General features: G+C 38.9%; 2 protein-coding genes across 2 annotated transcripts; both read right to left on the reverse strand.

Moving 5' to 3' along the window:
* Positions 1 to 19,870: 19,870 nt before the first annotated feature.
* On the reverse strand, positions 19,871 to 20,887 carry LOC122044165 (trigger factor-like protein TIG, Chloroplastic). Its single transcript, XM_042604697.1, has 3 exons — positions 20,805 to 20,887; positions 20,639 to 20,722; positions 19,871 to 20,068 (listed from the first exon to the last, which is right to left on the reverse strand). Exons 1-3 carry the CDS (start codon positions 20,880 to 20,882, stop codon positions 19,871 to 19,873), a joined length of 360 nt encoding a protein of 119 aa, XP_042460631.1. The 5' UTR covers positions 20,883 to 20,887.
* A 222-nt stretch (positions 20,888 to 21,109) lies between these two features.
* Positions 21,110 to 22,759, reverse strand: LOC122044166 (F-box/LRR-repeat protein At3g48880-like). Its single transcript, XM_042604699.1, has 3 exons — positions 22,741 to 22,759; positions 21,488 to 21,761; positions 21,110 to 21,404 (listed from the first exon to the last, which is right to left on the reverse strand). The coding sequence occupies exons 1-3, from the start codon at positions 22,757 to 22,759 to the stop codon at positions 21,110 to 21,112; spliced, it is 588 nt and encodes a 195-aa protein (XP_042460633.1).
* Positions 22,760 to 72,089: the final 49,330 nt, after the last annotated feature.

A 72,089-nucleotide genomic window follows, 5' to 3' on the forward strand; every position in this document is an offset into this window, starting at 1 on the left:
CTGACCGGATAGTTGGCAAGAAGTCCAAGCGGGTCGACGGGCTGACCGGACGCTTGGCGAGAAGTCCAGACGGGTTGACGGGCTGACCGGACGTCTGGCAGGTGAGGTAAGTCACTGGAGGGGAGTGACTGTGAGGACACGTTCCCGGGAAGGGGACATTAGGCGTCGATCCGGCTTAGATCCATTTCGGATGTCTAAGTCGAGATCGTGACTAGATTCCGGTCTGGGAAAGACATAATCTAAGTCATACTCTTTTATCCATCTGTTGAACCTTAACTGTGCTAACAATCTGTTTTACAGGATACATATTTGCCTCGGACTAACTTTGTTTTGCAGGAAAAGGGAGTTTTCTGAAACAAGGTGGTCCGGGCGCCCGGAGGTCCGGGCGCCCGGAAGGGATCCGGGCGCCCGGAAGGGATCCGGGCGCCCGGAAGGCGAATTCTATCCAGCCGAGTCATCGCCACGTGGAGCATCATGGTTTGTGTAGCTACGTCACATTCCAGGCGCCCGGAAGGGATCCAGGCGCCTGCAACAGCATATAAAAGAAGCCCTAGACAGGAGCTTCAGAGCAATGCAATTAAGCTGAGAACTCCTCTACTGCTAGTCTTGCTGCTCGACGTTTAGTGCGACGCCAACAAAGTTTCGACAAAGTACTACTTCGGTTTTTATTTAATTTCCTTGTCGGTATTGCTTTATTTTCACTTGCATTTCCTGTACTCATTCTGTAATCATATTTCGACTTGTTAGTGATTGCCCAACGAAAGTGATCAAGGACCACGGGCCTTCGAGTAGGAGTCGTCACAGGCTCCGAACGAAGTAAAAACATCTGTGTCTATTTTATTTTTCCGCTGCGTTTATACTCGTCTTTTTCGAATCGATATTCACCCCCCTCTATCGAATCTAACGGTCCTACAGATACCACATGTAAAACTGAATTTTGTTTCTAGCTTTTCACCTCATTGTTTAAAATACTAATTGTTGCCCTTTTCTTCATCTTTTCTGAGTAAATGATGTTATCTTCAAGTGCTTCGTTGATGAAATGATACCTTCCAATTGAATTCCGAATTATAGTTCATTGTGATCAGATTTCAATAGCTACAAAAGTTCACTGTTATGGCATTTTTATGTCCAGATGGAGTTTCTGAATTCATCCTTTCTTATTTTGCAGATGCCATGGAAGGTAAGCATACCATTTGTTTCATCATATTCTTAAATTTCAATTAAGCTTCAACTCATTTGAATATTGCATTCTAAATTTTGATACAAATCTGATACAAAATGCACCTCCATATTTCAGCTCTACACTTCAATTTCTGTAGAATTCCAAAGCTCTATAAAAAAAAATCACCATAGTATCAATTTCTGAAATTCCAAGCTATTCACAACACTGAACTATGTGTCTCCTCGCCAACTGTTTAACAAAATTCAGTGATACCAGTTCATACACTTCAATCTCAGTGCTACTGTAAAATTCCTTCTTCAGCAAACCAACCTCAAATTCTGCTCCAAACTCCAAGCTTCAGAATTTGCTACTCTCTCAATTCCTTGGACTAAAATGTTGATCACAACTAATAGAGAATTTAGTGAATGATATTTGGCATAAAATAGTTCAATCTAATGCATTTTCAGCAGCACTTCTCAGATTTCAATCAAACTGAAATTAGAAATGAAAATTTTGCCCAAAACTGTTCAACATCCTTTAACCTCAAGCAATGCAAGCATCAACTTAAATTCACAACTTCAGAATTTCCAAACAATTTGAATCTTTGTCCACTTAGTCAATCCAACTCATCAAGAATTCAACCAAAACTCCCAATAAAAGAATGTCAAGCAAAGATAATCAAGGGTTAAAATGCTAGATGAGAAGGTTTTAAGAAAACTATGAGGAAAGAAATTATAATTTATGAGGGAACAAGAATAAGAACTTGTTGGAATGTATACTAAAAGCCTAGCTTTTGTAAACATTTATTTAGAAATAAAAGAATCACATTGGTCAAATGTCTACATTTATTTGCTAAGTGTAGTTGTTCAATTAATTTATATTGTAGATAACATGGTGAATGGTGTCACTCACAGAAGATCATGTTATCAGTTCTTTATAAATTATAAACAGTTGCTCACGGCTAAGATGGAAAGGAACAAACCATTGGAATAGTCGTAGTGTAATTAGGTGTTAGTTTATCTTGACTGATAAATTACACTAGTACACTTTGAGTGTACTGAGCAGGACCATTTAAGGTAAGTTCTTTTTGTACTGACTTGATAAAAGAACAACACCTTAGTTATTATGGAAGTGTGTGCTGTTAATCCTAATATGATAACAAGCACATATATTTAGTATTCATTTCTTTAACTTATCAAAGGATGAGATTTAGCTCGATAAATCAATAGGCCTGATAAGTTGGGAAATGATATTACTTATAGTGTGTGTTGTTGATTATAGAAGGAAACTGTGTCCTAGTAATCTAGGTTGATAATGCCCCCAAGAGGAGCTCATAAGGATTGTCATGTTAAACCCTGCAGGTGGACTTAGTCCGACATGACAATAAGGTTGAGTGGCACTACTCTTAGACTGAGATATTAATTAAAATGAGTTGTCAGTAACTCAATTAATTAGTGGACATCCGACATCTTAAACACAGAGAGACTAACACACTCATAATAAGAAGGAGCCCAAAATATAATTTGGGATTGGTGCGGTAGTTCAATAATAATTCTTTAGTGGTATGAATTATTATTGATGAAATTAAGTTGGGTGTTCGGGGCGAACACGGGAAGCTTAATTTTATTAGGAGACCAAAACTAATTCCTCCTCTCGGTCCCTATCGTAGCCTCTTGTATATAGAGAATTATACCCACCTATACCCACCTTTCTACCCACTTTAAGGTGGTCGGCCAAGCTAGCTTGGAGCCCAAGCTAAGGCCGACCAAAGCTAATGGTGGAGGCAATTTTAGGTGGCCGGCCAAAGCTTGGGTCCCAAGCTTAGGTGGTCGGCCACTAGAAAATAAAAAGGGGATTTTTATTATGTGGATATCATGGTTTTAAAAGAGAGTTTAAAATTTAAATCTTTCCTTTTATAGCTTTCTACAAAAGATTAAGAAAAGATTTAATATCTTTCCTTATTTGTAGATTAAAAGGAAGATTTTAATTTTGATAAAACTTTCTCTTTTTGTAACCATGTTCATGATTTAAAAGAGAGTTTTAAAATTAAATATTTCCTTTTATAAGTTTTTACAAAAAATTAAGAGAAGATTTGATATCTTTCCTTATTTATAGATTGAAAGAAGATTTTAATTTTAGAGAAAACTTTCCTTTTTAGAAATCATCCATATGTTTAAAAGAAAGATTTTAATTTATAAAATTTCCTTTTATAACCCACCATGAAGGGAAAAATTATTAGAGAAATATTTTAATAAATTTCCGAAAACAAATTAGGAAATTTTAATTCTTGTGTGAATTAAACTTTCCTTGATTGGAGCTAACAGGTGGTGGCCATGCTGTTTAAGAAAAGGAAATTGATTTTTAAATTAATTAAATTTTCCTTTTCATGGTAAAAGAATTAAGGAAGTTTTTATTTAAAATTTCTTATTTGCCAAGGCCAAGGATTATAAAAGAGAGGGTAGAGGTGCCTTCATGGGAACAACTCTATTCTATTTCTTCCTTTATTTTTTCTTCCTTAGTTGTGGCCGGCCCTAGAGGTTCTCCCTCTCCTCTTCTCTTCTTCTTTAGTGGCCGGTTTCATCCTTCTCTTGGAGCTTTTAATGGTGGCCGGTTCTAGCTAGGAGAAGAAGGAGAGAAAGGAGGCTTTGTTTCTTGCATCTCTTGGAGCTTGGTGGTGGTGGCCGAAATTCTACATCCTTGGAGGAGTCTTGGTTTGGCCAAAACTTGCAAGGAGGAAGAAGAAGGGCTTGGGTGGTTCTCATCTCAGTAGATCGTTGCCCACACAACGTCCGGGATAAGAAGAGGAATACGGTAGAAGATCAAGAGGTCATTGCATACAAAGGAAGGTATAACTAGTAATTATTTTCTGCATCATGTTAGTTATTTTCTTTGTATGAATTTCAAACACAAGAGACATATGATTCTAGAGTTTCGAATTTGTTTCGAAGTTGTGTTTTTTTTGTTTTATTTTTCAGATTTGTAATTCGATTGTTCTTTTCGGTTAAACCTAATGTTATTTTAGAAAATTAAATATTGAATTTCTGTTAAAGGCTTTGTCGAGGCAGTGGTGGATTATCCCATACCCAAGAAGGCCTAGTGTCTCGCCATGTTTGACCTGGGAGCCGATTTTAGAAATAAATATTTAATCAATTTTATAACATAGGTGGATTTGGATCAATAGTGTTAAGTTCCGCTTGCGATCCAAATCTAAACCATTAAGAACAAATAAGTTAAATTTGGAATCAATAATGATAAGTTCCGTTTGCGATTCCTAATTTAATTTTTAAAGAACACAATATGTTGTTTAGGAAAGGTTCGACACTTGTACAAAATTTTTATACAGTGGAACCGGTACGATCTTCCTAGGACCAACCAACAGAACTATCCTTCATTTCCATGCTTACATATGATATTGTGATTTTGAAAAGAAGCAAAGCAAGTTCTAGAGTTTCAATTGCTATGAGTGCATGCCACACAACAAGAAAATAAAGTGTAGGCTTAAAGTGGTCCTCTCTAGGTAATTTTCATGCAATCAAGATCAATCGATCAAAATAGAATCCACCACCATACTAACCAATATTATGCAAGTAAAGCATCCAATCATATCAAATGACCTAAAATTGATGGTCAAATTTAAGAAACTTTTACCATCTTAAAAATATTACTAGAACAATTTCATAGAGAATTTATTCAAAATGACATGCTATGTATACTCAACAAAATGTAAAAATGTGGAAACAAAATGCAAATGTAAGAAAATGAAACTAAAGAAACGTATAAAGTAAGAAGAAAAGCAAAGAATGAACTCCCCTCAATTCTGGGTGGTTGAAGAAGATTTAGAAGAAGAATCCACGCTGGTAGTGGAGTACTCTTTGTAACAAACAAATTCTTTTTATTCATCATTTTTCCGTTAAAAACTCTTTCTGGAGGTCGGAGACGATTCAGATTTAGTACCCACTCCGGAAGCTTAACTTCTCCTACACAATCAATTAAGGACAACACCTCCCACACGCATGTGGGATAAGATGAAAATAGAAGAATATTAGTGTGGGTAGAAGATATATCAAGCAATGAATCACATCTAATAAAATCAATGAGTGGTACCTTTATGAAATTTTCTAATAAATCACAAGTGTCACGCCCCGGAGGAGTCCCTGTCCGAAGAAATTTCGACAGCATCTCCCCTATACGGCGGACAATCTGAAGCATTACTACATCACCATATACCTCAGCCACATGCGGCTGGAATAGATAACAATATAGAAATAACACAAACACGCAATTAATATACACAGCCAACCTGGCTGGACATAAATGAATAAAAACAACCACACAGTTAACAACAACCCACACGATTGGAATCATGCACAGCGGAAGACACAAAATAATACGAACGTAAAACTAACAACGACACTAACAAAAATGTCTGCAACCACCAGACTAGACTCCAAAAATTCACATCGACTCATTGAAAAGCAAAATACACAAAATCAACATACCATCCAAACAATACTAAAACAAAACAAGAAAACTATCCTCGAGTGTGACGTGGGACCCAGGACTGGCATCTGGCATCTCTCCAAGCATTTATGACTCATCTACCTGTTACCTAGCGAAAGAAAACCAAATTGCGAGGTGGTGAGTATTGGAACTCAGCGGGTAAGGAAAGAGATAGTGCATGAACGTAACATACAATAGAAAGTGAACCAAAAGTATACAGTCTCATAAAAGGGAACAACAGATACTAAAATAGAACCAAAACAAATGCTCATACCTGAAACCATATCCTAGGCTAGGTATAGTAGGTTAGAACTGATACTAATCTGCTATAGTACTGCTCATAACTACAGAGGTAATAAGCAAGGTATATACAAATTTCCAATGACTAACATCTAAAATGAGAATATATCTCAACACAAGCATATCAGCATATGCAAACAACAGCAGTAAATAAGCAATAACAGCATATATAGACAACAGCAGCCAAAACAAATATAATAACAACGTATGCACGGATGGTCACTCCCGCCCACCTCTCTGCACCATGACCCCTGTATGGTCGAGAGGCCGGATCGATGACAGACTATCCACCACCACTCACACGAATGGCCGAGGGGACAGTTGCGTAGTAGCTAACTAGCTACATCTGCGACGGGGTCCTTGCTGCCTCCACCTACCACTCACACAAGTGGCCGAGTGCGGCCCGACGGGACAAGCGACATCAACTCCACTACCACTCTCGGTGGCGGGGATGTGGCATGCGATGACGTGATCTGAACAATGCAATCATCGTACCAATATATATATAAGCGAAAGTATGCTACGTGAAGCGGCATGTTCGATATAAATGCGTAAATAAGCAGCGATACAAACATGGTATCTAGTATCGCTACTAAACATGGACAACAACAAGAGTATAGATATGGAATGAATTTCTCAAGGATTTCGTGGAAGTATCAAGCGCAGGAAAATAAGAGTGGAGTCAAGGTAAAAACAGTTCTTATCCAAAATAATTCATGCACTAAGGTCAAAGTACTAAAAGAAAACAAAGCAAGAAGTACCCGCCTCGAAAAGAAGGTCGAATCAAACCAAATCCGACGTCGAGACGCTTGTCTCGAATCAAAGTCCTGTAACACATGATATACAAATTTAGCTAATAACATAAATTAATTAGCTAAAACAAATCCCCAACTAAATCTAATTCATTGATCAACTAAGGTTAAATCCATTAACCCTAATCGTTCCACTAATCAAATAGATAAAAATCCAAACCTAAATTAATTTTAATTCTCCCAAATATGAACCTATCATCAAGTAATTCCATGATCTACAGCAAGCACAGTTTCATCCACGGAACAAAACCACACCTGCTGGAAACCACCCCACTGATCGGATCAAGGAGATGAAGAAATCAACACACCAATTCCACCACCTAATACTTTTGCACCTTACCTCTTCTGGCCAGAACAGAATCACAGTTTGGGCGGCAAGGAAATTTGGTTGGAACCATAACTTGGTTGCTTGGAAAAAAATCACCCAATCAGCAACGTTTAAATTGGATGACCAACCTTTGCTCTTCAATGTGTTGATGCTTGGAGAAGCCACCCAATCAAAAACCATGCATGTTGGAGGAGCAACCATTGTTCATTTGTTCTTGAACGTGTCGAAGCTTGGTCAAAAACGTGATCAGCAACGTTGAAGTATATGAATTAGTTTCTTGAGATGGCTTCACGTTCCAATCAGCAACGAGCAATCCAACATGAAGAAATTCATGTTTCTGTTCACGAGCGGCGTGGAGTCCTTGGGCGACGGGCAACGGAGGTTGAAGAAAAATAGGTCGCCGGCGCTAGGGCAGAGGGAAGAAGAAAAGCTGCAACTCCCGGCCGGTGGTGGATCAACTTCAACAAGCGAAGCGGAAGGAAAATGGCTCGAGGCATCGGTTGGGGAGGAGGAGGCTTCGGCGCTGCTCGGCGTCGCGAGAGGTGAGGGGAGAAGAAGTTCGGCGTGCGTGGGAGCTAGGGCACGGCAATTTAGCTTTTTATAATATAAACTTAGGTTTAGATAAATTAAAACCTAAGTTTATTCCTCAATCAACTGCCATATTTTGAGTATTCCAAACGGACCTTTTCCAAAACCTATAATTTTATCCTCTCAAAATATGTCATACGAGTTCTGATTAAATCCTAGAAAATTTTTAAAAATTCCTGAAAAATCTAATAAGATTATTTGTCAAATAACCCTATTTTTAATTATTATTTTATTACCGTATTTTACAACAAGAAATACTGACCTTGTCAAGCTGAAAGGTACCTAGAGTGGTGATTGTTACCTCCTTTTCATCAAATAATGGCATAAGCTCTGGTTCAGGTGAATGTATAACTTCATGTAGTGATTCTTGGGTCCTTGCCTCCATAGCACAAGTCCCTACACTTACATCCTCTATTCTTGGTGATTCTTGGGGTAATGCTTCCAATAAGCAATCCCCTACACTTATATCTTCATCAAATAAGCCTTCAGTTCCTGCATTATTCACAACATCTAAAGCAACAATATTAGTAGAATCATAAATTTGAACAACTACATCATCATCACAAATAATACTAGAAAAATTTTACGAAGAAATAGGAGTAGGGTCAGGCCTGACAGAATCTCTACTTTCCATCTCCCTACTGGAGTTTGTGTTTGTAACTGATTGATGGATGATGCAATTTGATCTAACTGATTTGATGCTCTCTCATTTGTTGCATAACCTCATTGAATTTCTATGTTGACTCTACAAATTGTACTTGTGCATCCTCATACCTGAAATGTGAATAATCCACCCAATTAGAAATATAGGTATTAGAAAATGACTCATACCTATTCTGCAGCTCCATAGGTGAGTAGTACTGATATTCAAGCTGATAGAACTCAGTCTGAAGCTGATAGTAATGACTCTCCCTCCTACCTCCAAAATGCTGATAATATAGATCCATGGTCAAATAGATTTCCTGTTCTTACACTGACAACTAGCAAATAAAATCAGAAGACTCAGGAACATATAAAATCAAACACATGGATATATGAAAAATGAAAACAATTGAAATAGAAATTTTTAAGTTTTCAAAATAAAGAACAATCCTAAGATTATCAAACACCGTATATTTTCCCTGGCAACGGCGCCAAAATTTGATAAGCGAATTTGTCACACCCACAAATCAAATTAACAATTTATATCCAATGAACCCCTTAACTACACAATGATATTGTAATAACGAGCCCAGGAACGAATCTCTCGAGGAACTAACAGTAGGATGGTAATCTAGGATTGTTTGTTATTCCTATTTTTTGGGGTTTTAATATGGAAATAGAGGTTGTTTGGTTCTAAACTTAATAAATGAAAAGCATAGCAAATAAGAAACTAATCTACTGCAGAAATGAGATCTAACTAAATGCCAACGATTAATCCACAACACATTGTCACACTACGCCATGGGTTTTCATCATCAACACAACTATACAAAAGAATGGAATAGTAAAACATAAATGAAGCTTGATCTTAAGCAACCATTAAATTTGAACTACATAAAACTAAACTACTCAATAGTACTGCAATCTAATCTAAAGCAAGATTAACAACAACTTCAAACTCAATTAAAACTAAATTATCCAACACACTTGAATTCAAACAATTAAGCTAAAAAGAACTACTATTACTGAATCCAAATAACACTAATTGAAATCTAAATCTATCAACAATGAAAAGAATGCATAAATGAAACCTAAACCATCTCCACACCAAACCACATTACATAGAGACTTCTCCTTGCCGTCACACAAGGAAGATCAATGAAACCTCACTTCAGCAATCGGGGAAGACTATCTCAGCAACTAAACTTAGCTCAACCTTCACCAGTACCATAGGAAACCTCTCCGAACGAAACTGATGAAGATTGGAGCTTTCAAACTCGAAAAATCTGTAATTCTGAGATCTGAATTCTCTGGATCTATTGGATGGTAGATGATGGTCGAAATGTCGTTGAAAGCGATCCAGTAGCAATGGAGGAATGTTGCCAGTGCTCTCTGATGGGAAGCAGAACCACTGATCGGAGGAACACCTCCAAATTAGCGGCAGCAAAAATAGAGGATCGCAAAATAGAATTCTCTCCATAAGAACGCCTTAGAGTGAGGTCAGATGGCCGGAAGCTGGTCGCAAGTATCTAAGAACATCGTCGCCGATAAAGATGGTCAAAAAATGGAGTTGGAAGTGGAGAAGGGGTCATAATCACCGAGATGCACCGCGCGACATGAAGCACTGTGCTACGGAGATTGACGAAGACAAAAGCTACTGTAGCTTCTCATTTAAATCAAATCTAAGATCTGAATCGACGACTGTGATTGATTTGGATCTTGATCAATAATGAAAAGTCACTTAAAATCCGATCCGAAGGTATTGATCTTGATCAAGGGTATGGATCTACTCTTCCTTAGTTCAGATGGACCAGATCTTCAATGGATGGCTCGGATCTCTTTTGTTCTTGATGAACGGTCCATAATGTTTCAAAGCTTGATCTTCTCGTTTAAACTCCGATTCGAGCACAAATTTGGTTCGAATAAATCCAAATCCAATATCCTTTGATGCCTATAAAATAAGAATCAAATATTAGCATCAAATAACACAAAAATAAGATAATTTGTAATTAAGTACAAGAATAATTACAATGCATGAAATATAATGTAAATATAGGTTCATTCTGTGAAAACAACATCAAACCATGCATGTATGAATCAAAATAGGATAGTAAAATCATGGTTATCAGTTACCATCCCCTAGGGTTTTTCACCTACCTAATCACAGTTAGGACTTTCCATCACTTAGGGTTACCGCCCCTAGGACCTAGCGTTACAACCTCCTAGGGTTTTCCACCTGCCTAGAATCCACTCGGACTTTTGCCTAAGACAACTTAGGACTTCCCTGCATTCTCAATCAATCTTGTTAGATCACAAGATAACTTAACTTTGAACCCTTTGATATAATCAAAACCCAAGTTCAATCGTCTGATGCTTCCCGCACCAACACAAATTGTTGCAAGGAGATACAAAAGTATTAGCTTACTACCAACAAAAAATGATGAATAGAAAATCATAGACCAACCACTAGTTATGGGGGATTTCATATTTGGAATAGAGATAGGCTCTATCATAGGCATCGAAGCTTGAAGAAATAGAAGTATACCACGGGGCATAAGACTCCTGGGCTATGGTAGAACAAATCTTAGATAGAAAGTGAATAACTTACTGAATTGTCTGAGATTCAAGAAAGAAGGAATGCAGAGCAATGAAGAACACCAGAGAAAATAGACAGAAGAAGGTAGGTCGTCAAAGAAATGAACTCAAAAGGAGGAAGGACGAAGGGCGAAGAACTCACAGCACCTAGGGTTTTATAAAAAGGGGAGTCTAATTGCCACCGTTATATTGGAACGATCTAACTAGGAGGGTCAGTGATTTGCTAAGGGGGGTGTGCTGTTGTGTCATACGAAGAAGGAAATGTTAGAAGACATTGTAGCAAATGAGTAGTGGTGCCACGTGACACTCACTTATAATTGGGCATTTATGAGTGACATAATTGACGCTTTTTTAAAAAATAAAAAGCCTTTTCGAAGGTCTTTGGTACTCCCTCCTTTCTAAATAGTCACTTGTCAGTGAGCGATTCTTTAAAAAATCACCAAGTGTCTTCAGTATGGGTGAGAGTATGAATTGTCGGATGACCCTGGTGAGAAGGCAAATGTGCACAAAATAGAACTTTAGTCCAGTCAGTCGTTTACATCTCCTTCAACTAGATTTGAAGGGGATGCTAGTAATACGGGTTATAACGAGCAGATCTCGAAGATGACATGGTGGTCAAAGTCAAGATAAGGTGGAGGTCAAAGTCAAAAAGGGAGAGGGCGCTTCCCATGATTTTGTCAATTGCCCCACATTAAAACTCTAGGGTCCTGCCTGAGTGGTTACAAAGTAAGACACTCGAATAAAGTCGATCAGCTATGAAACTGGTCGGATATAAGGACTCTAGTGTTTTACTCTAGAAGTCAGGAAATAATGTACCCGATTAGTCAAGTAGTCAACCAAGTGCAAGGGAGCCCGACCCGGTGAAAGCCTGACCGAGTTATAAGCACTTGGCCTTATAAAACTCTCAGCGTAAGACTAGCCAAACAAAGGCCAATCAAATATAAGGCTCTCCATCTACTCCTGGCTGGTCAAAGACTGGATAGGTTTAAGGACACTTGGCCTTATAAAACTCTCATGTAAGATTAGTCGGACAAAGACCAGTCGAACATAAGGTTCTCCGTCTACACTCGGCCGGGTAAAGACCATGCGAGTTTAAGGACACTTAGCCTTATAAAGCTCTTAATATAAGACTGGTCGGACAAAGGCAGGTCGAACATAAGGCTCTCCATCTATGGCCGACCAAGTAAAGACCAGGTGGGCTTAAGGACATTGGGTCTCATAAAGTTCTTAGTATAAGGTTGGTCGGATAGAGGATGGTTGAATATAAGGCTCTCCATCTATGCCCGACCAAGTAAAGATCGGGTGGGCTTATGGGCACTGGGCCTCATAAAGTTCTTAGTATAGGGTCGATCAGACAAAGGCTGGTCGAACATAAGACTCTCTATCTATGCCCAACCAGGTAAAGACCGGGCAATCTTAAGGACATTGGACCTCATAAAGTTCTTAGTATAAGGTCGGTCGGATAGAGGCTGGTCGAACATAAGGCTCTCCATCTACACCCGACCCGGTAAAGACCGGGCGAGCTTATGGACATTGGGCCTCATAAAGTTCTTAGTATAAGGTTAATCAGATAGAGGTCGTTCGAGCATATGGATCTCTGTGTACGCCCGGCCGAGCAAAAATCAAACGGACTTCAAGATACTTATCCTTAGGAAACTCTACATATATGTTCGGTTAGGCATAGGTCAACTAAGTTTAAGTTACCTAAAATAATGCTCTAACATACATAATTTATCATATGACTTCTTGAATGAAGGTTTGGCCTATTGAGGGCACTGTATTAGTCTTTGAATAGATCTCTGTGGTATTTAACATATGATAGAGTAGATTGATACAATAGCAAGTAATATGACCGACCTTGTGGACTGACCGAGATACATTCAACAGATAAGCAACAGACAACATTCTAACAGCTTGGCAAAATTATCGAGGAATATTCTTTTGAGGCATTCTTTGAAGGTTATTATGTTTCTCATATTAATTGTAGCAGCATATTCTCTTAACCGCCTCAATAATGGCGTGAAGAATAAACAGCGAAAGAGCTACATCTATGGGTAGGAAAAGATTCCTCAGGCTATCACTATGGAACACCTAAGTTATACTTTTTTTCATCTGCTAACAAACTATGATACCAGGGACCATCTTATGATTGCGGAGGTTAGGTGGGGTGATATAAAAGGGGGATCCTCTCAATTGGCAAGGTACGCAAACATATGCATTTGAGCCCTATTTTCGTGCAAGCACTTTTCCTACTGTTCTTCATCCACCTTCAGGAAATCGTACTGACTTGAGTATCGGAGGACCTAGCCAGGGATCCCCACCGTGGTCTTGGGTCATTAACGATTTGTTGGATTATCGGATTGCACGCAGGATCATTGAGGAGTTCCATCACTAGTTAAGGGAGTCTTCCACTAGTCAACAAATCATTCACCTGAGCCAACGTGCCATCTCCCTAGCCTTCAGACAGGATCACCAGTGAAGATACTGGCTATGCCAAATATCACGGCTAGGAAGGAGGATCACCACAAAAATGGTTCAGACCATGCCAAATAACATGGCCAGGAGCCAATCCATGCAGATTTCCAAAGCAGAAATAAACTTGGCCATGCCTTGAGGCACGATCATACCTCCAAAAGTCACAAAAATCTCAAGATTGAAGATCAGGTTATGCCAAATGGCATAACCCAGAAGTAGGGTCGTCTCAACCATTCTTAAGACCCTAGGCGGAAAAAATTAAGGTCTTAATATTTTTTAAAATAATAAATATTAAAAATATTATTAGAGAAATTTAATTTTATTAGTAAAATTTAAAAGGACAATTTTATACATTGTCAATGATTATTTATGTAATTGAAAGTAGTGACCAACTAATCGCATATGAATAACTTTATCTTAGTCCAACCTTACTTCTTAATTACTAAAATTTTAAAAATAAAAAATATTTTATGTTAACTAATTTGACAAAAAATAATAAATTACTGTAATATTATTAATATATATTTTAATTGCTAGTTTAAAAAAACTATCAATCAATTTTAACTTCGATAAAGGAAAGTTTTAACGCAGTGGTAAAATTATTATTGTGTGACCTAGAGGTAATAAGTTTAAGTAATAGATATAGTCACTGCATACAATAGATCATTCCCAGAATACCTTATTAGTGAGAACTTCGTAAACCAAGCTGCCTTTTTATCAATTTTAACATTGATAAATTATCAATCAAATTTATTTAGCCAAAAATATTTAGCTAGTAAATATCAATGACGAATTATTAAAAATAGGAGTGCCCTAAACTCTAAACCTTATAAAAAATATCAATTAAATATAACCAATAAATATTTTAAATTTATAAACCAAACTTAATTTTGATTAGTAAATTAAATTTTTATCAATAAAAAATTAAAAATTAAGAACCAAATTTTAATAAAAAATAAAATAAATTATCAACTAAATCTAATTTAACAATAAAAAAATAAAATTATTGATGAAAATAAATTTTCACTAAAATTTATTTTAGTCATAATTTTAAATATTTAATATTCAAACTCATATATTTTTAAATTAATATATATAGGGCCCTATTATATATATATATATATATATATATATAATTTGATGGGCCCCAATATAATAGGGCCCTAGGCATAGGCCTTAATGGCCTATGCCTTGAGTCAGCCCTGCCCAGAAGGCTAAATAGAGCAGGATCTACTCTAGCAGTGCCATTTGGCACAGCCAGAAACCAGAGATAGCTCTAGCCATGCCAAATAGCACAACCAGGTGCTAAGAGCCAGAATCAACCCGGTGCTGGCCTTGCTAAATGACACAGCTAGATAGCCAAAGAATGGTTTGGCCCATGCTGAGAGGCATGGGCAGTGTCCCTAGGCATGACCACCCCATGCCCTCTCCTCTATATAAGGGGCACTTCATCCCCTTTGTAGGGGAGGAGCTTCCAAGGTGAGAGGAGACCGACCCTTTAGGTTAAATCTTTACACCCGGAGTCATCATCTAGATGATCTGAGGTCATTCTACTGCTCCATCCTTGTTGATGCTCCAAGATCTATATCCAAGGGCTTCACTCGACATCAAAGGATAAGCTTCTTCTCCCCTTCTTTTAGGTTTTCAAAGTTTCTATCATGTTGAATTCTTGGATTGTATATCTTTCAATCATGGAGTAGATCTGTATTATTCTAGAATATAGGGAGTAATTGTAATGTATGGATGATGTAAAACTCTATGGAATTGCTAATTTCCTTGTTTGATGAAGCTTGTATGACACTTGTTCATTTGATGAAATGCTTGCAAGAAGGATTTCTTTATGGACATGAATTTATCTATCTAGTTTGCATTTATGTATGCATAGATCTCATTTTTGCACTAGATACATTGTTGTGTGTCTAAATCTGAGCGTGAACCTAAAGTTTTATTGAATAGATGCATAGATTATTATCTCTTTTGAGTGTATGTTCCAATATAGCTTGGCATGACTTTAGGATGCTTGTTTAACATTGAGTATCTAAGGTAATTATCCTTCTATATGGATCATAACCTCCTAAGGGAGAATAATTCTATGTAGGATGAGTCTTTCACTTAACCTAATGGGCTTTCCCTAATCATATGCTAAACATGAGAGCCAAACACATGGATCGGTCGACCAAACAGTATTACATCCTAGGAACAATGTGAGCAGTGATTTCTAGATAAATTTTACCCACCAAGCAAAATAGCTCACATGAGGAACTTAATAGCGAGTTTCAGATAGACAACCCTAGAGTTGTTATTTGAAGCATAGGACAGTCCCAAAGCTCTGTAATGAAAGAAAGCTTGCTGATCGGTCGACCAAACACATGGATCGATCAACCAAACGATCATCACATTAAAGGTGTAGTAAGTGCGAATCTCGTTAAATCTCAACGAACAGGGAAGGATCATGTTCGATCGATCGAAAAGAAGGATCGGTCGATCGAACCCTTAATGGTCACTAAATGTCGAAAATCGAATCAACATCAGATCTCAGCGAAGATGGAAGGGAGCTAGTTCGGTCGACCGAGCATAAGGATCAGTCGATCGAACTCGACGATTCTTATAAAAGAGAGCTCGAGGTCTGAGGCTGAGTAACGCATTTTGTCGGTTTTGAAGTTCATCTCTATGCTAGGTGCTGCTGTTCGTGCTACTGCTCTACAGCTTGTCTACACGCAAGCAAATGCTTCGTTCAAGTGTCGACCGAGCTTCAACTTTTATATATTGTCGGTATACTTTTATTTTTGCATTGTACTTAAATTCATATAAGATAGTAGACTGTTACTATCTTATATGCTTGCATCTTGTACGCACTGCTTCTTTCTGAGGTTTTTGGAAAGAAGAGATTTAGTGGATTGTCCATCAGTGCGATCAAGAATCGCATGCCTTGGAGTAAGAGTTGACCTAGGCTCTGAACCAAGTAACCGAACATGTTCTCTACTTTTCCGTTGCACGACTTTGATTTAAACAAGTAAAAGAAAAGTTTTTAAAAGCATGATATTCACCCCCCCCCCCTTTATCGCACTCTTTCGATCCTACATTTCCTGCACACTTTGTTCAACACTTATTAGATCACAAGACAACTTAAATTTGAACCCTTTGCCATTATCAAAATGCAGGTTCGATCGTCTGGTGGTTTCTGCACCAACACTCCCTTCCTGCAAGGCATATTAGTCCACAAATAAAATATATCCTGCAAAACAAAGCTAGCATAATAAAATATGAATAATAAATTATTTGATAGCCTTTGGATTGTCCAATTCTGACTTTCAGAGTTCTCAAAAACCCTAGGTCAAGCTGACGCCTACTATTCCCGTAACGGGGAACGCGTCCTCACCTACTCCTCTCAGGAGAAATTACCTTTTTGCCAGACCGGTCCTCCAAACTATCTGGACTTTTGCTTAACATCTGAGACTTTAGGTCTTCATGTTAAACGTCCACTCCACGACCCGTATAGACTTCCACCTGGTCCGCGACCACCAGGATCTTCACTTAGAGTCCTTAACTCTAGGATTTTGCCCAAAGTGCTCGACCCACTAAGTCTTCACCCAATCACTCGGATCAGGACTTTGTGCCTAACCGTAGCCAGGACTTTTCACCTGCCTAGAGTCCATTAGTACTTTTGCCTAAAACAACTTACACTACAACAAAATCGCTCATAGACATCGGTTTTCCACCGGTGTCTATTTGATTTTCGACCGATGTCTATGAAGCCGATGTTAAAAGTCTGACATTTTAGACATCGGGTTAAAACCGGTGTAGTATCACTTAACGACACCGGTCTTCGAATCGGTTATTAACCGGTGTAGTATCACTTAACGACACCGTTTCATCAACGGTGTAAAATCAATGTAATATTACTTTATAACACCGGTTTTACATCGGTGGAAAACCGATGTAATATGTATATATTTTAACAGCACAGATTTATTTTAAAACCGACAATAACAAAAAAAAAATACACAAATATTCACAAATTGTACAAATATTCTTCATTCAATAATATCCATAAAATACACAAATATTCACAAATTATATAAATAATCTTCTTACAACAATATCCATAAAATACCCAAACATTCTTTTTACATCAAAAGCGATACATGTGACAACACAAGGGACACCATTGACGCAATACCTGAAGAACAAGTGATACACTGCATGCAAAATAGCTGAATAGCATAAGAGCAGAGCCTTTAAGCCAGGCATCGCCTTTCTCGGGACTTTCGAAATGAAGTTGGATCATAGGTGAAGTAACAAAGGCCCCCAACAAAATGACCTTTCCAAAATGTGAAGATCAGGGAACCAGTGATGCAGAAGATGGCCCCTGCAAGCTTGGCCCTCCCTCTTACAGTCTTCAAGTTGAGCTTTTCCATCCTGAGCAAAAAAAGACCAAATATAGAATGATATTTGAATGAACTAAATTCACTGTAAAATTACTTGGAATTAATATCTGAATCAACCTCAGTACAATTGCCAATAAGAAAGTAAAAGCAGGAATGACATTGCCCAAGGCACTGGCAACAGTTGGAGAAATGAGATGGAGTCCAACGTAGTATACATTTTGCTGAATTGTTATACCCAACATAGCAAGAATGAATATTTTTAGCATGACACCAAATGAGAAGCTGGGTCTTCGATTCCTACAACCATGAGATGAGTTTAAAAACATTCAATTTGTAGTCATATATCTTATTCTCAACAATTCTAATGAGACATGCTCCTTGAACCTTTCGAGCACATAAGCAAGAGGAGCCAAGATGAGCATGGCAATAAGGTGCCTGTACACTACGAAGACAAGTGCACTTAGTCCTTGTCCTAATGCAAGCTTGCCGAGGATGTTGGATCCAGCATACGTGAACTGGGACACAATCATATAGAAGTATGGAGCACATGCTTTCACAGAGGCCATGATCTCCTCACCAAATTGTTTGTGACAATTTTTATTGTCCTTGGTTCTTTATAAAGGAAGAAAATCATATTGATTCTGTCAAACAAACAAGTCTAAGATAGACAAATGCTTTGAAAGCTAGGAATAGAAAAAAGATGAGAGAAAAGCAGGCAAACAAGTGCCAACAAGCTACATCAGACTCCTCTAACTGTTGTATCATTTTCTCCAGCAAACAGACAAATAAATCATCTTGTCGACAAGATGAAGACGACTAGGGAGAAAAGCAGGCAAACAAGTGCACTTTATTCTCGTCGACTAGGGTTTATGGAATTGAACAAGAAGAAGAAATCAGGCATACCTTTGCTATCAATCTCGTCGACATGGCTCTCCTGACCTTTGATTTTGATGTTGAACCATTTTTTGATGAAGGCCTTAGACCATGATGAGATTATACTATGTATAGCCAGCCGTGGTTATATTTCTTCAAATTTATTAACATATAAAGCAGTGGTATTCAAATTGTTCACACATGATATCTTCTATCCAGCCCTGCTAGACACGCAAGTCATATATAAAAATTCAAAGAAGATAAAAATTGTTCACACACGCAAGTCATATCTCCTCATGAATCTCTAATCTGGAAAGGTCTGGCTCCCTGGATTCAACTACCATTTTCCAGATTTTTCCACTTCGTGAAACCAAAGGGAACTTGGACAACAATATGCAAAAATTGAAAAGGAAGTTATGAAAAACAATATCAAGATATGTCTGCAGAGCCAGTTTAAGAATGTATACCTTGTGCAATAGGAACGATTGGCCATCCACATAAATAGTTACATCCCCAGCAACGTCCGAGAATATCCTACACAAAACAAAACGACATTTCTTTATAGAGGAAACGCAACGATGTCACAATTCTAAAGATGCTAAGAACGATACCAAGTCATCAGACTGGCTATTCTCTTTGTCATTGAAATTAAAGAAAGAAAGGCAAAACTACAGGATAATCTCATGAAACCATCAAGAACCATAAAGATTTGAAGCGAGAAGAAGAGACAAGTTTCAGGAAAAAAAAAAGAAGAGGTTTTCACAAAAAGAGCATTTGCAATAGATGTCCTTCAAAACCAATTAAACGATCCATATATAGTAGGAGATAGAGCTAGCGTAAAATGATCCATATAGTCGACCACACCTAGGGATAAGGTTTGGTTGTTGTTGTAAGGTGTAAAAGTGCACCATACTAGCTTTAGTCTTGCATGACATGCACGCTAAACTTTCCAAACCTACTTGTCGCGCCAACTCAAGACTAGATTAACCTAACCTAGCCCATTCATTTCTAAGCCGACGTGATATTAGGCATGGAATGTGGGCTGGCCACATCTCGCTCAGCCCATGCCCATTGCCACTTCTAGGGATTGGCACTTAAAACAATAATGACATTGAAGGTAATTTCTACCAATTAAAAGATTTATGCTAGTGGATTAATAAAAAAAAGTATGACAACAATCTCTACCCGTTATTTCAACAGAAATTTGTCATAATATTGGATGGATAAATGACTGCCTTCTACTACAAGTTGGCAAGCTAATGTTATGTTCACGTACGGAAGACATAGCATGTGGAAGAGTTTTTTTCAAAGTTGCCTCAACTACAGCTTGTTGAATGTTCTGTCTACCAATGTAGTTTAGAAGAATATTTTCTGGAACTTTCTTTCCCTGCCGAAAGCCAGGAACCTGTATGAATAAGGTTTTTTATCAGGAATTGCATGGCATCACAACATACTACTTCAATAATGAGTATTCAAGAAGAAAAGGTAGATAAAGGAATTAGAATCTAGTACTAGAGACAGAAGGTAGAAAAAGAGAAGAAGCTTCCAGTGACATTTAAAAGGCCATTTTTACTTAGCATGGTCTTCCCTCAACTTTAGTTCAGCATAGAAATGACTAAACCCCAGTACAAGCAATTCCAATCATGCTTTAAGTGGAAATAAGTAAATAACAGGTACTGGAAAACATAACTGTCAACAAACTTGGATCGGATGAAAAGATAAAAGGGGAGAACAATATTGAATTCCTTGACATTCCAAAGAAAGAAAGAAGAAATATAGATTAGTATATGTCAGAGCCCAGAGGGCTTAGTAAAAGTTAGGTAGCATATTCAAATTTTTCTGATTACTATAGAGTGATAATGATCAAAACAGAAAATGGAAAATAATTTAAGTACAAAATTATCCTACAGATGAATTCCTATTCATCCTGTAACAGTAATAGACCCCTTAAATGACTGCATACTGAAAATAATACCTTTGCCTTCTTAGAAAATTCATCTAAGACTTCTCCGTAACATTCTTGGCTTATTGCTGGAGGAACTTCTACGCTTAACCTAATCTGCAAATAAGATGAGCTATCAGGGAATTGACATAACCATACTTCCTGGACAAATTGATTCTCGTGAACTTGTAGGACTAACAATCGATTGAATGCACTCAGGCAAGGGGAAGAGAGATAGCAAGAAAGCTATAGCCTTGAAGCAAGATTGCCTCTTCATTTCAATTGCCAGATGAACAAACAAACATATTTCCAAATTATACAAGAAGATAGGTAGAAAGTAAGAAAATTATAGCCTTGAAGCAAGACTACCACTTCCACTTGACTATCAGATCAATTAGAAGTAAAAACGATTTAGAAGGTAGAAAAAGGAAAGGTACAGACAGTGGAGTGAGGCCCTTTGGTCTCCGTCACAATGAGGTTGGCTGGCAACCTATCTTTCGTCTTCTAAGCAGCGGAGACACTAACTTGGGCACGGAAAGGCCCCGGGTTTCGCGAGGTAGGTGAGTGAAGGCGTGGGAGGGAAGAGGTGGCGAAAGACAAAGGTTTGGGGAGGGAGATGGGGATAGCAAAGGACAGATTGCAGGAGCGCGAGGAAGAGAGGATGGGCGGGGCGAAGATGCCAACTATCTCCATCTCCAGATGCTCCAGATCCTTCCACCGCCGCACCAGCTCCGGGATTCGAAGGTCGTCCTCCAGCATCAGGTTGTCCGGCAAAGCCAGCGCCTTCAATCTCAGGCATCTGCGCTAATAATCGATGAGCAAATTCGTCGAACAGGTAGTGAGCGATGAGGGCGACAAAACCAGAAGGAGGCGTAGACTCACTTGACAGAGGCATAGGCGAGGTCGTGGATGGAGACGGCAGAGGAAAGGGGGAAGGCGAGTTGGTCGACGATGCCGTGGGAGCAGTGGAGGGCGAAACGGAGGAAGGCGGAGAAGGAGAGGGGGGAGTGGAGGCAGTAGCGGAGCGCAAAGGCGCGGGAGAAAGGGCTCCAGGGCGTGAAATCGAGGGAGCGGAAGTTGAGGCGGCGCCAGCAGCTAGGGTCGAGGGAGGCGCGGTACCAGGACTTGCAGACGAAGGGGACGGCGACGGCGAGATCTCCGAGGGCGAGGCGGCGGAAGGGGAAGAGGGAGATGAGGCTGAGGTTTAGGTTTAGGCTGAGAGAAGGGGCACGATATTGGTTTAGGTTTGGAGGGAATTTTGTGAAGTGTTGTAAATTTTGGCCGGTGAAAAAATTAAATTATTTTTTTTGTTCATTAACACCGGGTTTTAAAAACCGCTGTTAAAACCGGTGTCTATTAACAAAAAAAAGGCGCTCATAGACACCAGCTAAAAAACCGATGTCTATGAGCGAAAATCTGCGCTCATAGACACCAGTTTTTAGAAAAATCGGTGTAAAATACTCAAAGACATCGGTTTTTGCTTAAAACCGTTGTTGTTCCACCGATGTCTATGAGAGTTTTTCTTGTAGTGTTAGGACTTTCTTGCAAGCTCATTCACACTTGTTAGATAACAAGTTACCTTAACTTTGAACTCTTTGTCATAATCAAAATACAAGTTTGATTAGTTGGTGCTCTTTGCACCAATAGTTAGTAACTACAAGATATGTATGCAGATATATCTCCACAGATACACCGCGCATCATATGCAAATGAGCATGCATGCCACATGGTCACCCCCGCCACCCCTTAAGACACCACGACCCCTTTATGGTCAAGAGGCTTGGATATGTGACAACTGTACTACCCTCTAGATACTAATATAGAGTAGCCGAGGTGGACAATTCGCTAAGTAGTTATCTAACTACATAGCATCAGGGTCCCTGACTACTCACATCTCTAGCTCCCTGACTACTGTACACTCCATACCTACTACTCACAAGTGGCCGAGGTGGACAGAGTATAACACTGAGCGACCAAGTGAGCACAACAAGACTAGCTCCAAATGACTGATAACTCTCTCACACCACAAGGGAGACTTTGGTTATTAGCATGCAGTGCAATGATGAGCATGATGTAAATAATCATGATACAGACATAGTCATCATCAATGCAACACTTCAATCCATCATAAATACCTCCAGTACAATGATCCATCTAACACCTATATCTATAGGTATGGGTAGATCCAACTAGTGTCTACTAAACAACAAATACAATAAGTAGCAACACCAGACACGTACACACCATACACGTAAGCACCTTACAACGTAGGTATAATCAACACGATACCTCTAATATCACACCAAACACATAAGGTCATCAACATAAGCATTATCGACATTGTTCCTCCAATAGTACATATCAGACACATGTACACACAACATATATACAATCAACATGATTCCTCCAATAGCAAACACTGAACATGTGTACACATACAACATGCAAATGGACAATCAATCAGGTGACTACCACAACATATACCAATCATGTGTAACTCAACATCAAATGCATAATCAGTATATTAACTCAGTCAATAAGATATCCCCTATTATACATACTCTACATGTATATATACAACAGAATATATATATCCAAAAGATAAGACTGTATCTGAAATAAATAGATCATCTTAAAGGTCAAGAACAAGTATCAAGCAAGATAACAACATAGATAGATTTAAGGTAAAGCAACCTAATCCATAAATCAAAAACAACCATGCACTAAGTTCAAAGAACTAAAAAGGCCAAGGAAGATATACCCACCTTTATCTGTCGATCGTGCTAAATAATCCCACATCAAAACGCTAGTCTCCAATCAAAGTCCTACAAATCACACGATGAACAGTTTAGCTAATCACATATGCAACAACTGGATAAACCCAAAACTCAATCCTAATTCAATTAGCTAACCATGTTTAATTTCCACCTAATGATCCAATTCCAATTAAATGATAAGTCTATCCTTATTCTAATGATCAATTTCTTAATTCTCACCAATCAATCATGAAAAACCCAATCAGCTAATGATTCCATTTAACATCATCATTTAATCCATGTACCAACTACAAACATAATGAACTAATAGGATGATAATCAATCACAACTACCTTGGATCTAAGTATCCTTAAGCATTCCACCAAAAAAATAGATTAAATAACCCTAATCAATCCACAATCCAAATATACAACTCAATTACATCTCAACAATCCTCAATTAACATAATCATCCATATTCCATAATCAATCAACACTAATAATGTTGGGTTCTTCGGGCCGCGAAAACCGCTTTTCGCGTCGCGGAAACCCCGAATCACCCAAGGCCAACGGATCCGTGCAAGGAAAACCGAACGAAAATTATGAGTACGAGTTTAAAACTTTAGATCTACTCCTAGATCTATGTGTTAAGAATTTTACCCTTGAAGCGTGCCCTCGCAAATCCCGCTCGTCCAACGGTACGCCGGATCTCGAGAGTGTCAACGTAGACACTCCTCTAATGATATCCACACGAACAAGGAGTGTCTCTCACACTCAAAGGATGGAGAAGAGAGCCCCAAGTGTGCTAGCACTTTCTAAAGCTCTCGGATGGGATTGGAAAGGAAGAAAAGAAGAAGATACAAAAAGGAAATCTTATACACTCACTAGTAGTATCCTCCTTTGTGACCTTCACTCTTCCTAATGCTCTTGGAATCAACTCAACCATCTTCTCCTCCCATGAAACCCACGGCAACCAGTAGCTAGGAGGAAGAAAGACAAGGAAGAAGATAATTGCATCAATGCACACATAATTGCCACAAAATCAAAACCCCTCCATTTGCATTAGTGTGGCCGGCCACACAATGTAACCCCCCCATTAATGTGGCCGACCACATTAAAGCCAAGGGGAGGGTGTAACCCCCATGAGGTGGCATGCCTCATGAGGTGGAGGTGATGTGGCAAGGATGAGTCATCCTTATGATGTGGCAATACATCAAGTCAAACTTGATGTTTCAACTTCTATTTGGTCAAGTTAAAATTGACCAATTTCTTCCTTGTTGAGTTAAATCCAACATTTGATTCAAGTCAATTTCAATTTAATGAATCTCAATTCATTAATATAAATTGACTCAATGAATCAAATTTAAATTAGACTCATTCAACAATTGAATTTAATTGAGTCTAACTCAATAAGTCTAATTTGAATCCAATCTTTGGTGCATCATATGAACCTAATCAAATTGGTTCATCATATGAACCCAATCTCCATCCATTTGTTCTTTGTGTGTGACCCAATAGGTTCTTGTAACGTTGGTAATGTTTCTAAACTCCTTTAGAAACATAAGCAATGAGCGGCATCTAGCAATACATCATTGCTACCCAAGTTACAAGAAATGTTGAGATCCAACATCACCTTGTGACTACTAATTGTGACTCCTCACAATATGTGACATTGTCCTTCTATCCTAGACATCTAGATTGATCAATATGAGGCATAGACTATGTCATCCTCTAATCAATCTAAATCTTGAACTCCAAGTAGACTCACTCGATCAAATGAGCTCAACATCTAATGTTGACTCATTTGGGCATGGCCATGCACTTAGTGGTCTCACTCTATCAAGAATACCGATGTCGCTCCCGTCATATGGGAGGGATAGATCCCATCTACATCACTCACATACCTCTACATAATTCGTTATATACCCAGTAATCGCCTTTATAGTCCACCCAGTTACGGGTAACGTTTGACAAAACCAAAGTACATAACTCCTTATGTAGGGATCCATGGTGACTTCAGGTCTAAGGACTAATAGTCATACTAATAGCCACATGAGAAAGTATATGACACTCATATAACGATCCATGATACTTTCTCATGGCGGGTCATTCAGTATACATTCTCCAATGTATACCCATGTGTCAGCTTGATATCTCTATATCCATGACTTGTGAGATCAAGTCATCGAACTGGCCTACATGCTAGTCTTATTGCATTAACATTGTCCCTGAATGTTAATACTCGACTAGGAATGATTTAGAGTAGTGTTCCCTATATCATCTCACTATCGATTCAACTAATCGATTGATATAGGTATGAACCTTCTACTCAAGGACGCTATTATACTTAGTCTATTTGGCACTAATACAAATAAGTATAATAACCAAACAAATGCCTTTATTAATATACAAGAATATGATACAATGAGTCCATACAATCATCAAATGATTGGCTCTAGGGCTCTAACTAACAATCTCCCACTAGCACTAGTGCCAATCAGTATAGGCTCTAAGGCCTAATGACCTAGTGTGACCATCATGCTTTCTCTGTGCCAAAGCCTTGGTCAAGGGATCTACAATGTTAGCCTCTGTAGGTACTCTGCAAATCTTCACATCTCCTCTATCGATAATCTCTCGAATGAGATGAAAGCGCCGTAGTATGTGTTTGGTCCGCTGGTGTGAGCGAGGTTCCTTCGCCTGTGCTATAGCTCCATTGTTGTCACAATAGAGGTCAACTGGGTCAGCGATGCTAGGAACCACCCCAAGTTCAGTGATGAACTTGCGGATCCAAACTGCCTCCTTGGCTGCCTCTGATGCAGCAATGTACTCGGCCTCTGTTGTAGAATCAGCTACTGTGTCCTGCTTCGAACTCTTCCAGCTCACAGCACCACCATTAATGCAGAATACGAACCCTGACTGCGATCTATTGTCATCCTGGTCGGTCTAGAAGCTAGCATCACTGTAACCCTTTACAGCTATCTCATCATTGCCTCCATATATCAAGAAATATTCTTTAGTCCTTCGTAAGTACTTAAGAATATTCTTGACCGCTATCCAGTGACTTTCACCTAGATCTGACTGGTACCTGCTCGTCGTGCTCAAAGCATACGAGACATCAGGTCGAGTACGTAGCATGGCGTACATGATCGATCCTATGGCTGAGGCATAAGGGATCTGATACATGCGGTCTCTCTCCTCTCTAGAAAAGGGACCTTGAGTCTTCGAAAGACTCACGCCATGTGACATCGGCAGAAATCCCTTCTTGGAGTTCTGCATGACAAACCGTAGGAGTACCTTGTCAATGTATGTACTCTGACTTAGGCCAAGCAATCTCTTAGATCTATCTCTATAGATCTGTATCCCAAGAATGCGGGATGCCTCACCTAAGTCCTTCATTGAGAAGCAACTCCCTAGCCAGGTCTTGACAGACTGAAGCATAGGGATGTCCTTCCCAATGAGTAGTATGTCATCCACATACAATATGAGGAAGACAACTACGTCCCCTACAACCTTCTTGTAGACACAAGGTTCATCTTCGTTCTTGATAAAACCAAACTGTTTGATTGCATCATCGAAACGAAGATTCCAGCTCCGAGAAGCTTGCTTTAGTCCATAAATGGACCTATGCAGTTTGCATACTCTGCTAGTATGCTGTGGATCTACAAAACCCTCAGGTTGTGTCATGTACACATCCTCGAGCAGGTTTCCATTCAGAAACGTGGTTTTGACATCCATCTACCATATCTCATAGTCATGGTAGGCTGCAATAGCAAGCATGATCCGAATGGACTTAAACATCGCTACTGGAGAAAAGGTTTCATCATAGTCAATACCATGAATCTGCTTGAAACCTTTAGCTACCAAGCGACCCTTATAAATAAGTCCATCCATGTCAGTCTTTCTCTTAAAGACCCACTTACACCCAATGGGTTTTACCCATTCAGGTGGATCAACCAAAGTCTATACTTGGTTGGTGTACATGGATTCCATTTTGGATCTCATGGCTTCTAGCCATTTCTCGGAATCTGGTCTCATCACAGCTTCTTGATAGGTGGTGGGCTCATCCTCTATGAGCACAATGTCATCATGATCAGACAAGAGAAATGAGTATCTCTCAGGCTGACGACGTACCCTATCAGACCTGCGAAGAGGTATGCCTACTTGAACCGGTTGTTGTTCCTCAACTCCTTGTGGAACAACATCATCCACAACACTTTGTGGTTCCAGTTCAATTTCCATCGAGGCATCAGTGCTATTGTTTGCATCTTGAACTTCTTCAAGATCGAACGTGCTCCCACTAGTCTTTCTAGAAATAAAGTCCCTTTCTAGAAAGACCCCAGTCTTTGCCACAACTACCTTGTGCTGACTGGGAATGTAGAAGTAATATCCCTTAGTTTCCTTGGGATATCCGATGAAATAGCACTTGTCGGATTTGGGTCCTAATTTGTCTGAGACTTGACGTCGTACGTAAGCCTCACAGCTCCAAATCTTCATGAAAGACACCTGGGCATCTCTCCCAGTCCATATCCTATATGGTGTCTTTATCACGGCCTTGGATGGAACTCGGTTGAGAATGAAAGCTGCCGTATCTAGAGCATAGCCCCAAAGGTATGTCGGAAGATCTGTGTGACTCATCATAGATCGTACCATATCTAATAGGGTACGATTCCTCCTTTCGGATACACCATTCCACTGTGGTGTTCCAGGAGGAGTGAGTTGGGATAGAATCTCACACTCAGCTAAATAGTCATGAAACTCATGGCTTAAGTATTCACCACCTCGATCTGATCAAAGTATTTTAATACTCTTGCCAAGCTGGTTCTGTACTTCATTCTTGAATTCTTTGAACTTTTCAAAGGATTCGGACTTATGTGTCATCAAGTACACATAACCATATCTACTGAAGTCATCAGTAAATGTGATGAAGTATCTATAACCGCCTCTAGCAGCGACATTGAAAGGGCCACATACATCACTATGTATAAATCCTAACAAATCAGTCGCTCTCTCGCTGTGCCCACTAAAGGGAGTCTTGGTCATCTTGCCTCGTAGGCATGACTCGCATATCTCATATGATTCAAAATCAAATGAGTCCAACAAACCATCCTTATGGAGTTGGGATAAGCGCTTGTCATTTATATGACCTAAGCGACAGTGCCAAAGGTAGGTTTGGTTCATGTCATTAGACTTGAACCTCTTGGTATTTACGTTATAGATAGGGCTCTCGAGGTCTAGAATATAGAGTCCGTTTATCAGAGGTGCACTACAATTGAACATATCGTTTAAATAGACGGAACAACATTTGTTCTTTATTATAAACGAAAATCCTTTCTTGTCCAAATAAGAAATTGAAATTATGTTCTTAGTCAAGGCAGGCACATAACAACAATCATCTAATTCTAGTACAAGCCCAGAGGGAAGAGATAGATGATAAGTTCCTACAGCAATAGCAGCAACTCGTGCTCCATTGCCTACTCGTAGGTCTATCTCACCCTTTGTCAATGCCCTGCTATTCCTCAGCGCTTGTACATTAGTACAAATATGCGAAGCACATCCGGTATCTAATACCCACGATGAAGAGATAGAAAGGTTGACTTCTATAACATGTATACCTGAAGTAGAAATCTTATTTCTCTTCTTCTTAAAATCTTTCAGGTATTCTTTGGAGTTCCTCTTCCAGTGCCTTGCTTGTCCTTGATATAGGTGACAAAGATGTTCAACCATATCGTAAGCACCCATCAACTCATGTTGCTTCTGAAGCTCAGAGTTCATGGTCGCGAGCATAAGACAGGACACATCTAATGCGTCATCTTGATGCTTCTTGTAAGCATCCCGGTCAGCTCGCGTGGCAGTGGCAGGAGGAGCCTCCAGAATGAGCTGCTCCAGAACGTACAGTTTACGCTCTTGGGTGAGAACTATTCTCAGGTTCCTGTACTAGTCCAACAAATTTGCTCCGTTGAGCTTGTCCTTCTTAAGGACATAACGCAGTGAGAAACAGTTCGTATTCGACGTCATGGTTATCTACAACAGAAAATTTGCAGAAATAAATATCATATTCTTTTAAAATCATTTAATTAGGCCTTTAATTAAATGATGCTCCCACTAAATTCTATAATTCTTGTGGGACAAGATCCACATCATACTAACCCTTGAGTTAGCTTTGGCTAATACGCCCAAGGCTTAGTATGATCGGTAGGTAACGATTACCAATTACATCTCTATGCAACTCTTGTTTATAGGATCAAGATCCATATTTATATTAAAACTCGAGTTAGCTTTGGCTAATACGCCCGAGAGTTAATATAAACGTGATTTTGTCCTACCTTTCCAACTATTGGAAGAATGCCTATAGTTGACTCGATCCAACCGAGTAACTAGGTATACTCAATCTAATTGAGTTTGTATTTACCCATGCGTTGATAGGCGGGACCAAGATTGTCCCTCCGTACCCTACCAAGATAATATGTATTGCTTTGCTTTGGCAGATTCAACAATACATGTGATCGAGGTAGTGATAGGTATCACGACACGGTTAGGCATTAGAGTTGAGTCGATTGAGATCTAATCTAATCAAAAAGGATGCATCTTGTGCACGACTTAGATCTAATCTAATCGCAAGGGTGCATCATGTGCACGACTTAGATCTAATCTAATCGTAAGGCACTAATTAATTAACTACTTATTAAATATGCATCACATACACAAGCAATTAATTAATCTATTTGTGATTTAGTCATGGCCCTACTACGATCTTCTCAAGCCAATGAGAAGATCGTGTTAGTTAGAGCCCTAGAGCCAATCATTTGATGATTGTATGGACTCATGTATATCATATTCTTATATATATATTAAGGCATTTGGTTTTTGGTTATTATGCTTATTTGTATTAGTGCCAGATAAAGTAAGTATAGTAACGTCCTTGAGTAGAAGGTTCTTACCTATATCAATCGATTAGTTGAATCGATAGTGAGATGATATAGGGAACACTACTCTAAATCATTCCTAGTCGAGTATTAACATTCAGGGACAATGTTAATACAATAAGACTAGCATGTAGGTCAGCTCGATGACTTGATCTCACAAGTCATGGATATAGAGATATTAAGCTGACACATGGGTATGCATTAGAGAATGTATACTGAATGACTCGCCATGAGAAAGTATCATGGATCGTTATATGAGTGTCATATACTTTCTCATGTGGCTATTAGTATGACTATTAGTCCTTTGACCTGAATTCACCATGGATCCCTACATAAGGAGTTATGTACTTTGGTTTCGTCAAACGTCACCCGTAACTGGGTGGACTATAAAGGCGATTACCGGGTATGTAACAAATTATGCAGAGGGATGTGAGTGATGTAGATGGGATCTATCCCTCCCATATGACGGGAGCGACATCAATATTCTTGATAGAGTGAGACCACTAAGTGCATGGCCATGCCCAAATGAGTCAACATTAGATGTTGAGCTCATTTGATCGAGTGAGTCTAATTGGAGTTCAAGATTTAGATTGATTAGAGGATGACACGGTCTATGCCTCATATTGATCAATCTAGATGTCTAGGATAGAAGGACAATGTCACATATTGTGAGGAGTCACAATTAGTAGTCACAAGGTGATGTTGGATCTTAACATTTCTTGTAACTTGGGTAGCAATGATGTATTGCTAGATGCCGCTCATTGCTTATGTTTCTAAAAGAGTTTAGAAACATTGCCAACGTTACAAGAACCTATTGGGTCACACACAAAGAACATGTGGATGGAGATTAGGTTCATATGATGAACCAATTGGATTAGGTTCATATGATGCACCAAAGATTGGATTCAAAATTAGACTTATTGAGTTAGACTCAATTAGATTCAAATGTTGAATGAGTCTAATTTAAATTTGATTCATTGGGTCAATTTATATTAATGAATTAGATTCATTAAATTAAAATTGACTTGAATCAAAGGTTGGATTTAACTCAACAAGGAAGAGAATTGGTCAAGTTTGACTTGACCAAATGGAAGTTGAAACATCAAGTTTGACTTGATGTCTTGCCACATCATCATGAAGGTTGACTCATCCTACTTGGCATGACCAACCTAGCCACATCATTAGCCACATCACCACCTCATAATGGTATGCCACCTCATTGGAGGTTACACATCCAATTGGTTTTAATGTGGCCGACCACATTAATGAGGGGCTTTATGGTGTGGCCGGCCACACATTAGATGGTGTGGAGGTTTTTGTTTTGGGTATTGATGTGGTGTCATTATTCCTTCTTCTTCCTTGGGTTCTCCTCTCCTCTTGAGTTGCTGTGGTCGTGGCTATCATGGTGAGGAGAAGATGTTGAGTTGTTTCCAAGAGCACAAGGGAAAGTGAAGGTCACAAAGGAGGGTACTAAAGGAGTGTATGTGATTCTCTCTTCTATTTCTCTCTTTTCTCCTTTTTGTTCCCATCCGAGAGCTCTAGAAAAGTTCTAGCACACTTGGGGCTATCTTCTCCATCTTTGAGTGGTAGAAGACCACTCCTTGTTCGCGTGGATATCACTAGAGGAGTGTCTACATTGACACTCTCGAGATCCAACGCTTCCTTGGACGAGCGGGACTAAACGAAGGGCACGCTTCAAGGATAAACTCTTAACATATAGATCTAGGAGTAGATCTAAAATTATGAAACTCGTACTCATATTTTTCGTTTGGTTTTCCTTGCACGAGATCCGTGGCTTGGGCGATTCGGGGTTTCCGCGACGCGAAAAGCGGTTTTCGCGGCCCGAAGAACCCAACAGTGGTATCAGAGCCACGTGCAAGGCTTGTACGAGTTTGTTTTTATTTTTATGAAAAATAAAAACCTTTTGTGATTTTCTGTAAAAATTAGTTTTTTATGATTTTATGGGTAATTTTTCCGTAGAAGCGAAGCACAAGTGTCTCGGCACTTGTAGGCTTCGGCTACCGGAAAGATCTTTCAAAACCGGCTTCGTTTTGCCCCAAATCCGTTTGGGACAGCGGGCTTGGGTGCCATTAGATCGCAAAGGAGCAACTCACGATGGTTAGATCGTGGGTAGGGGTACTGCCCCTAACCCCGCAAGGGGATTTGCTCCGCGATCGCACCCGCAATCGCTAAAAACGAACCCGCCGGGAAGATTTTTCCGAAACGGCAATGTCTCGGCCCAAATCGTTTTGGGACAGCGGGTTTAGGCGCTGTTGGATCGCAAACGAACCCTCGCGATGGTTAGATCGCGGGTAGGGGCGCTGCCCCTGGGCCCCGCAAGGGGATCCGTTCCGCGATTGCGCTCGAAACCGCTAAACGGAACCGCCGGAAAATTTTACTCGTAAAATTGTAAAAATTATTTTAAAATTATAGAAAATTATGAAAATATATAATTTTGAATTATATATTAATTTTGTGATAGTCATGGCCCAAAAAAACTAATATGATTGGATTGTTTTGTAATTCATAATACGGCCTGCGTGCCGTTATATGTTTGCGCGTGTTGTATGTTTTTATTTTTCCGCGACCTGCGCGTCGTACCTTTCTCTTATATTCTTGTTGTAAATTAGATTTAGACTCGAATGTAACTCGAGTTTCAAATTGTAATGTATAAATTGGAGCGGTGGAGGGTCCACACGAGACGGAGTTCCGAGGCGGGCACGAGCAACACAAGGTGGTCAAAGGGAGGAGCTTGGAGAAGCTGTTGACCCTAGGTTGACCAATCGATCTTCTCATTGGCTTGAGAAGATCGTAGTAGGGCCATGACTAAATCACAAATAAATTAATTAATTGCTTGTGTATGTGATGCATATTTAATAAGTAGTTAATTAATTAGTGCCTTACGATTAGATTAGATCTAAGTCGTGCACATGATGCACCCTTGCGATTAGATTAGATCTAAGTCGTGCACAAGATGCATCCTTTTTCGATTAGATTAGATCTCAATCGACTCAACTCTAAATGCCTAGCCGTGCCGTGATACGTATCACTACCTCGATCACATGTATTGTTGAATCTGCCAAAGCAGAGCAATACATATTATCTTGGTAGGGTACGGAGGGACAATCTTGGTCCCGCCTATCAACGCATGGGAGAATACAAACTCAATTAGATTGAGTATTCCTAGTTACTCGGTTGGATCGAGTCAACTATAGGCATTATTCCAACGGTTGGAAAAGATAGGTCAAAATCACATCTATATTAACTCTCGGGCGTATTAGCCAAAGCTAACTCGAGTTTTAATATAAATACGGATATTGATTCTATAAACAAGAGTTGCATAGAGATGTAATTGGTAATCGTTACCTACCGATCATACTAAGCCTTGGGCGTATTAGCCAAAGCTAACTCAAGGGTTAGTATGATGTGGATCTTGTCCCACAAGAATTATAGAATTCAGTGGGAGCATCATTTAATTAAAGGTCTAATTAAATGATTTTAAAGAATATGATACTTATTTCTGCATTTATTTCTGTTGTAGAATTGCCATGACGTCGAATACGAACATTTTCTCCCTGCGATCTGTCCTTAAGAAGGACAAGCTCAACGGAGCAAATTTCCTGGACTGGTACAGGAACCTGAGAATAGTTCTCACTCAGGAACGTAAACTGTACGTTCTGGAGCATCCCATTCCGGAGGCTCCTCCTGCCAATGCCCCGCGAGCTGACAAAGATGCTTACAAGAAGCATCAAGATGACGCATTAGATGTGTCATGTCTAATGCTCGCGACCATGAACTCTGAGCTTCAGAAGAAACATGAGTTAATGGGTGCTTACGATATGGTTGCACATCTTTGTCAACTATATCAAGGACAAGCAGGGCACTGGAAGAGGAACTTCACAGGATACCTGGAAGATCTTAACAAGAAGAGAAATAAGATTTCTACTTCAGGTATAAATGTTATAGAAGTCAACCTCTCTATTTCTTCGTCGTGGGTATTAGATACCGGATGTGCTTCGCACATTTGTACTAGTGTACAAGCACTGAGAAATAGCAGAGCATTGACAAAGGGCGAGATAGACCTACGAGTAGGCAATGGAGCACGGGTTGCTGCTGTTGCTGTAGGGACTTATTTTCTATCTCTGCCCTCTGGGCTTATACTAGAGTTAGACGATTGTTGTTATGTGCCTGCATTGACTAAGAACATTATATCAGTTTCTTGTTTGGACAAGAAAGGATTTTCGTTTATAATAAAGAACAAATGTTGTTCTATCTATTTAAACGATATGTTCTATTGTAGTGCACCTCTGATAAACGGACTCTATATTCTAGATCTAGAGAGCCCTATCTATAACGTTAGTACCAAGAGGTTCAAATCGAACGATATGAACTACACCTATCTCTGGCACTATCGCTTAGGTCATATAAATGACAAGCGCTTATCCCAGCTCCATAAGGATGGTTTGCTGGACTCATTTGATTTTGAATCATATGAGATATGCGAGTCATGCCTACGAGGCAAGATGACCAAGACTCCTTTTAATGGCACAGTGAAAGAGCGACTGATTTGTTAGGACTCATACATAGTGATGTATGTGGCCCTTTCAATGTCGCTGCTAGAGGCGGTTATAGGTACTTCATCACATTTACTGATGACTTCAGTAGATATGGTTATGTGTATTTGATGACACATAAATCTGAATCCTTTGAAAAGTTCAAAGAATTCAAGAATGAAGTACAGAACCAGCTTGGCAAGAGTATTAAGATACTTCGATCAGATCGAGGTGGTGAATACTTAAGCCATGAGTTTCCTGACTACTTAGCTGAGTGTGGGATTTTATCTCAACTCACTCCTCCTGGAACACCACAGTGGAATGGTGTATCCGAAAGGAGGAATCGTACCTTATTAGATATGGTACGATCTATAATGAGTCACACAGATCTTCCGACATATCTATGGGGATATGCTCTAGACACGGCAGCTTTCATTCTCAACCGAGTTCCATCCAAGGCCGTGATAAAGACACTATATAGGATATGGACTGGGAGAGATGCCCAGGTGTCTTTCATGAGGATTTGGGGTTGTGAGGCTTACGTACGACGTCAAGTCTCAGACAAATTAGGACCCAAATCCGACAAGTGCTATTTCATCGGATATCCCAAGGAAACTAAGGGATATTACTTCTACATTCCCAGTCAGCACAAGGTAGTTGTGGCAAAGACTGGGGTCTTTCTAGAAAGGGACTTTGTTTCTAGAAAGACTAGTGGGAGCGCGTTCGATCTTGAAGAAGTTCAAGATGCGAACAATAGCACTGATGCCTCGATGGAAGTTGAACTGGAACCACAAAGTGTTGTGGATGATGTTGTTCCACAAAGAGTTGAGGAACAACAACCAGTTCAAGTAGACATACCTCTTCGCAGGTCTGATAGGGTACGTCGTCAGCCTGAGAGATACTCATTTCTCTTGTCTGACCATGATGACGTTATGCTCATAGAGGATGAGCCTACCACCTATCAGGAAGCTGTGATGAGACCAGATTCCGAGAAATGGCTAGAAGCCATGAGATCCGAGATGGAATCCATGTACACCAACCAAGTATGGACTTTGGTTGATCCACCTGAAGGGGTAAAACCCATTGGGTGTAAGTGGGTCTTTAAGAGAAAGACTAACATGGATGGACTTATCTATAAGGGTCGCTTGGTAGCTAAAGGTTTCAAGCAGATTCATGGTATTGACTATGATGAAACCTTTTCTCCAGTAGCGATGTTTAAGTCCATTCGGATCATGCATGCTATTGCAGCCTACCATGACTATGAGATATGGCAGATGGATGTCAAAACCGCGTTTCTGAATGGAAACCTACTCGAGGATGTGTACATGACACAACCAGAGGGTTTTGTAGATCCACAACATACTAGTAGAGTATGCAAGCTGCATAGGTCCATTTATGGACTAAAGCAAGCTTCTCGGAGCTGGAATCTTCGATTCGATGATGCGAACAAACAGTTTGGTTCATGTCATTAGACTTGAACCTCTTGGTATTTACGTTATAGATAGGGCTCTCGAGGTCTAGAATATAGAGTCCGTTTATCAGAGGTGCACTACAATTGAACATATCGTTTAAATAGACGGAACAACATTTGTTCTTTATTATAAACGAAAATCCTTTCTTGTCCAAACAAGAAACTGAAATTATGTTCTTAGTCAAGGCAGGCACATAACAACAATCATCTAATTCTAGTACAAGCCCAGAGGGAAGAGATAGATGATAAGTTCCTACAGCAATAGCAGCAACTCGTGCTCCATTGCCTACTCGTAGGTCTATCTCACCCTTTGTCAATGCCCTGCTATTCCTCAGCGCTTGTACATTAGTACAAATATGCGAAGCACATCCGGTATCTAATACCCACGATGAAGAGATAGAAAGGTTGACTTCTATAACATGTATACCTGAAGTAGAAATCTTATTTCTCTTCTTCTTAAAATCTTTCAGGTATTCTTTGGAGTTCCTCTTCCAGTGCCTTGCTTGTCCTTGATATAGGTGACAAAGATGTTCAACCATATCGTAAGCACCCATCAACTCATGTTGCTTCTGAAGCTCAGAGTTCATGGTCGCGAGCATAAGACAGGACACATCTAATGCGTCATCTTGATGCTTCTTGTAAGCATCCCGATCAGCTCGCGTGGCAGTGGCAGGAGGAGCCTCCAGAATGAGCTGCTCCAGAACGTACAGTTTATGCTCTTGGGTGAGAACTATTCTCAGGTTCCTGTACTAGTCCAGGAAATTTGCTCCGTTGAGCTTGTCCTTCTTAAGGACAGAACGCAGGGAGAAAGAGTTCGTATTCGACGTCATGGTTATCTACAACAGAAAATTTACAGAAATAAATATCATATTCTTTTAAAATCATTTAATTAGGCCTTTAATTAAATGATGCTCCCACTGAATTCTATAAATCTTGTGGGACAAGATCCACATCATACTAACCCTTGAGTTAGCTTTGGCTAATACGCCCAAGGCTTAGTATGATCGGTAGGTAACGATTACCAATTACATCTCTATGCAACTCTTGTTTATAGGATCAAGATCCATATTTATATTAAAACTCGAGTTAGCTTTGGCTAATACGCCCGAGAGTTAATATAAACGTGATTTTGTCCTATCTTTCCAACTATTGGAAGAATGCCTATAGTTGACTCGATCCAACCGAGTAACTAGGTATACTCAATCTAATTGAGTTTGTATTTACCCATGCGTTGATAGGCGGGACCAAGATTGTCCCTCCGTACCCTACCAAGATAATATGTATTGCTCTGCTTTGGCAGATTCAACAATATATGTGATCGAGGTAGTGATAGGTATCACGACACGGTTAGGCATTAGAGTTGAGTCGATTGAGATCTAATCTAATCGAAAAGGATGCATCTTGTGCACGACTTAGATCTAATCTAATCGCAAGGGTGCATCATGTGCACGACTTAGATCTAATCTAATCGTAAGGCACTAATTAATTAACTACTTATTAAATATGCATCACATACACAAGCAATTAATTAATCTATTTGTGATTTAGTCATGGCCCTACTACGATCTTCTCAAGCCAATGAGAAGATCGTGTTAGTTAGAGCCCTAGAGCCAATCATTTGATAATTGTATGGACTCATGTATATCATATTCTTATATATATATTAAGGCATTTGGTTTTTGGTTATTATGCTTATTTGTATTAGTGCCAGATAAAGTAAGTATAGTAACGTCCTTGAGTAGAAGGTTCTTACCTATATCAATCGATTAGTTGAATCGATAGTGAGATGATATAGGGAACACTACTCTAAATCATTCCTAGTCGAGTATTAACATTCAGGGACAATGTTAATACAATAAGACTAGCATGTAGGTCAGCTCGATGACTTGATCTCACAAGTCATGGATATAGAGATATTAAGCTGACACATGGGTATGCATTAGAGAATGTATACTGAATGACCCGCCATGAGAAAGTATCATGGATCGTTATATGAGTGTCATATACTTTCTCATGTGGCTATTAGTATGACTATTAGTCCTTTGACCTGAATTCACCATGGATCCCTACATAAGGAGTTATGTACTTTGGTTTCGTCAAACGTCACCCGTAACTGGGTGGACTATAAAGGCGATTACCGGGTATGTAACAAATTATGCAGAGGGATGTGAGTGATGTAGATGGGATCTATCCCTCCCATATGACGGGAGCGACATCAATATTCTTGATAGAGTGAGACCACTAAGTGCATGGCCATGCCCAAATGAGTCAACATTAGATGTTGAGCTCATTTGATCGAGTGAGTCTAATTGGAGTTCAAGATTTAGATTGATTAGAGGATGACACGGTCTATGCCTCATATTGATCAATCTAGATGTCTAGGATAGAAGGACAATGTCACATATTGTGAGGAGTCACAATTAGTAGTCACAAGGTGATGTTGGATCTTAACATTTCTTGTAACTTGGGTAGCAATGATGTATTGCTAGATGTCCTTATTGCTTATGTTTCTAAAAGAGTTTAGAAACATTGCCAACGTTACAAGAACCTATTGGGTCACACACAAAGAACATGTGGATGGAGATTAGGTTCATATGATGAACCAATTGGATTAGGTTCATATGATGCACCAAAGATTGGATTCAAAATTAGACTTATTGAGTTAGACTCAATTAGATTCAAATGTTGAATGAGTCTAATTTAAATTTGATTCATTGGGTCAATTTATATTAATGAATTAGATTCATTAAATTAAAATTGACTTGAATCAAAGGTTGGATTTAACTCAACAAGGAAGAGAATTGGTCAAGTTTGACTTGACCAAATGGAAGTTGAAACATCAAGTTTGACTTGATGTCTTGCCACATCATCATGAAGGTTGACTCATCCTACTTGGCATGACCAACCTAGCCACATCATTAGCCACATCACCACCTCATAATGGTATGCCACCTCATTGGAGGTTACACATCCAATTGGTTTTAATGTGGCCGGCCACATTAATGAGGGGCTTTATGGTGTGGCCGGCCACACATTAGATGGTGTGGAGGTTTTGTTTTGGGTATTGATGTGGTGTCATTATTCCTTCTTCTTCCTTGGGTTCTCCTCTCCTCTTGAGTTGCTGTGGTCGTGGCTATCATGGTGAGGAGAAGATGTTGAGTTGTTTCCAAGAGCACAAGGGAAAGTGAAGGTCACAAAGGAGGGTACTAAAGGAGTGTATGTGATTCTCTCTTCTATTTCTCTCTTTTCTCCTTTTTGTTCCCATCCGAGAGCTCTAGAAAAGTGCTAGCACACTTGGGGCTATCTTCTCCATCTTTGAGTGGTAGAAGACCACTCCTTGTTCGTGTGGATATCACTAGAGGAGTGTCTACATTGACACTCTCGAGATCCAACGCTTCCTTGGACGAGCGGGACTAAACGAAGGGCACGCTTCAAGGGTAAACTCTTAATATATAGATCTAGGAGTAGATCTAAAATTATGAAACTCGTACTCGTATTTTTCGTTTGGTTTTCCTTGCACGAGATCCGTGGCTTGGGCGATTCGGGGTTTCCGCGACGCGAAAAGCGGTTTTCGCGGCCCGAAGAACCCAACAGATCGATTAGTCAACCTAGGGTCAACAGCTTCTCCAAGCTCCTCCCTTTGACCACCTTGTGTTGCTCGTGCCCACCTCGGAACTCCGTCTCGTGTGGACCCTCCACCGCTCCAATTTGTACATTACAATTTGAAACTCGAGTTACATTCGAGTCTAAATCTAATTTACAAGAATATAAGAAAAGTCACGACGCGTAGGTCGCGAATATAATACAACACTCTCAAACACATAACGACACGCAGGCCGTATTATGAATTACAACACAATCCAATTACATTGGGTTTTTGGGCCATGACTATCACAAAATTAATATATAATTCAAAATTATATATTTTCATAATTTTCTGTAATTTTAAAATTAATTTTTACAATTTTTACGAGTAAAATTTCCTAGCGGACCCGTTTAGCGGTTTCGGGCGCAATCGCGGAACGGATCCCCTTGCGGGGCCAGGGGCAGCGCCCCTACCCATGATCTAACCATCGCGAGGATTCCTTTGCGATCCAACAGCGCCTAAACCCGCTGTCCCAAAACGATTTGGGCTGAGACATTGCCGTTTCGGAAAAATCTTCCCGGCGGGTTCGTTTTTAGCGATTTCGGGTGCAATCACGGAGCAAATCCCCTTGCAGGGTTAGGGGCAGTACCCCTACCCGCGATCTAACCATCGCGAGTTGCTCCTAAGCGATCTAATGGCACCCAAGCCCGCTGTCCCAAAAAATTTTGGGGCGAAACGAAGCCGTTTTGGAAAAATCTTTCCGGTAGCCGAAGCCTACAAGCGTCTAAACACTTGTACTTCGATTACTCGAGAAAAATACTCATAAAAACCCAAAAATCATAATTTTACAGAAAATTACAGAAACTTTAGTTTTCATAAACCAAAAAACAAACTCGTACTCGCCTTGCACGTGGCTCTGATACCACTGTTGGGTTCTTCGGGGCGCGAAAACCGCTTTTCGCGTCGCGGAAACCCCGAATCACCCAAGGCCAACGGATCCGTGCAAGGAAAACCGAACGAAAATTACGAGTATGAGTTTAAAACTTTAGATCTACTCCTAGATCTATTTGTTAAGAATTTTACCCTTGAAGCGTGCCCTCGCAAATCCCGCTCGTCCAACGGTACGCCGGATCTCGAGAGTGTCAACGTAGACACTCCTCTAATGATATCCACACGAACAAGGAGTGTCTCTCACACTCAAAGGATGGAGAAGAGAGCCCCAAGTGTGCTAGCACTTTCTAAAGCTCTCGGATGGGATTGGAAAGGAAGAAAAGAAGAAGATACAAAAAGGAAATCTTATACACTCACTAGTAGTATCCTCCTTTGTGACCTTCACTCTTCCTAATGCTCTTGGAATCAACTCAACCATCTTCTCCTCCCATGAAACCCACGGCAACCAGTAGCTAGGAGGAAGAAAGACAAGGAAGAAGATAATTGCATCAATGCACACATAATTGCCACAAAATCAAAACCCCTCCATTGCATTAGTGTGGCTGGCCACACAATGTAACCCCCCCATTAATGTGGCCGGCCACATTAAAGCCAAGGGGAGGGTGTAACCCCCATGAGGTGGCATGCCTCATGAGGTGGAGGTGATGTGGCAAGGATGAGTCATCCTTATGATGTGGCAATACATCAAGTCAAACTTGATGTTTCAACTTCTATTTGGTCAAGTTAAAATTGACCAATTTCTTCCTTGTTGAGTTAAATCCAACATTTGATTCAAGTCAATTTCAATTTAATGAATCTCGATTCATTAATATAAATTGACTCAATGAATCAAATTTAAATTAGACTCATTCAACAATTGAATTTAATTGAGTCTAACTCAATAAGTCTAATTTAAATCCAATCTTTGGTGCATCATATGAACCTAATCAAATTGGTTCATCATATGAACCTAATCAAATTGGTTCATCATATGAACCCAATCTCCATCCACTTGTTCTTTGTGTGTGACCCAATAGATTCTTGTAACGTTGGCAATGTTTCTAAACTCCTTTAGAAACATAAGCAATGAGCGGCATCTAGCAATACATCATTGCTACCCAAGTTACAAGAAATGTTGAGATCCAACATCACCTTGTGACTACTAATTGTGATTCCTCACAATATGTGACATTGTCCTTCTATCCTAGACATCTAGATTGATCAATATGAGGCATAGACCGTGTCATCCTCTAATCAATCTAAATCTTGAACTCCAAGTAGACTCACTCGATCAAATGAGCTCAACATCTAATGTTGACTCATTTGGGCATGGCCATGCACTTAGTGGTCTCACTCTATCAAGAATACCGATGTCGCTCCCGTCATATGGGAGGGATAGATCCCATCTACATCACCACATCTCTCTACATAATTCGTTATATACCCAGTAATCGCCTTTATAGTCCACCCAGTTACGGGTGACGTTTGACAAAACCAAAGTACATACCTCCTTATGTAGGGATCCATGGTGACTTCAGGTCTAAGGACTAATAGTCATACTAATAGCCACATGAGAAAGTATATGACACTCATATAACGATCCATGATACTTTCTCATGACGGGTCATTCAGTATACATTCTCCAATGTATACCCATATGTCAGCTTGATATCTCTATATCCATGACTTGTGAGATCAAGTCATCGAGCTGACCTACATTCTAGTCTTATTGCATTAACATTGTCCCTGAATGTTAATACTCGACTAGGAATGATTTAGAGTAGTGTTCCCTATATCATCTCACTATCAATTCAACTAATCGATTGATATAGGTATGAACCTTCTACTCAAGGACGCTATTATACTTAGTCTATTTGGCACTAATACAAATAAGTATAATAACCAAACAAATGTCTTTATTAATATACAAGATTATAATACAATGAGTCCATACAATCATCAAATGATTGGCTCTAGGCTCTAACTAACAAATAATTACACCCATCAAATAACCAAACCACCACATAATAACACATTTTGAATATGATATCAATATATGTATTGATTGGATCAGTGCTTACCATGAAAACTAACCTTAATAACCCCCTTATTTCAATCCTTAGCCAAAGAAGGATAGCCATAGTAGATCAAGAGCTCCAAATCTGCCATATAAATCAAATCCAGATAGGTATTAATCCCTCCATAACAGAAACTAAGAACTCGATCTACGTTTGCTAAATAACGATTCAAATTCCAAGAAATGGTATTGATCTAATGAAACAACCAAGAAAGAATTCCTTCTAGCATCAATCTAAATCTACACACTTACCCTAAATCCATATATGTAGCCTCACAATGAAAGATCTAGGGTTATCGTGTTACAGATCCAAGATAGAGGAGGGTGGTGATGGTGCTAGGGCATGACTCAAATGAAGTTGGGAGAAGAGGAAGGATCGACAGTGGCTACTGTGGTGTCGAGCTGAGCTAAAGGAGGGGTGTCGATGCGACACCGTGGAGTAGGCCACACGAGAAGCATAGCCAGCTGTGGTGGAAGGACGATCGACCGAGCTCGGATGAAGACCGGCAATGTCCTATACTGGTAGCAACCAAGGCTAGTGATCAGAGGCATTGGGTGGTGGCACGACAGGGATCCGATGAAGGAAGAGGCAACAGTGGCTCTCCCATGGCCGACAGCGTCGCTGTCTTGCCCTCACACAAAGAGGTGGCGCTGACTTCTCATATCACCGACGGCTAGATCGGGGAATAGAGAACTGAAGAGGCAGTACTAGGGTAGCGCTCGGGTGGCCCTCGGGCGTTGGCAACGAAGGATTGGGGCGGCGATGAGAAGGGGAGAAGAAAAGGATCGAGAGAAGAGGAGAAGAATGGAAAAGGATCGGATGAGGAAAATTTGGGAATTAAAAACCTAAGTTCCCTTTATATACATTGGGTTAATTAATTAAGTCCTATATTAATTCCTCAATCAACTCCTACTTAATTGGGTAATCCAAATAGGCTTCCTCTAAGCTTAATTGATCCATCCCCTTAAATACATCATACGGGCTCCATTTAAATTCCAGAAAAATTTTAAAAACTCTATAAAATACAATAAGGTTATTTCTTCGATAACACTAATTATTTAATTTGTCGTATCTTACATCGTTGATCCAACTAAAGAAATTGGAATAGTTTTCAAGTTGAAATCAAGACAGTATTACTGTCAACTACTATTCATGCATCTTATAATTGTGCTAACCTTTGTTTTGCAAGGATATATACTGTTTAACTCTGTTTTGTAGGAATTAACCTGATTAGTCAACCAAACCAAAGGATCGGTCGATCGAACTAGATTGACTCACATCAGAGATCAGACTAGAGCAAAACAAAGCAGAGACCAATCAAAGCTTGATCGATGGACCAAACAAGCAAATCGGTTGACCAAACCTTGATGATATGGTACTGAGCACAGATAAGATCAAATTGAAGCAAAGAAGAAAGCTAGGCCGATCGATCGATCGAACCCAAGGATCGATCGATCGAACCCAAGGATCGATCGACTGAATGATCACCTCATTATTGATGAATTAAGTGTGAATCTTAGTGAACAGGGAAAGTTCACTGTTCGATCGACCGAACAAGGTGATCGGTCGACCAACCCATTAAAGCTCATAAATGCACAAGGATCGGATCTTAGCAAAGAAGGAAAACACAGGGTTTAGTTGACTGATAGGAGATTCGGTCGACCGAATGGATTAGTCGACTGAATGGATCATTCGACTATGGGTTTATCAGTCGACTTAACCATGCTTATAAAAGGGGAGCTCGAGGTCCAAGGCAGTAATCAAGTTTTTTGTTCACCTCTGTGCAAAGGCTCTGTTCGTTTTATTGCTCTACAACACATCTTCAAGCAAGCTACTACTCTAATAAGGCACTGACGATCTTCATCTATACTCCTTTTTAGTATACTTTAATTTAGCTTGCATTGTACTTAAATTCAAATAAGATAGTAGACTGTTACTATCTTGTACTTTTCATCTGTATGAATTACTTCTTTCCAAAGTTTTTGGAAAGATGAGTTTTAGTGGATTGCCCAATGGTACGATCAAGGATTGCGGGTCTTGGAGTAGGAGTCGACATAGGCTCCGAACCAAGTAACCGAAATGAGTTCTCTATTTTCTGTTGCACTACTCTTGCTTTTACGGGAAAAAGAGAAGTTTTTAATGATCGATATTCACCCCTCTCTATCACACCCTTTTGATCCTTCAATTGGCATCAGAGCCTTGTAACTCTGAAATTACTTAACTATTTTTCGAGCAAATTTTAAAACATCTTTTCTTTTTCTTAAAGAGATTTTTTTTTTCTTATTTCTTTATCCCATACTACTAATCCCAAGACAAGAGTCTTGAAAATTTTATTTTAATTCTTTGATTGTAAGAATGTCGAACTCCTACAAAGAAGAGTATAGCACCGTCTGCCCTCCACTATTTAAAGGGGAGAACTTCAGATACTGGAAGAACAGAATGAAGTGCTACCTTAAGTCTAACATCAAACTTTGGTTCACTATACTCAAAGGTTACACTCCTCCGATGGTTGATGAAAAGTCGATAGAACTAGAAGACTGGACTCCCCCTATGATCAAGAAGGTAAAACTAAATTACAAGGAAATTAGCACCATTTAATGTGGGCTAACCATTAGAGAGCTGAACTGAGTCAAGCCATACGAAAATACAAAAGAACTGTGGGACCATCTGGTAAAGTTACACGAAGGAACCGATGAATCTAAGGTAAATAAGAGAGACTTACTGTTAAATAATTTATTTAATATTAAAATACTTCTCAGAGAAATGTCCACACAACTACACACTCGACTAAAGGATATTCTCAATGGCCTACATCTGATCAGACACAACCTAGAGAATCATGACACGATAAGGTACGCACTAAACGCCTTCCCGAGGAACTCTTTATGGGCATCAATAGTAGATTCATGCAAAGTTTCAAGGGATCTTTCAATTCTTAAATTAGATGAACTTTTTTATGAATTAGAATTACACAAACAATCTAACTTGAGTCAAGTCAAGAAAGGGATTGCTTTGTATGTAGGATCAAGCAAAGAAAGCAAGACTAGAATCAAGAATGAACCAAAAAGTGAGTCTGACTCAGACTCAACCAATGAAGAAGAGCTGATCAACATGGTCTGAAAACTACTAACAAGAAAGAAGATAAAAAGGAACACCAAGAAGGCACCAATTGACAAGACACAAAACAAATCATAAATGATTTGTTATGGATGCAACAAGAAGGGTCATTTTAAAAACGAATGCCCTAATCGGAAGGAGGAAAATCAAAATCAGCAAGAAGAAAGAAGGCCTTTCAAGCGACGTGGGATGAGTCATCCTCCGAGGAGTCTGATGCAGAAGAACTAAACCACTAGAGCCATCTTTCCCTTATGGCAAGAAACAAAGATTTCGAGTCTGATGAAGAGTACGAGTCCAAGATCAACACCGAGCTCGAGAGAAGCCACGGATTCATATCCGTTTTCAAAGGTCCCGATATGATAAATTTTTATTCCAAGTCAAACTTATTTAAAGTAGTTAAATGCTTGTTTAAAAAATTAACAAAATCCAAAAAACAAAATAACTTACTACTTAAGGAAATAGACCACCTTAAGGAGCAAGTTAACTTGAGTAACTCGACTAACTAAGTTTAAGTTAGAACTTTAACTCAAGTTGCAAGACTTAAGGAAGAAAATTTCAACTTGAAAGGTCAAGTTGAGTGACTCAAGAAAATATTAGAAAAGTTTGAATTGGGATCCAAGTGTCTAAATATGGTATTTGTGTCGCAATGAACTATGTACAACAAATCAGGACTTGGCTATAAACCAAATAAAACCAACAAACCATACCTGTCTTTAATTAGTCAAAATATTAAAAATCAAGTCCAAGCATGGGTTCCTAAAAAATGCTTAACCAAAATAATCAAACCAAATCAATATTTGATCCCTAAGAGTCAAATTCACTACTTAGATAGATCATATCTAAGCTATAACTCAAGGGGTGCAAATAAAAAAATTGTTCAACCAACTTAATTCATAAACTATGCATGCTGAGGAGTAGGTTTACTTTTATGCTTATTTTAGAATGGTTAGTTAAAGGGTTTACCAAACCCTAATAACATTGCATCGAAATAGATTGGGATGATAGTACGTCAAGGAAATTTTGTCGAAGGCATGTCTAGGTTGAATCTTATGTATTCTACTTGATGTACTAGACTTAGTAGATCTGACCGAAGCTATCCCAGTTAAATATGAGCTAGTTAGACCAAAATCTAGTATTAAGTTCTTTCAACAGTACTATTTTTAAAAGTATTCAGAAAGCGATCTACTGTTGATATATAAGAAGTTCATATGTCTTGCCACTAACTGAAAACTTATTCTTAGGAAGCTTATTTGATTAACCCAAATCTAAGTTTTAATCTAACATGGGTTAAACAATCTTTTTTATAAGTTTTTTTAACTTAATCAATTAAAACATTAATTCTAAAAAAAATAAATTAACACTTTAATTTTGAATTAATTAAAATTTAATCAACATTAATTATGAGAAAATTAAAAACTTAAAATTAATTAAAAACTTAAATTAAAATTAATTAAAAACTCAATTAAAAACTTAAATTAAAATTAATTTAAAACTCAATTAAAAACTTAAATTAAAATTAATTAAAAACTTAACTTAAAATTAATTAAAAATTTAACTTAAAATTAATTTAAAAACTTAACCTAAAATTAATTAAAAACTTGATTTAAAATTAAATTAAAATTAATTAAAAAATTAAATTAAAATTAATTAAAAATTAATTAAAAACTTAACTTAAAATTAAAATAAAAGCTCAAACTAAAATTAAACTTAAACTAAAATTAAACTTAATTAAATTTTAAAACTTAATTAAAAACTTAATTAAAAATTTAATTTAAAACTTAATTAAAAATTTAATTTAAAACTTATTTTTTAAAAAAAACTTAATTAAAAATTTTCATTAACCAAATTTTATTCTAACTTCATTTTGTATAGGAGTTCAAAAATCTAGATAAATTTGGGGATCAGCACAAATTTATTAGTATCAAGTTTAAAAATTTAGGTTTAGTTGTCTTTGGAAACAATGACAAACTAAAGGTAATTGGTGCAGGAGAAATTCAATTGCAATCAAGTATATTAATTGATTGTGGCATAGGAGACTGGCTCACACTCATGTTAGAAATTTACTTAAATTAAATAAAATTAGTTTAGTTAGAGGTCTACCAAAATTAGGAATCCCTAAAAATGAAATCTGTAATCTCTGTCAACAAGGAAAATCAATTAAATCTACTCATAAACTAACTAATTACAATACTTGAATTGTTACACATATTATTTGACTCTCATAGAGTTAAGTCACAAAATAAAGTCTTTACTGCTTAGTTATAATAGATTATTACTCCAAATATACCTTGGTTAAATTCTTAACTCATAAATATGAAACTTTTAAAATATTTAATAATTTCTATAAATAAATAGAAAATGAAAAAGACATTAAAGATAAAGAAAATTAGAAGTGATAATGGAGGAGAATTTAAAAATCAAAATTTTATAAACTTATGTTTAGAAAATGGTTACCATCACTAATTTTTGTCCTAAGACCCCACAACAAAATAGACTAGTAGAACATAAAAATAGAACTTTTCAAGAAGCTGTAAGAACAATGCTAAATGAATTTGATCTACCTAAATATTTTTAGGCTGAAGCCATTAATACGGCTTGTTACGTCCAAAATAAAATTATAATAAATAAATTTCTAAATAAAACATCATATGAAATTTATTTTAATAAGATTCCAAAAATTAAATACTTTAAAGTATTTGAATGTAATGTACATATTTTAAATCTTAAAGACTACTTCGAAAAATTTACCTAAAAACACAACAAGGAATTTTCCTTGGATATTCATCCACAAGTAGAGCCCATAGGATTTATACAAATCCACTCTAAAAATGGAAGAAACAACTAATGCAATTTTGGATGAAAATACCAATTTAAATAAACATATTAGTCTTGAGAAAAACAATAATCAATCTAATTCAATATATCAAGAAGAAGAAGACCAATTACCAAAAAAAAATGAACCAATAGGAAAAATCAACTCAAGAACTATCCAACTAAACCTAGACCATCCAACAAGTCAAATTATAGGAAATCTTGCCTTAGAATTCAAAGTAGGTCAGCTTTTAGGAATTTAAGTCAAATAGGCTTAATATATAAAATTGAACCTAAAACAATAGATGATGCCTTATCTAAGCCTGATTAGATAATTGCAATGCAAGAGAAGTTGTGTCAATTTGAAAGAATCCAAGTATGGGATTTAGTCCCTGCACCTAAACATAAGTCAATTATTAGCACTAAGTGGGTCTTTAAAAATAAATTAGATGACAAAGGAGAAATTGTGAGAAATAAAGCTCATCTAGTTGCCAAAGGATTTAATCAAGTCAAAGGACTCAATTATAATGAGACTTATGCCCCAGTAGTTAGGATTGAATCCATAAAAATGTTGCTAGCCTATGCAGCACACAAAGAATTTAAGTTATATCAAATGGATGTTAAATCCACATTCCTAAATGGGAAAATTAAAGAGGAAGTCTATGTAGATCAACCACCAAGCTTTGAAAACTTAGAATACCCAAACCATGTTTTTAAACTAAAAAATACACTATATGGATTAAAACAAGTACCTAGGGCTTGGTATGAAAAACTGTCTAGTTTCCTAAATTTGAAAGGGTTTAAAGAAGGTCAAATTTGTTGGTGCAACCTTAGGTTAAGGTTGACCCGACTCGAGGTGACTTGACTCGAGTTGTATTTTGATGTTTGACTTGGGAAGATTGTCGATGCAACCTTAGGTCAGGGTTGACCTAGTTGAGTTGCATGTTGATGTTTGACACTCGTGAGAGAGTTCTATTCTTGATGTGAGACAAGAATAGATGGTTGGGAGATTATTGGTGCAACCCTAGGTCAAGGATTGACCTGGTTGACCTGAAAAGTCCAAGTATGGAGACTTGGCACTGGAAAAGTCCAAGCAAGGAGCTTGGCACACGAAAAGTCCAAGTATGGAGACTTGGCACTGGAAAAGTCCAAGTATGGAGACTTGGCACGGAAAAGTCCTAACTGGGATGTTAGGCAGTGTGGAAAGTCCTGGTAAGTGAAGCCAGGCAGTAAGAAAGTCCTAACTGGGATGTTAGTGAAAGTCCTAGTGAGTGAAGCTAGGTGGAAAGTCCTGGTGAGTGAAGCCGGGCAAGGGAAAATCCAGATGGATCAAGGGTGATCGGACATCTGGTGTTGAGAAGTCCAAGTGAGTAAAGCTTGGCATATGGAGTCGGAGAGGGCTCGGTAGCTCGTTCTCCGAACTAGGTTAGAGAGGGCACTCTAAACCTAGAGTTGGATCGGTCTGCAGATCGATCCAAAGCTTGATTTCCTGATCGGTCCGGTGACCGATCGATTCCACCCACTGATATCGGAGTTCTGATCGGTCCACGGACCGATCAGGAAACGATCGAGCAGGCTTCTCGATCGGTCCAGGACCGATCATATGCCTGATCGGTCTCCACGACCGATCGGAGACGCAGCGATCATGTCTCTCAGAGGCTGGATCGGTCCGGGACCGATCAGATAGAGCTCGATCGGTCCACGCACCGATCGCAACGATTCATTTTCCTCGATCGGTCCGCATCGATCGGTTCTAGCCGCGACGCAACGCCAGTTTCTTCGCCGCTTTCTTCGCAGTATAAAGGGGTCGAGGGCTGCTTTTTCGCTTCTTCCTCTTCTTTTTCTCATGCATGCTGCTGGTGCTTGAGCTTTGTTGAGCTCTTCTTCGCAAGCTTCGCGTGAGCTTCATTCCACGATTGGATCCGAGAAGCTGCTGCTTCATCCGTGAAGTTGTTGCTTCATCTGGGACTTCAGTCGACAACGAGAAGGCAAGCTAGTGTTGTTGATTCATATTGTCTTGTATTTCTTGTTGTATCTCGTGTACTCTTTGCTTGCTGTTGCAAGATTTTGTGGCGAGGTTTCTCCACCCAGAAGGAGTATATTTTAGCCGGGTTTCCGGGGATTCATCCACCGACGGATTGACAGGGCTCGTCCACCTTACGGACACGCCGAGGAGTAGGAGTATCATCTCCGAACCTCATTATATGGTTTGTCTTTCTTCTCCTGTTTTCTTTCTACGTTGTATTTCCGCTGCACTAACCTAATCGTAGGAAGAAACACGAAAGATTGGGGTCGGCTATTCACACCCCCCTCTCTAGCCGTACAAAGGATCCTAACAAAATTGACCCTACACTTTTTATAAAAACCTTTGACTCAAACATATTCATAACCTAGGTGTATGTAGATGACATAGTGTTTGGGTCAACCAACTCAAAATTTTTAAAAGAATTTATAACTTTAATGGAAAATAAATTTGAAATGAGTCTAGTTAGAGAATTAAACTACTTTCTAGGACTACAAATAAAACAAACTAAAAAGAAAACTACATACACCAAACTAAATACACAAAAGAACTAATTAGGAAATTTGGTATGGAACACTCTAAAGAACTAAAAACACCTATGGCAAGTAACATAAATCTAGATAGTGACCTAAATGATAAATCAGTTGACTTAAAATACTAAGCATGGTAGGTAGCTTACTATACTTAACTACAAGTAGACCTGACATATTATTTGCAATAAGTATGTGTGTTCATTATCAAACATGCACTAATGAATCTCACCTATCTTTTGTTAAAAGAATAATTAAATATATAAAAGGAACCATTAATGTAGGAATGTGGTATCCAAGAATATTATATTTTGAATTAGTTGGCTATTCTGATTCAGATTATGTTGGTTGTAAGTTAGATAGAAACAGTACAAGTGGAGGATGTCAACTACTAGGATCTTCTTTAGTTAGCTAGTTTAGAAGAAAGCAACATTGTGTTGCCCTATCTACTACTAAAGTTGAATGCATAGTAATGGGCGAATGTGTAGCTCAATTGCTATGGATGTCCCATACTTTAAAGGATTTTAATCTAGATTATAAAAATATTAAAACCTACATTGATAATATAAGTTTTATAAATCTAACTAAATGTCATGCCCCAAGGGTAAGGTTATCCGACGAAAAGTGGACAGCACCTCCCCTGTAGTAGTGACAAATGAAACTAATATACAATACTCCAAGGCTACTCACAAGCAAACTACAGCCAACACGGCTGGATGTAAATACAACCACGCAATTTATAAGCAGCCCACACGACTGAAACAAAACATAACGGAAGTCACAAAATAACGATCACAAAACTATAATACAACTAACTGTGAGCCGGCCCGGCTTGACACAACAACAAGATCAAATATAAATACATGAAATCACAAAGCTAAATTCCATACAAAAGATACATGTACATGTATAAGTCCAACACCATTAATGCAAATGGAAGCAATAACGGAAAAAGGTCACTCGATGTGACATGGGACTAGCAGACAAGATCTCCAGGCGGCTCCATAAATCTTTTACATGCTACTTGGCGAAATAAACTAGTTCATGAAGTGGTGAGTGTTGGGACTCAGCGGGTAAAAGATAGATAGTGCATGAACATAATAAAGAACTAGAGATACAAAGGTATACAGTCTCGTAGGGAAAATAACAGATACTACAGTGATATCATAGTAAGTGTCCATACCTGAAACCACATCCTAGGCTAGTAATAGAAGGTCAAGAGTAGTAAAGATCTGCTACAACACTACTCATAACTACAAGGGTAACTTGTGAAGCTGTAACGACCCAATTTTTCCTATTTCAAGTTCTAAAAGTCTATAAAAATATTTGGAAATACTTTTAAAATATTCTAGAGATTTTTAGGAATTTTTAGAGTATTTTTACGTAATTTTTGGAGGTCGTTTAGTAGGGTTACAAAAAGAAAGAAGTTTTTAAAAAAAAATGTTGAAGGTGAGATTCGAACCTACGATCTCGGGTCGGACTGACCCAAGCAAAACAGGCCCAACCAGCTGAGCTACACGATTTTTGTTAATCATATATGGAGCGATATATATTTAACTAGTAGTTAGGAACAGTAAAATAAATTGGAAATAAAAGGGGTGCGGCTGAGAATCGAAGCCCAGACCTGTGGCTTCGAGCAAAACTCAACGGACCAACTGCGCCAGCGGTCTTTGCTGATCAGAGATGCAGCGACAAGTATATAAGGTAAAGTTAGAAATGAAAATAACCTAAGGTATAAGATTTAAATCTTATTTCGAAAACCTAAAATTTTCTCTCAAAATTCTTTTCCTCTTCTCCTTGCGTGCGACGGCGCCGCTTCTGCCGAGCGAAGGAAATACGAAGCTTTAGCTTCGTCTTCGGCGGCCGGCGAGGGTTTTTCCCGGTGAGATCTTCACAATCGCGAGTCCCCTTCATCGAGGAGAAGGTGTTGCCGCAAGGGATCACGGGAATCTTCACCTATCTGGAACCCTAGACTTCTCCTTTCCGGTTGTAAGTCCAAGATCGCTCGGTGAGTTGCTTCTCACCTGCAGTAGGAGTAGTTTTCGGACCTTGATCTTCTCGATTTTTGAAACATGCTGTAAAGATTATGGTTTTGTGCTTACTGCCGGGGATCTCAAAGAAAAGGAATGAATTGTTTAGTTTAGGCATATGAATTGGATTTCCTTCATGCCTTGCAATTAGAAATTCAAGTTAGAGTTATAATATTCTGTTGTGACCTTGCTGTGCAAATCGGATTGGTACGGATTTGGGTTTGTGCCGTGCATTAGGCTTGAGTAACCTTGATTTGGAAGTTCAGTTTTGAAATCTTGTTGTAAATTCCGAACATGAACAGCCTTTACAAGTGCAGATTTAGTCTTGTTGAAATCTGAGATAAATGAATAAGTTGTTTAGGTTTAACATGCGGTTCGGTTTCTACTAGTTGAACATGAGCAGCCGATCCTTTAATTTGCAACATTGATATCTTTAAATTCCTTTCTTTGCTACTGTATGAAAATGAACAGCCGGCCTTTAGCTTGCAGTGTTGATTTTCTTGATTTTTCTTCCTTGCTAATTAATTGAGCATGAACAGTAGTGTAGTTTCCTTAATGAACATGCATAACTTGGTATCTTAGTATATTTGGATAGATCTATTGTTGCTGTTTTAAGGAGCAAGAACAGTTCTTAACATTAGTATTTTAGTTTTGGGTACCTTGCATTCTAACAAGCATGCAGTTATTAGTTTCTTTGCTATTACATAAGCATGAGTTTCTGTCTTTAAGAACTACAAGCAAGAAAGACTAAGGTTTAGACTTGATTTCAATTCCAGAAGATTGAATATCAAAAGCGCACATAAGGTGTTTGCTTAAATGCCAAGCAAGGGCAAGTATAAAGAAGTTATAGTTAAAAAAGAAAGTATTTTACTTTTAAAGGGCATGTACCGGACACAAGGTCCAAGGGATGGGCTCCAAGATGCCCCTAGGTACAAGGCCTAGAAGTATCTTAGTAGTTTCGGGATTAGCTACCTCGATTCTTATTAAGAATGCGCGCTAAGTGGTACAATGCCGGGCCCAAAAGAAGTTTATTATTATTTTGAAGTATTAAAGTATAAGTTTTGAAACAAATGAAACGAGCTTCAAATCTGTCTAGAATTAGAAAGTTAGTTTTCTTGTTATTTGAAGCATGCAGTAGTAGTTTCAATTGTTTCCTTGCTACTAGATTATTCAGCCTGTTTAGCTTTACATGTTTAGTAGTTTTACATGTTTAGAAGTTTTACATGTTTAGTAGCTTTACATGTTTAGTATGCTTCTTTTATAGTTTCATTCTTATGAGCATGATTAGCTATACATGTTTAGTATTTCAGTTAGCATGATTCCTTTGTTATATATGAGCATGAGTAGTTATATATGTTAGCATTCAGTTTTAGCATGTTTTTATTTATATACATGCATATCGAGTTTTTGTGAGTAGATATCACTCACTAAGCTTTATGCTTATAGACTGCATTTCCTCCTACTGCAGATAAAGGGAAAGAAAAGATACAGTGAAGGAAGGCGACAAGGAGATGCAAGAGGAGTGTGTGATGTGTGGACTATGGAGGTCCTTGGGACTTAGCTAAAGAACTCATTTAGTTTAAGAATTTGTTTAGTTTAATTTCTTATTAAGTTGATAAGAGAATTATGTAGTAAGAGGTTATGTCTTCGGTTTTTCATTATCTGCATGATTTGAATTATTAAACTGCGTGGTTGATTGAAATATATTTCCAGCCGCCTGTGGCTGAGTATATTATGCTTGTATTATGGAAAATGGTCACCGGTACAGGGGAGACTCTGCCGAAATTTTTCGGTAGGGTTTTCCATGTGATTTTTAATAAACCGGTTAAGTAGAGTAGTAGATAAGTAACGGTCACTCTTAAAAAATAGTAGTAGTAGTAAGAAGGGTGGTCGTTACAGTTGGTATCAGAGCAGTGTTCCATTCTCCAGCATCACACACATATCAGCATCATCCTTGTCGTCTCCAAGTAAGAAAGTATTTAAATTCTTTCTTTATTCTGCTTTCCTTATTATTAAACTGCAGTACAGAGTAATTGCTTATGAGTACTTAAGTAAGATAGAAGTTATCGTTTCTACTTTCTTGATCCATATATATATATGTATGTTTAGGAAAGATAGAGAAGATAGCAAGTCTCTTTCTTTGCATAATTAGATGGCAAGAAGAGAACATCCCCGTACCGTTCGTACTGAGAACCAAGATCAGGAGAACGAAGAGCCCAGAACCCCTGGGCCTATTCTCCCTGAAGTTGTTACTCAACTTCAGAGACAAGTAGCGAGCAACAGCAAGTGATTGCCAATCTAATGGCCAATCAGAAGTCAGCTCCTCCCACTCCCCCAACCATTAATGTGGAGACCCCAGTGGTGACTGAAGTCCCATCAGCTGTCCTAGAAGTCGCCACAACACCTAGAAGACAAGAAGCATACCTCATCCAGTGGCTGAAGCTGAAACTAGAAAGCTTCTCAAGAATGACTGAGCCCTGGGATGCCCAGGCTTGGTTCAAGACATTTGAGAGCACAATGGAGCTTCTTGACTGACCAGAGGTCGAGAAGGGTAAGTGTGCCTCTTTCTACCTATCTGGAGATGCTTGTATGTAGTGGGAGCAAGTTAAGAGTAAGAGAGCAGTCAACCAGATGAGCTGGGTTGACTTTGAGATAGAGTTTTACTAAGAGTTCTTCCGCCAACGGATCACCAATAAACATTATGAGCAGTTTATAGAATTTAGACCAGGTGACCTACCAGTAGAAGAAGTGGTTAAAAGATTTAACAGGCTAGCTCATCTTTGCCTAGAGTTAGTAAGTACAGTGAAAGAACGAGTCAGACTGATGCTTCTAATGCTGAGACCAGAAATAACACCTAATGTGAGTAGTGAAACTCACCGACCATAGATTGGTGAAGAGCTGGTCAACAGGGCATTAGTGAGCACTATCTGAACAGCAACAAGACACAACAAACGTAACACAAGTCAGTCAAGATAGAAGACAAGACAGTGGAGAAACAGAGACCCCAGTCAAGTAATCAGAACTGGAGTACAGAAGAATAAAAAAGACCCGGGCAGGAAGATGTTCGGGTAGTCTGTGAGTATCCAGAGGTATTTCCAGAAGACTACCTGGACTACCTCCCAATAGAAAAGTGGAGTTTGAGATTGAACTGGTTTCTGGTACCGGTCCAATTTCAAAAGCTCCATACCGCATGTCTCCAGCAGAGCTAAAAGAGTTACAAGAGCAACTTCAGGAGCTACTTGACAAAGGCTTCATCCGCCCTAGTCACTCACCTTGGGGAGCTCCTGTGTTGTTTGTCAAGAAGAAGGATGGATCTATGCGGATGTGCATAGATTATGGAGCTCTGAATCAAGTGACAATCAAGAACAAGTACCCCCTTCCCAGGATCGATGACTTATTTGATCAGATAAGAGGAGCAACAGTGTTCTCAAAGATAGACCTGCGCTCTGGGTACCATCAGCTGAAGGTGAAAGAAAGAGATATACCCAGAACGGCGTTCAGGATCAGATATGGACACTACGAGTTTGTGGTCATGCCTTTTGGAGTGACTAATGCACCTGCGGTCTTCATGGACTTAATGAACAGAGTGTTCAGAGAATATCTTGACAAATTTGTCATCGTATTCATCGACGACATTCTAGTCTATTCCAGAACCCCAGAGGAGCATGACACGCACTTGAGAATAGTCCTGCAGACCCTACAGTAGAAACAGCTTTATGCTAAGTTCTCAAAGTGCGGATTCTGGTTAGATCAGGTGGTATTTCTAGGCCACATAATTTCTAAAGAAAGTATCCAAGTGGATCCAGCCAAAATAGAAGCAGTCAACAACTGGAGTAGACCCAAGAACGCCAGGGAGATCAGAAGCTTCCTTGGTTTAGCTGGGTACTACAGGAAATTCGTGGAAGACTTTTCCAGAATAGCCTCTCCACTTACAGCCCTCACCAGAAAAAACAAGAAGTTTGAATGGTCAGATAAATGTGAGCAGAGTTTCCAAGAGTTGAAGAAGAGACTGACCAGTACTCTCATTCTGACAGTCCCAGAAAGTGACAAGAGTTTTGACATCTACAGTGATGCTTCCAAGATGGGTCTAGGAGCTGTACTCATGCAAGAAGGAAAAATTATAGCTTATGCTTCCAGGTAAAGCTAATAAAGTGGCAGATGCACTAAGCAGAAAATCCAGTGCATCCTTGATGTCCTTGTCATCATTAGCCCTGCCATTACAGAAGGAGTTGTCAGATTTCGGACTTGAAATTATTTATGGGCAACTCTCTGCATTGACTCTAGAGTCAACCCTGCTTGAGGATATACAGAAGAAGCAAAGTGAAGATCCAGATATCCAAAGGATCAAGCAAGGGATACAGGAAGAAGAAAATTCCGAATTTCGAGTATCAGACAGTGGAATTCTTTATCAGGGGAGCCGCCTTTGTGTCCCCAATGATGAGGAACTGAAAAAGAAAATTTTAGAAGAAGCTCACAGTACACCGTACTCTATGCATCCTGGATCCACCAAGATGTATCAAGATCTGAAACAGAGGTTCTGGTGGTCTGGACTCAAGAGAGATGTTGCAAAATATGTCAGTACTTGCCTGACATGTCAGAGGGTCAAAGCAGAACACCAGAGACCAGGAGGAGTCCTACAGCATCTTCCTATACCAGAGTGGAAGTGGGAAGACATATCCATGGACTTTATAATAGGTCTCCCAAGAACCACAAATGGATATGATGTGATATGGGTGATAGTGGACAGATTGACCAAGTCTGCTCATTTTCTAGCCATCAGGGTGTCGCACTCTATAGAGCAGTTGGCACAGCTGTATGTTAAAGAGGTGATCAGACTTCACGGAGTTCCTAAATCTATTGTTTCTGATAGAGATGGGTGCTTCACCTCTCACTTTTGGGAGTGTGTTCAGAATGCACTAGGCACCAAACTCAAGTTCAGCACAGCTTTCTATCCATAGACTGATGGACAGACAGAGCGAGTAAATCAGATTCTAGAAGATATGCTCAGAGCTTGTGCACTAGATTTCAAGGGAAGTTGGTGCAAGTATCTGCTAGATGAGTTTGCCTACAACAATAGCTATCGTGCCACCATCAAAATGGCACCATATGAAGCGTTGTATGGCAGAAGTGCAGATCACCCATTTGGTGGAAGCAGGTGAAAGAAGAGAGATGGAAGTGGAACTGGGCATACGTAAAAGTCGATAGATGAGACTACTCGTGCTATTCAAGATCGAGAGAATTGAGACCGCCAGTAGATGTAAGAGTTATGATGACACACGCCGTAGGCCATTTGAATTCCAAGTAGGGGATTCAGTCTTTCTCAAGGTCGCTCCTATGAAGGGAGTGATGAGATTTGGCGAGAAGGGCAAATTAAGTCCTCGTTATGTAGGACCTTACCTGATCACAGAAATGATTTGGAAAGTAGCTTACAAGCTGGATTTACCACAAGACATGTCAGCAATACACAATGTATTTCATGTCTCCATGCTAAAGAAGTGCCTCCATGACCCTAGCCAAGTGATTGAGCCTCAGTCAGTTCAGATCCAAGAGGATCTTAGTTATGAGAGTAGACCTACACAGATAGTGGATAGAGCAGTCAAGAGACTAAGAAGCAAAGAAGTACCACTAGTGAAGGTCGTCTGGCAGAACCAGAAGCACGAGGAAGTCACTTGGGAGCGGGAGGACAGTATGAGACAGAAATATCTAGAACTATTCTAAGTTCGAGGACGAACTTTTTATAAGGTATGGGGAATTGTAACGACCCAATTTTCCCTATTTCAAGTTCTAAAAGTCTATAAAAATATTTAAAAATACTTTTAAAATATTCTAGAGATTTTTAGGAATTTTTAGAGTATTTTTACGTAATTTTTGGAGGTCGTTTAGTAGGGTTACAAAAAGAAAGAAGTTTTAAAAAAAAATGTTGAAGGTGAGATTCGAACCCACGATCTCGGGTCGGACTGACCCAAGCAAAACCGGCCCAACCAGCTGAGCTACACGGTTTTTGTTAATCATATATAGAGCGATATATATTTAACTAGTAGTTAGGAACAGTAAAATAAATTGGAAATAAAAGGGGCGCGGCTGAGAATCGAAGCCCAGACCTGTGGCTTCGAGCAAAACTCAACGGACCAACTGCGCCAGCGGTCTTTGCTGATCAGATATGCAGCGACAAGTATATAAGGTAAAGTTAGAAATGAAAATAACCTAAGGTATAAGATTTAAATATTATTTCGAAAACCTAAAATTTTCTCTCAAAATTCTTTTCCTCTTCTCCTTGCGTGCGACGGCGCCGCTTCTGCCGAGCGAAGGAAATACGAAGCTTTAGCTTCGTCTCCGGCGGCCGGCGAGGGTTTTTCCCGGTGAGATCTTCACAATCGCGATTCCCCTTCATCGAGGAGAAGGTGTTGCCGCAAGGGATCACGGGAATCTTCACCTATCCGGAACCCTAGACTTCTCCTTTCCGGTTGTAAGTCCAAGATCGCTCGGTGAGTTGCTTCTCACCTGCAGTAGGAGTAGTTTTCGGACCTTGATCTTCTCGATTTTTGAAACATGCTGTAAAGATTATGGTTTTGTGCTTACTGCCGGGGATCTCAAAGAAAAGGAATGAATTGTTTAGTTTAGGCATATGAATTGGATTTCCTTCATGCCTTGCAATTAGAAATTCAAGTTAGAGTTATAATATTCTGTTGTGACCTTGCTGTGCAAATCAGATTGGTACGGATTTGGGTTTGTGTCGTGCATTAGGCTTGAGTAACCTTGATTTGGAAGTTCAGTTTTGAAATCTTGTTGTAAATTCCAAACATGAACAGCCTTTACAAGTGCAGATTTAGTCTTGTTGAAATCTGAGATAAATGAATAAGTTGTTTAGGTTTAACATGCGGTTTCGGTTTCTACTAGTTGAACATGAGCAGCCGATCCTTTAATTTGCAACATTGATATCTTTAAATTCCTTTCTTTGCTACTGTATGAAAATGAACAGCCGGCCTTTAGCTTGCAGTGTTGATTTTCTTGATTTTTCTTCCTTGCTAATTAATTGAGCATGAACAGTAGTGTAGTTTCCTTAATGAACATGCATAACTTGGTATCTTAGTATATTTGGATAGATCTATTGTTGCTGTTTTAAGGAGCAAGAACAGTTCTTAACATTAGTATTTTAGTTTTGGGTACCTTGCATTCTAACAAGCATGCAGTTATTAGTTTCTTTGCTATTACATAAGCATGAGTTTCTGTCTTTAAGAACTACAAGCAAGAAAGACTAAGGTTTAGACTTGATTTCAATTCCAGAAGATTGAATATCAAAAGCGCACACAAGGTGTTTGCTTAAATGCCAAGTAAGGGCAAGTATAAAGAAGTTATAGTTAAAAAATAAAGTATTTTACTTTTAAAGGGCATGTACCGGACACAAGGTCCCAGGGATGGGCTCCAAGATGCCCCTAGGCACAAGGCCTAGAAGTATCTTAGTAGTTTCGGGATTAGCTACCTCGATTCTTATTAAGAATGCGCGCTAAGTGGTACAATGCCGGGCCCAAAAGAAGTTTATTATTATTTTGAAGTATTAAAGTATAAGTTTTGAAACAAATGAAACGAGCTTCAAATCTGTCTAGAATTAGAAAGTTAGTTTTCTTGTTATTTGAAGCATGCAGTAGTAGTTTCAATTGTTTCCTTGCTACTAGATTATTCAGCCTGTTTAGCTTTACATGTTTAGTAGTTTTACATGTTTAGAAGTTTTACATGTTTAGTAGCTTTACATGTTTAGTATGCTTCTTTTATAGTTTCATTCTTATGAGCATGATTAGCTATACATGTTTAGTATTTCAGTTAGCATGATTCCTTTGTTATATATGAGCATGAGTAGTTATATATGTTAGCATTCAGTTTTAGCATGTTTTTATTTATATACATGCATATCGAGTTTTTGTGAGTAGATAGCGCTCACTAAGCTTTATGCTTATAGACTGCATTTCCTCCTACTGCAAATAAAGGGAAAGAAAAGATACAGTGAAGGAAGGCGACAAGGAGATGCAAGAGGAGTGTGTGATGTGTGTACTATGGAGGTTCTTGGGACTTAGCTAAAGAACTCATTTAGTTTAAGAATTTATTTAGTTTAATTTCTTATTAAGTTGATAAGAGAATTATGTAGTAAGAGGTTATGTCTTCGATTTTTCATTATCTGCATGATTTGAATTATTAAACTGCGTGGTTGATTGAAATATATTTCCAGCCGCCTGTGGCTGAGTATATTATGCTTGTATTATGGAAAATGGTCACCGGTACAGGGGAGACTCTGCCGAAATTTTTCGGTAGGGTTTTCCATGTGATTTTTAATAAACCGGTTAAGTAGAGTAGTAGATAAGTAACGGTCACTCTTAAAGAGTAGTAGTAGTAGTAAGAAGGGTGGTCGTTACAGAAGCAGATACATACTACTAATAAGTAAGCCAGTGTCTAAAGCACATGCAACAAGTATATAACTCAACATATGTAAGCATATCACATGGATATAATAAAACAACTACATAAGTAAGCAATCAACAACATCTGCAGATATAATAATAACAGCGTATGTATGGATAGTCACTCCGCCCACCTCTCTGCACCATGACCCTGTATGGTCGAGAGGCTGGATCACTGACAACTGTACTCACTCAAAGGTCGCCACTACTCTCGAGTGACCGAGTGAGGAGGTGCTGAGTAGCTATCTAGCTACATAGCGAAGGGGGTCCCTGCTGCTCATTGATGGATCACGACGGTCGGCTAGAAGGGGGGTTGAATAGCCTGAAAATAAAAAACACAACCTTTTTTGAACTTTCTTAAACTAACACTTGCATAAATTAAGAAAGCAATAAATTAAAAACTGAAAAGACGAGGCACACAAAGATTTACTTGGTTACAACCGGAGAGGTTGTTAATCCAAGGAAGATGTCGCACTAGAATATCTCCTTCAGGCGGAGAAGCCTCTTACAACAATGACAGCGTAAAAAGAAAGAAGCTAAACTACAACTGGAAGCGCACAAGTGTTGGAATTACAATTTCTGAGTTGTTGAAAAGCTTCTGGACCAAGGCTATATTTATATCCTTGGTCGGGCCCCCCCCCCCCCCGAAGGGATTCTGGACGCCCTGGGGGGATAAAACTTTATCCCCCAATGTTCAGATCGCGTTTGACGTGATCTAGTCAAAAAGTCAACTCTAGGCGCCCGGAAGGGTTCCGAGCGCCCCGGATTTATACTTTTCCTTCTCCCCCTTTGATCACAAAAAAAAAAAATGGGGTTCTGAAAAAGTCTAAGGTTAAAAAATTTCTAACTTTCTTAAAAAATTCTATGTTGAATAAGCTCTAAGTTAGAGAATTTGCAAAAAATTATATTTTTGAAGAAAAAAATTATAACCAAATTTTTTTTTTAAACAATTTATAATTTTCAGGATTTTTTTTTTAACTTAGGCAAAAGATATTTTAAGTTAAAAAATTTCTAAGTAAAACTTTTAGGTAAGAAAATTTTCTAAGAAAAAAAATTTCTAAGTAAAGCTTTAAGTAAGAGAGTTTTAAACAAAATTCTGACTTAAAAAAAAAAATTTTGAAAATTTTTCTAAGTAAAGATTTTAAACAGAAATTTCAGAAAAAAACTTTTAACTTTTATGTAAAAGTTTTATGAAAAAAAATTCTAAGTAAAAAAAATTTGAAAATTTTTAAAAAATATTTTAAAATACTTTTTAAAGCATTATTAAGTTTCCACCTTAATGCTTTTATCAGAAAGTTAATTAAACATTTTATTTCAATATTTTGGCTTCCAGGTCGTGGCGAGGCACTAGACCTTCTTGGTTATTGGAGCAACAATCACTTCCTTAGACAAAGCCTCATAAAGAAATTTTAATATCTAATTTTCTCACTGAAAGCTCTAAATCTGATTAATTCAAGTTCAAGTCAGACAGGACTTTGGAACCCAATATAGGTTTCAGCCTACTGGATTGACTAAATATTTCTTAGGGACGTATTTCTTTGAAATATTTCTAATCTGTCCCTTATGATATCGAAAATACTAATTTAAATTATTAAATCTTCTAAAATTAGATGAGCATGTACGGTTTTTCAAGTTATCTACTTGAATTTTCAGATTTTCATTTTCTGATTTCAATTTTTCATTTTCTAATTTTGATTTGTCTAAATCTTCTAGAGGGCAAGATTTAGCTAGTATTACTTTTAAACTTTTATTTCCTTTTTCTAATTTGCAGTAATCTTTTCTTAACAATTTAATAAATTTAAAGAGTTTATCGGGAAGAAGAGATTGTACCTGACTTACCTTATCGATCTCGTTGTCCGTGTCTCCCCCTGAAGTGCTGCTTTCTTCCGACGTAGCTCCTCCTTCATCGATGCTCTCGATGCTCATTTCGGAAGAGCTTGAATCGCAGTCGTCGTCTTGATGGCTCACCATTAGTGCAAGCCCGGAGAACGCCTCGACTTCCGATTCGGACGACGTATCGTCCCACGTCGCCTTTAGGGTCTTGCGCTTTTGGACAGGCTTCTTACCTTTAACTTTGTCCTTAGTCTTTAGCTTGGGGCAGTTGTCCTTGACGTGCCCTTCTTCGTCGTAGTGGTAGCAGCAGATGGTTCTTTTCTTGTTCCTCTACGGATGGTTATATTTCCTAGAGTTACAAAGTTTTTTAAACCGTCTTACCATCAGTACCATTTCCTCATCGTCGAGAGAAGATTCCAACTTAGGTTCGTATCTTGATGCTTTGAGGGCGACGTTGTTCTTGAGCTCCTTCGTACCTGCACATCTTGATTCGGGCACTTCAAATGTAGAAAATAATTCTTCTAATGAAATTTTTTCTAAATCTTTTGGAATGTAAAAAACATCTACTAATGACGTCCATTTTGAATTTCTCAGGAAAGAATTTAACGCGTACCTGAGTGAATCTCGGTTACTTACCTTTTCTCCGAGATTTGAAAGTCTGGTGATGATTTCTTTAATTCTCGAGTGCAGATGTGCAACTGTCTCATCTTCCCCAAGGCATGGGCTGGTGAGCTGATTGCAAAGTAGATCTCGTCTAGCAAGCTTGGCTTCAAACGTCCCTTCATGTAGCTCAAGGAACTTCTCCCAAAGTTCCTTCGCGGAGTTGTAGTTGTCGATTCGGTTGACTTCTTGTGGTGGAAGAACGCTTAGCAGATGGTATTCTATTTTTCCGTTCGCCACATAGTCGACCTGCTCCTTTTTCGTCCATTGGTATTTTTCTTTGCCATCTGGGAGTTACAAAACCAAATTCCATTATTAGAATTAACTCAAAATCTGTTGTAAAAAATATTTGCATTCACTTTTTCCAGGTAACGAAATCCCCTTCGAATTTCGGTGGGTAGATACTTGGTCCGGCCATTATCTTTGCTTCGATTGGTAGTTAGTCCTCCTGAAGCGCCTTAGCTCTAATACCACTTGATGGATCACGGCGGTCGACTAGAAAAAGGGAAGGGGGGGGGGGGGGGGGGGGAATAGCCTGAAAATAAAAAGCACAACCTTTCTCGAACTTTCTTAAACTAACACTTACATAAATTAAGAAAGCAATAAATTTAAAACTGAAAAGACGAGGCACACAATGATTTACTTGGTTACAACCGGGGAGGTTGTTAATCCAAGGAAGATGTCGCACTAGAATATCTCCTTCAGGCAGAAAAGCCTCTTACAGCAATGACAGCGCAAAAAGAAAGAAGCTAAACTACAATTGGAAGTGCACAAGTGTTGAAATTACAATTTCTGAGTTGTTGAAAAGCTTCTGGACCAAGGATGTATTTATAGCCTTGGTCGGGGTGCCCCTAAGGGATTCCGAGCGCCCTAGGGGGGATAAAACTTTATCCCCCAATGTTCAGATCACGTATGACGCGATCTGGTCAAAAAGTCAACTCCGAGCGCCCGGAAAGGTTCCGGGCACCCCCGGAGGGGTCCGAGCACCCCGGACAGTTCCGGGCGCCCTGGAGGAAAAGTCAACCCCGTTGACTTTTTCCAACCCGGGTCTTCTGCTCCCGCTCTGTTTGCCTCAGACCGAGTCTTCCGCTCGCTTAGGTGATCTTTGTCATCCGGAATAGGGCTCACCCGAACCCAACTTCCAGTCTTCTCGAGCAGACTTCTGCTCCGGCTTCTCGTCCCTCGGAATCGCCGCGTGCTTCTTTCTCGTCCGCCAGTATACTCATCCGCAGTCTTCGTCCCTCCGTCGTACCCCGTGCCGACCTTCTCGCTAGTTGTGTCTCTTGCTCCTCGAGCAGTCTTCCGCTCCAGCTTCTCATCTCTCAGAACCACCTCACGCTTCCTTATCATTCGCCAGTGTACTCTTCCACAGCGCCTCGTCCCTCGGATGCACCACGTGTCATCCTTCTCGCTAGCTGCGTCTTCCGTTCGACTACCTGTGCTCCTAAGCTCCTACACACTTAGACACAAGGTTAAAAACATATAGGACCTAACTTAACTTGTTGATCACACCAAAACAACCTTGGGGTTCAAACACTCACAACTCAAGCTACCACTACCCATGAGTGGTCGAGTGTGGCACGACAGGACAAGTGACATCTACTCCAGCTACCACTACTCCTGAGTGGCCGAGCGTGCGACTCTGGCTAACAACCCTCTCAACCATAAGGGAGACATGGTCGTCGGTATGCATGCAATGACATGATGTATAAGATACAACAGTTATCATATATATAAACAAAATCAGGTATGTTGCATGAAACCAGCATGCTCAACAAGGTATATGAATAAACAGCAATCAAAGCAAGTAAGCATGATATCTAGTATTCATATATTCAGTATCTAGTATCTAGTATATGGTATTTGCTAAATATCATGGATAACAATGAGAGACTGTATATACATCAAATCGATTATCCAAAAGATCGAGTGGATAAGTATCAAGCTCAGAAAAATATGAGTGGAATAAAGGTAAATGCAGCAACTATTTGAATATATAGTTCATGCACTAGGGTCAAAGAATTAAAAAAACAAAGCAGGAAGTACTCGCCTTTAACTGTAAATCGTCATGAACTATCTCCATGCCAGGATGTGTCTCCGACTAACATTCTGCAACACAGAATACATAGTACTGCTAAGTTTTATCAAAAGCCAAATAATTAATCCTAATCCAATTAGGATTCCATAATTTGATTCCATTTAATGATCTAATACTTCCTTCATAGCTAATCTACTTCCATTATCTCTTATCACCATAATTGATTATTCTACCAATAAGAATCAATCCACCTAATAATCAACACATCATGAATCCAACCCACATATCCAACCCAATCCAATATCAAATTTTTCCTTCACATATTACAGTTTAATCAAAGCAAAACATGAATCACAGTGGAAATCAAAGAGGAAAAATAGCAATGGAGACTTACTGTAAGGACCCACCTTCTACTCTACTATTACTCTCTAAAGGTGGACGCTACTTAACTACTAACTCTACTTAACTGCCCCGTGAGGAGTCTCTACCGAAAAATTTCGGCAAAGTCTCCCTTGTACAGGTGACAATATCTTAAATACAAACACTATATACATCAGCCACAGGCGGCTGGAACATATATCAAACACTCACGCAGTTAAATAAGTATCAAACACACAAATATCTACTTACTAAACTGAACTCATCCTACATGCAACCTAGAACAAGAATAAACTCGAATGACACGGAGTGTAAAGTACAGTCTCAAATGTTTACAATAACTAAAATGCGGAAACTAAAAAAAAAGAATAAGGAAAGAAGACTAAAGGAACTCCTTTCTAATCCCAAGACTTCCATAGTCCTGGCATCACACATCATCTGCGCCACCTTGTCGCCTTCCTTTATCTACAGTAAGAGGAATTGCAATCTATAAGCAAAATGCTTAGTAAGCGCTATCTAACTCACAAAACTCGATATGCATGTGAATATACTGAAAACTAAAACTGAACGCTCAAAAGGAAAACTACTCATGCTCATCTATTAGTAAAAGAAACAAACATACTGAAATGCTAAACATGTAAAGCTACTCATGCTCTTCTAATAGCAAAGAACAGTAAGCTAATCTAAATAACATGCTAGCATAAAAGAAAACTCAACTTGCTGATTTTAAAACAAAGTGAAACTCAATTTATTTGTTCTAAACTTATTCTTTTATCTCACTTGTTTAAAACTTATCCTTTAATACTTTTTATACTTATGTAAAAACTTATTTTACTTGTTCAAAAACTTATACTTATAATACTTCAAAATAGTAATCAACTTCTCTTGGACCCAGGCTTAGTACCATCTTATGCGCGTTAATAAATTGGGGTAGCGAGCCACCAATCCTAAAAGAGCAGACCTCGGTCTACCAGGGCCAAGACCTTGGAATTGGACACCTGGATTTGTTTAACGACAACCTTGCGAAGTCGAGTACTAGCCTCTTCTTAAAAGTAAAATACTTATAATCTTAATTACTTCTTCTTTAAATGCCTTGGCATTTTAATAGGCACCTTGTGTGTCAAAATCCCTAAAGTCTTGACTTTGGGATCTACTTAAGGCCTTGGCCTTTTCTTTCTTTTCTTTGTCTTTTTTATATTTTTCTTAAACCCAAAATACTGTTAGGGTATTTTTCCATATGCATCTATAAGTGAAATCAACTAGGTAACACACAATCATGCATATTGAAGTAGCAAATAAACTTAAATCTGTATGCTTACACAAATTCTAAAACTATAATTCTTAACCAAAATCTGTACTATGATACTTAACAAAAATCTGCACTATACTAAGCTTAACAAAAATCTGCATATTAAGCTTAACAAAAATCTGCACTAAGGCTTAACAGAAATCTGCACTACTGCTTAACAGAAATCTGTACTAAATTGCTAATCTACACCACTAAACAACTTAACACTGCATGTTAAAGAATTAATAACAAAATGGGTCTAACAGTAGGTTAATCAATTAATAACGCAAGGTCTAGATAAGCTCATTTCTTCTTCTCAAGTAGATGTCAGATCATCCCTCAATCTAACGCATGATATCTTCTCATTGTCTGTAGCGTAATTTTAGATATTGAATCTCTCTTCTAATTAATTGCTTGTCAAAATATGAATATTGAAATCCAATTCTATCCATTTTCTCAATTGTCTAGTTTGAAAGAGAATTAAGGATGAAGATATTAATCAAGAAGAATGTCATCCTTTGAAGAACAAACCAACTTGAATCTTCATCAAATGTAGTTGTCTATTCTTTTGAAGATCAATCCAGAAAGCATGCCTAAAGACTTCCTCAATTCTAAACTGCAAGACTTCCTCAATTCTGTATAAACACAATCAGAAAGCAAGGAAGGAGAGCTAAATCCCTAGCTACTCAATTCTAAAATACAAGGCTAAAATCTAAGCTACTGTGATGAGATCTTCATTAAAGACTTCCTCAAAACTTATCATATCATGTAAAGAACATCTTTAACCCAACAAAACCTCACAAATCTACAAAGGAATCTTGAAATCTCTTAATCTACACCAGAAATTTCCACAAGCAAGGAAAGAACTAAAATGTTTCTTATCTTCTAATTCTTTTAATATAGAATACCTCGGCATTTCTTCAAGCACTTGGCGTGCTGCTGATCCCAAATTCTAAAATTTAGAGATCCTATCAAGACCTTGGTCTTTCTTTACTTATAACTACCCATAATCTCCTAAAAAGATTTAATGGTACGCATGCTTTAAATTAAAGAACTATTCTTGCTCATTAAGGAAGTAGCAAACTTCAAATCTGCACCCTAAAAGTGGAGGACTGCATCTTCGTGATATGCATGTTGTTTATGCCCATGACAGTAATAGAAAGACTATAAACTATATGCTTATTATTAGAAGGTTGTGCAAGGTTATTATAAACATGCATGCTATTCTTAACCTCTTCCAAGACCTAATTCTATACATAAAGCACCCATCTTTAACAAAATCTTCAACCTCATGCTATAGCAGCCCTAAAGAACTACTATTAATACACGGCAGCCCTAAACCAAGATTAAAGGGTATTAACTTATCCCTTTTGCATATTCAAATTAAGCTAGAGTGGTTGAGATACACGACAGCCCTATAGAACCATTTTTAATTCACGGCAACCCTAAAAACCAATAGATGAGATATATAAATATGCTACCCAACTTAGCATGATAAGTGTCACATAGACCAACTAATCCAATGAATTCATAGGGCAAGCAAAGCCTCTTTAACCATGTTACAACAGAACATGCAAAGGTAAATTCGGAAATTCCAAAGTCATCGGAACCATATAAGAACAACTCAAAATCGACACATCACACTCTATATTTACCCAGAATTCAGACAGCCACTAAAGCATCATAATCAACTCACATTAACATTATCCCATGGGCAAATAAGAACACAGTAAATCAAACCGTATTCATAATATCTTGCAACAGTTTCAAAACTATTTCAATAACAAGAGCATATAAGAACTTAAATCCTATTGCTTCCCATGAAGAACTAGAACATTCTAATCAAAAAACACATCAAGAATATGAATCTGAAACTCGATTCCTCAAGAAAACTCGAATAAAAACTAGATCACATCAAGACTTAAAACCCATCACCACAGTTTATGCTTCATCGAAAATGATTCGTAACCTCTCTTGTCTTTAGTAGGACATTCAATCAACACAGAGGAATCAAGCACAATGTTGAGGTTGGATCGGAACCTCCCAAGCAAACAGTGATCACGATAGTAAAGAGGAAAACCAGAAACCTCAAATTGAACCTATACAAATTCTCCTTCTTTCCTTAGGGTTCATGGCAGCAAGCATCAAAACAAAAACTCCTTAAAACATGCTTCGAAATCCAAACAAGAAGCTAACTTGAATCCGAAAATAGAGAAAGCAAGGAAACTCATGCAAAGCTTCGGGAACAAGGAGAGGATCAAGGATTAAACCTCGGAGCTATCCTACTGCAGGTGAGTAGCGACTTACCCTTGTGTTCTTGCACTCACAGCCGGGAAGAAGGACTTTCTAGGGTTCGGGTGAGCTTGAAATCGTGGCCTCTTCCTCGCTCACGGCTTCCTTCTTGACGAGAGACCTCGGATCGACGAAGAATTCCCGGAGTTCGCCCCTCACCGGCCGCTGGAGAGATGCCCTAGATCCCCTGCTGCATTTTCACCCGAGAAGGAGTTGCGCCGTCGCGAGAGAGGAGAGGAAAGGATTCGGGCTCGGGAAAATTTTGCCCTCTTTTTGTAACTAGGGTTTCATTATCAACTATACCTTAAATATATTCCGCTCGTTCCTAAATTAGCAAAGCCCGCTGGCACAGTTGGTTGGCTGCGTTCTGCTTAAGGCGCGGCTTGCGGGTTCCAATCTCGGCTACAACCATTTTTCTTCATATTTATTTCCTATTCATTAACTACTGCTTAAATAGAATATTTCTCCTTCTTTAATAAGAAACACCCGCTGGAACAGTTGGTCAACCGGATTTGCTTAAGGCTTGGTTCGACCGGAGGTCACGGGTTCGAATCTCGATTTGAATATTTTTTGTCGAAACTTCCTTCGTTTAGTAAAAATACCAAACGATCTCCAAAAATTGCATAAAAATATTCTAAAAATTTCTAAAAATCTCTAGAATTTTTCTATAACATTTTTAAATATTTTTAAATTACTTTTGGGACTCGAAATGGAGAAATTTGGGTTGTTACACTTACATTGATGTATGAATAAGGATCGATTGCCAATATCCTAGCAGGAGCTTAAATCCACTGATACCTAAACCTAACCATCATTCGACCACATCCAAAGATTAATCCAAATCTTATTCCACTTATAGAAGCAATTAGGGTTTACACAAACCCTGGAAATCGGAATCAAGGCTTACCTTCTTCGGTCACTCCCTTCCCTACAATGAATCCCTGGCAACCACACTCAATGACAATGGCAATGAGCAGGAGAGGTCAACAATCTACTCACAATGAGATCCCAATGGCTATATGTTGTGGATGACACTCTTCAGTCCCGATCGGCTAGGAAAATTATAACAGGGAAAACTTTTTGAATGCATAGTACCGTGGATGAATGAGATGGGGAGGAGCTTCCGGCAGTGGAATGGATGATGGCCTCATATTGGAACGAAAACTCTCTTATGGTGGCAATTAGGGCACAAGGTGGATCGACATCAATCGATTGTAGAGGTAGGTGGCAATCGACCGGAGGAAGAAGATTGACGGACCTTTGCCCGTGGCCGAAGAGGGGCCAACAACAGCTCCCACCACCACCGGCAGCATGCAACAACGACGGCGTTGGTGGCATCGGCCGTTAGGTGCTGCGTGACAAGGCTGACAGCGATCAAGCGACACCGTGAGATCGAGCAAGTGATAGATCGAGAGAGGGGATCGATGACTCAACCCTCACTGCATGCGATGGCAGTGGCGCTCGACCATCGAGGAAGTGAAATGCTCGGGAGGCGACGATCGGGATCTGGGGAGAGGGCAGTGACGAATTGCGAAGAAGAGGGGGAGACGTCGATGGTGAATCAGGAGAGGAGAAGCTTCAGCGCAAATGAGGGGGAGATTAGCTAATTAGGTTCTCTCTTTATACTTAGGTTTAATGTAATTAAACCTAAGTTAATTCCTCAATCAACTCCCACAAATAGTTATTCTAAACAGGTTTTTCCTAAGTTTAATTGATTCATCCTCTTAAACGTGTCATA

Source organism: Zingiber officinale, chromosome 2A (genome assembly GCF_018446385.1).
Source record: "Zingiber officinale cultivar Zhangliang chromosome 2A, Zo_v1.1, whole genome shotgun sequence".
NCBI classification, from domain to species: domain Eukaryota; kingdom Viridiplantae; phylum Streptophyta; class Magnoliopsida; order Zingiberales; family Zingiberaceae; genus Zingiber; species Zingiber officinale.

Bases quoted from the DNA above. Each gene is read 5' to 3' on its own strand.
- LOC122044165 (XM_042604697.1), bottom strand. From the start codon at position 20,882: ATGAAGAGGCAATCTTGCTTCAAGGCTATAGCTTTCTTGCTATCTCTC. The intron at 20,723-20,804 runs GTTAGTCCTACA...TCTTATTTGCAG, and splicing joins CTGAGTGCATTCAATCGATT to ATTAGGTTAAGCGTAGAAGT. The intron at 20,069-20,638 runs GTATTATTTTCA...TTATTCATACAG, and splicing joins AATTTTCTAAGAAGGCAAAG to GTTCCTGGCTTTCGGCAGGG.
- LOC122044166 (XM_042604699.1), bottom strand. The intron at 21,405-21,487 runs GTGAGTCTACGC...TTATTAGCGCAG, and splicing joins CTCGCCTATGCCTCTGTCAA to ATGCCTGAGATTGAAGGCGC.